The sequence below is a fragment of the Symphalangus syndactylus genome, chromosome 16 (assembly GCF_028878055.3).
Source record: "Symphalangus syndactylus isolate Jambi chromosome 16, NHGRI_mSymSyn1-v2.1_pri, whole genome shotgun sequence".
Lineage (NCBI taxonomy): Eukaryota > Metazoa > Chordata > Mammalia > Primates > Hylobatidae > Symphalangus > Symphalangus syndactylus.
In genome coordinates, this window is record NC_072438.2 from 100,487,047 (window position 1) to 100,547,994 (window position 60,948).

A 60,948-nucleotide genomic window follows, 5' to 3' on the forward strand; every position below is an offset into this window, starting at 1 on the left:
AGCACCATTGCATTCCAGCCTGGGGGACAGTGAGACTCCATCTCAAAAAAAAAAAAAAAACTCTTGTTTAGGTGTTACAAAATCCAGGCCAGACAAATCTAAACTTTAATCTCACACCCAGTTCCTAGATTGGTCCCTTCTCCAGCTCAGGTTCGGCCTAAGCCTCAGGGTTCCTCACTTGGTGGGCACCACCTGCTCCCTTCCCCACCTTTGTTCCTCTTTTTCCTCTGCTGGCTCCTCCGGGGTTGGGTGTGTTCAGAGGCGGAGACAGGCTAAAGGTCTTTGGCTTTTAGGTTCTGTTGATGGGTGAGTTCCAGATACTAGCTTTCTCTCGTAGGATATTTCATTTGTTTATCTATTAAAAATACTTATTTCGAACACACCATTCATGTGCCAGACCCTGTTCCAGGCACTGGGGCTAGGGTGATAAATGAGATCAACAAAAATACTTGCCCACATTAAGCTCCTGTTCTAGGGAAGACAAAAAAGAAAGAAAATACACGTGTCCTTAGTACATTAGAAGGTTCCAAGTACTGTAGAGAAAAATAAAGTAGGTTGGACTCGATGGCTCACGCCTGTAATCCCAGTACTTTGGGAGGCTGAGGTGGGAGGATTACTTGAGCTCAGGAATTTGAGACCAGCCTGGGCAACATGGCAAATCCTGTCTCTACAAAAAAAAAAAAAAAAAAATTAGCTGGGTATGGTGGCATGCACCTGTAGTCCCAGCCACTGGGGAGGCTGAGGAGGGAGAATTGTTTCAGCCCGGGAGGTGAAGATTGCAGTAAGCCAAGTCGTGCCATTGCACTCCAGCCTGGGTGACAGAGCCAGACCTTGTCCCAAAAAAAACAAAAGGAAAGAAAGAAAATGAAAAAAAGCAGAGATGGGGCAAACAGGGGAGAGGGCTGGTGCTGGGGTCACAGGGGAGGGGCTGGGGATGCACGGGAGAGGCTGAGGATGCAAGCTTTCCTGAGTTCCCACAGTTCTCTGCCCCTCTTCTGTCTCACAGGGCAAGGGCCACCTGGGGCTTGCGGTGGTTTTGTGCCAAGCTAGTATCTTGTTCTTCCCAACAGACGGAGGCCCATTGAGGCTTCTCTGTCCTCCACGGGGAACAGCATTGGCCTAAACCTGCAGACACCATTGCAAAGAGAAGTCAGGCAAACCCGCTGATGAAGAATGATTCCAGTGTGCTGACAGAGGCTGACATTTCTTGCCGTGGGTGATTTAATGTTGGGCCTCAATTTTTCACTCCCCCCGTAAGAGTATGACATAGCCACAGCCTTGCCAGGGCCCGAGGGAGGGTGGATGGACTTATCCATCCCATAGGTGTTGCTCGTGGCTGGGTGACTTGCTTCTGTCAATGAGATTTTCACAGACACGGCACAAGCAGAAGCCTGGAATATGCGGGCACTGCCAGGCCTGCCCTCTAAGGCTCTTGACTTTCCCCACGAGATGCGTGTGCCCCAGGGAACGGCGGCTCTGGCTGCGGGATGAGAGGCGTGTGGAGCACGCATGGTTCCCATCCTTAGCTTGCAGTCAAGCCCAGACTAGATCAGCCTAAGCCCAGCCACGCCACGGGTGCAGGAGTGAAGAGCAAATGCCAACTGTCCACGACAGTGACTTTCAAAGGGGCGTGTCATGTGCCTCATCCCAGCAACAGTGAAGGTATTTCCCATCAGTCGGTTGGTAAATGATTATTGACAATGTGCTGGGAAGGTGGAGTGATTTGAGTAGATTTGGCCTCTATTCTCATGGAGCTTCCTTTCTAGAAGGGAAGGCAGATGATGGATGGATAAATATAAATGATTCTAATAGGTTGGTGCAGCAGTCATTAAAAGGAATGGCAAAAAAAGAAAAAAAAAACGGGGAGGAGCCGCTGCTGCAGTTCATTAATAGTAATGGCAAAAACCGCGATGACTTGTGCACCAACCTAACACAGTAACCACAGGTGTGCAAAATGTGGCAATTGGGAAGTTCCGAGTGCTAGGAGAGCATCTAGCTTCCTGGCGTCAGGAGACGGGGGTTGGCAACCTAACCAAGGTTAAGTCCAAGTGAGGAGGGTGGGCAGGGAGCGGTATTTCAGTGGAGACTCCAAGGATGAATGGTATTTAGAGAGTAAACCCCGATAGAGAGGGTGTGTGTCTGGCACAGAGAAGAGCCTGTGCAAAAGCCGGCGGGGCGAGAGGACACCGTGTGTTCATCCACCTGAGGGGTGACCAGCAGGCTGGAGCTCAGCGGGTTGAGAGGAGGATGCAGAGCCGGGGAAAGGCACCCTAGGCAGAGGGCACAGCAGGGCAAAGGCCTGGAGTCGGGCCTGAGCCTGTGTGGTTTGAGGGACGGACAGAGGCCTGTCTGGCAGGAAGGGAACCGCACAGGGGAGAGACCTTAGGCCAGAGCAGAGGGCAGGGCTGTGCTGGGCACTGTGGGCTATGGATGGTGCTGGCATTTAAGAGGGGAGACCATAAGCCAGGGCAGAGGGCAGGGCCGTGCTGGGCACTTTGGGCTGTGGATGGGAGCTGGCATTTAAGAGGGGAGTCCATAGACCAGGGCAGAGGGCAGGGCCGTGCTGGGCACTTTGGGCTGTGGATGGGAGCTGGCATTTATGCTCAGGTGATGGGAATATGTTAAAAGATTTTAAGGAGGGGAGTAGCAGTTGGGATTAATGTGTATTCTGGGAATCTCAACAAAGTAAATTCATAGTTCGAATTTTCATAAGACTTCTGCACAGGCAGAGAGAAATAAGATCGCGTCTACAGCTGTGTGATGATTTTATTTAAAAATACTACTAAGTTTTTAAACGTGATTTCAAATGGTGTGTTTCTGTTTCACATTGGACATAAGTAGATTGCAAGGCTAATGGAAAGTAGAAAAGTTAACTCATGAACATAAAAGAGATATCAATTTGAAAACAAAACATTTAGTCATTTACTTCTGTTGCAGTTTTCTTGACTGCTGAATTTCATGAGAAGGGATTGTTCAGGGAGGGTCGTGGGGCTGAAGACCTGGAGAGGAGCTGGTGCTACCGCTGTTCAAATCTGAGGGTAGTGGAGATGGAGGCTTGGGGAGGAGCAGATGCTGCCTTTTAAGTCTATGAGAGTCGTTGAACTGGACGTCCACGGAGGAGCCGGTGCTGCCACTGATGTCTTAGGTTGAGGAGCTGAAGACAATCAAGGAGCCACTGTGGCTGTTCTGTGAGGGTTGTGGAGCTGGAGATCCAGGTGGAGAGGTGTTCTAGCTGGGGGAGTAGCTGATGTTCTACCTTGAGGGCCCTGCAGCTGCAGACTCGGAGAGGCGTTGATGTTGTAGATTGTGGGCCGTGTAGCTGGAGACCCAGAGAGGACCTGATGTTCTAGTTTGAGGATCTTGCAGCTGCAGACATGGAGAGAAGCCGATGTTCTAGTTTGAGGGTCATGCAGCCGCACACCCGGAGAGGAGCCGATGTTCTAGATTGAGGGTCTTGCAGCCGCAGACCCAGAGCGGAGCCAATGTTGTAGTTTGAGGATCTTGCAGCCTCAGACCCTGAGAGGAGCCAGTGTTCCAGTTTGAGGTTCGTGCAGCTGAAGACCCTGGGAGGAGCCAATATTCCAGTTTGAGGGTCGTGCAGCCACAGACCCCGGGAGGAGCTGATGTTCCAGTTTGAGGGTTGTGCAGTGACAGACTCGGGGAGGGGCTGATGTTCCAGTTTGAGGGTCGTGCAGCCACAGACGCGGGGAGGAGCTGAAGTTCCAGTTTGAGGGTCGTGCAGCCGCAGACCCGGGGAAGAGGTGATGTTCCAGTTTGAGGGTCGTGCAGCCGCAGACCCGGAGAGGAGCTGATGTTCCAGTTTGAGGGTCGTGCAGCTGCAGACCCGGGGAAGAGCTGATGTTCCAGTTTCAGGGTCGTGCAGCTGCAGACCCGGAGAGGAGCTGATGTTCCAGTTTGAGGGTCATGCAGTCGCAGACCCAGGGAGGAGCTGATGTTCCAGCTTGAGGGTCGTGCAGCCGCAGATCCGGGAGGAGCTGATGTTCTGGTTTGAGGGTCGTGCAGCCGCAGATCCAGGGAGGAGCTGATGTTCTGGTTTGAGGGTCTCGCAGCCGCAGATCCAGGGAGGAGCTGATGTTCTGGTTTGAGGGTCTTGCAGCCACAGACCTGGGGAGGAGCTGATGTTCTGGTTTGAAGGTCTTGCAACCGCAGACCCGGGGAGGAGCTGATGTTCCGGTCTGGGGGTCCTGCAGCCTCAGACCCGGGGCAGAGCTGATGTTCCGGTTTGAGGGTTGTGCATCCGCAGACCCAGGGAGGAGCTGATGTTCCGTTTTGAGGGTCTTGCAGCTGCAGAGCCCCAGGGAAGAGCTGATGTTCTGGTTTGAGGGTCTTGCATCCGCGGACCCGGAGAGGAGCTGATGTTCTGGTTTGGGGGCCTTGCAGCCGCGGACCTGGGGAGGAGCTGATGTTTGGGTTTGAGGGTCTTGCAGCTGCGGACCCAGGGAGGAGCTGATGTTCCGGTTTGAGGGTCGTGCAGCCGCAGACCCGGGGAGGAACTGATGTTCCGATTTGAGGGTCATGCATCCTCGGACCAGGGGAGGAGCTGAAGTTCCGGTTTGGGGTCTTGCAGCCATGGACCCGGGGAGGAGCTGATGTTCTGGTTTGAGGGTCCTGCAGCCGTATACCCGGTGAGGAGCTGATATTTCCGTTTGGGGGTCTTGCATCCGCAGACTCGGGGAGGAGCTCATGTTCTGGTGTGAGGGTCTTACAGCCGCAGATCCAGGAGGAGCTGATGTTCCGGTTTGAGGGTCTTGCAGCCGCAGACCTGTGGAGGAGCTGATGTTCCGGTTTGAGGGTCTTGTAGCCGCAGATCCGGGGAAGAGCTGATGTTCCGGTTTGAGGGTCTTGCAGCCGCAGACCTGTGGAGGAGCTGATGTTCCGGTTTGAGGGTCTTGTAGCCGCAGATCCGGGGAACAGCTGATGTTCTGGTTTGAGGGTCTTGCAGCCGCAGACCCTGGGAGGAGCTGAAGTTCCGGTTTGAGGGTCTTGCAGCCGCGGACCCGGGGAAGAGCTGATGTTCTTGTTTGAGGGTCTTGCAGCCGCAGACCCGGGGAGGAGCCGATCATCTAGATTGAGGGTCCTGCAGCTGCAGACCTGGGGAGGAGCTGACGTTGTAGTTTGAGGATGGTGCAGCCACAGACCTGGGGAGGAGCTGATGTTCAAGTGTGAGGTTCGTGCAGCCGAAGATCCGGGGAGGAGCCTATGTTCCAGTTTGAGTGTCGTGCAGCCACAGACCCGGGCAGGAGCTGATGTTCCAGTTTGAGGTTCGTGCAGCCGAAGATCCGGGGAGGAGCCTATGTTCCAGTTTGAGGGTCGTGCAGCCACAGACCCGGGGAGGAGCTGATGTTCCCGTTTGAGGGTCGTGCAGCCGCACAACCAGGGAGGAGCTGATGTTCCGGTTTTGGGGACTTGCAGCCGCGGACCTGATGAGGAGCTGATGTTCCGGTTTTGGGGTCTTGCAGCCACAGACCCGGGAGGAGCTGATGTTCCGGTTTGAGGGTCTTGCAGCCACAGACCCGGGAGGAGCTGATGTTCCGGTTTGAGGGTCTTGCAGCCGCGGACCCGGTGAGGAGCTGATGTTCCGGTTTGAGGGTCGTGCAGTCGCAGACCCAGGGAGGAGCTGATTTTCCGGTTTGCGAGTCTTGCAGCTGCAGACCCAGGGAGGAGCCGATGTTCTAGTTTGAGGGTTGTGAAGCTGCAGACCCCTGGAGGAGCTGATGTTCTAGATTGAGGGTCTTGCAGCCGCAGACCCGGAGAGGAGCCGATGTTTTAGTTTGAGGATGTTGTAGCCGCAGACACTGAGAGGAGCCGGTTTTCCAGTTGAGGTTTGTGCAGCTGAAGAACCGGGGAGGAGCCTATGTTCCAGTTTGAGGGTCTTGCAGCCACAGACCCGGGGAGGAGCTGATGTTCCCGTTTGAGGGTATTGTAGCCACAGATTGGGGGAGGAGCTGATGTTCCGGTTTGAGGGTCTTGCAGCCGCAGACCCAGGGAGGAGCTGATGTTCCAGTTTGAGGGTCTTGCATCCACAGACCCGGGGAGGACCTTATGTTCCTGTTTGAGGGTCTTGCAGCCGCAGACCCGGGGAGGAGCCAATGTTCTAGTTTGATGGTCGTGCAGCCGCAGACCCAGAGAGGAGCCGATGTTCTAGATTGAGGGTCTTGCAGCCGCAGACCAGGAGCGGAGCCAATGTTGTATTTTGAGGATCTTGCAGCCTCAGACCCTGAGAGGAACCAGTGTTCCAGTTTGAGGTTCGTGCAGCCGAAGACCCGGGGAGGAGCCGATGTTCCAGTTTGAGGGTCGTGCAGCCACAGACCCCGGGAGGAGCTGATGTTCCAGTTTGAGGGTCGTGCAGCCACAGACCCGTGGAGGAGCTGATTTTCCAGTTTGAGGGTCGTGCAGCTGCAGACCCAGAGAAGGGCTGATGTTCCAGTTTGAGGGTCGTGCAGCTGCAGACCCGGAGAGGAGCTGATGTTCCAGTTTGAGGGTCGTGCAGCTGCAGACCCGGGGAAGAGCTGATTTTCCGGCCTGAGGGTCATGCAGTTGCAGACCCGTGGAGGAGCTGATTTTCCGGCTTGAGGGTCGTGCAGCTACAGATCCGGGAGGAGCTGATGTTCCAGTTTGAGGGTCTTGCAGCCGCAGACCTGGGGAGGAGCTGATGTTCCGGTTTCAGGGTCTTGCAGCCCGCAGACCTGGGGAGGAGCTGATGTTCCGGTTTGAGGGTCTTGCAACCGCAGACCCAGGGAGGAGCTGATGTTCCGGTGTGGGGGTCTTGCAGCCCGCAGACCTGGGGAGGAGCTGATGTTCCGGTTTGAGGGTCTTGCAACCGCAGACCCAGGGAGGAGCTGATGTTCCGGTGTGAGGGTCTTGCAACCACAGACCCGGGGAGGAGCTGATGTTCCGGTGTGGGGGTCTTGCAGCCGCAGACCCGGGGAGGAGCTGATGTTCCGTTTTGAGGGTCGTGCAGCCGTAGACCCGGGGAGGAACTGATGTTCCGGTTTGAGGGTCGTGCAGCCGCAGACCCGCGGTCGAGCTGATGTTCCATTTTGAGGGTCTTGCATCCGCGGACCCAGGGAGAGCTCATGTTCCGGTTTGAGGGTCGTGCAGTCATGGACCCGGGGAGGAGCTGATGCTCCGGTTTCAGGGTCTTGCAGCCGTGCACCCAGGGAGGAACTGATGTTCTGGTTTGGAGGTCTTGCAGCCTCGGACCCCAGGAGGAGCTGATTTTCCGGTTTAAGGGTCTTTCAGCCACGGACCCGGGGAGGAGCTGATGTTCTGGTTTGAGGGCCCTGCAGCCGCGAACCCGGGGAGGAGCTGATGTTCCGGTTCGAGGGCCTTGCAGCTGCAGACCCGGGGAGGAGCTGATGTCCCAGTTTGAGGGTCTTGCAGCCGCAGACCCATGGAGGAGCTGATTTCCGGTTTGAGGGTCTTGCAGCCGCAGACCTGGGGAGGAGCTGATGTTCTGGTTTGAGAGCCTTGCAGCCGCAGACCCGGGGAGGAGCTGATGTTCCTCTTTGAGGGTCTTGCAGCCGCAGACCTCGGGAGGAGCTGATATTCCGGTTTGAGGGTCTTGGAGCTGCGGACCTGAGGAGGAGTTGATGTTCCAGTTTGGGGGTCTTGCAGCTGCGGACCTGGGAGGGAGCTGATGTTCCAGTTTGGGGGTCTTGCAGCCGCGGACCCGGGGAGGAGCTGCTGTTCCGGTGTGAGGGTCTTGCATCCGCCGACTCGGGGAAGAGCTGATGTTCCGGTTTGAGGGTCTTGAATCCGCGGACCCGGGAGGAGTTGATGTGCCTGTTTGGGGGCCTTGCAGCCGCGGACCCGGGGAGGAGCTGATGTGCCGGGTTGGGGGCCTTGCAGCCGCAGACCCAGAGAGGAGCCATTTTTCTAGATTGAAGGTCGTGCAGCCGCAGACCCGGAGAGGAGCGGATGTTGTAGTTTGAGGATCTTGCAGCCGCAGACCCGGAGAGGAGCCGATGTTCCAGTTTGAGGGTTGTGCAGCCGCAGACCTGGAGAGGAGCTGATGTTCTAGATTGAGGGTTGTGCAGCTGCAGACCTGGAGAGGAGCTGATGTTATAGATTGAGGGTCGTGCAGCTGAAGACTGGGTGAGGAGCTGAGGTTCCAGTTTGAGCTTCATGCAGCTGAATACTCCGGGAGGAGCTGATGTTCCACTTTGGGGGTCATGCAGCTGGATATCCATCGGGAGTTGATGTTCCAGTTTGAGGGCCGGGTAGCTGATGTACCAGTTTGAGTGTCGTGCAACTGGAGACCTGTGGGGGGAGAAGATATTCCAGTTTGAGGGCCATGTAGTTGGAGACCCAGTGGGAAGCTGATGTTCCGGTATGAGGTCCATGAAGCTAGAGACCTGGTTGGGAGGTGATGTTCCAGGTTGAGGGCCGTGCAGCTGGAGACTGGGGGGTAGCTGATGTTCCAGTTTGAGGGCCGGGGAGCTGATGTACCAGTTTGAGGGCCAGGGAGCTGATGTACCAGTTTGAGGGCCGGGGAGCTGATTTACCAGTTTGAGGGCCGGGGAGCTGATGTACCAGTTTGAGGGCTGTACAACTGGAGACCGCGGGAGGGGAGAAGATGTTCCAGTTTCAGGGCTGTGCAGCTGGAGACCCGGCGGGAAGCTGATGTTCCAGTATGAGGGCCATGCAGCTGGAGACCTGGTGGGGAGGTGATGTTCCAGGTTGAGGGCCGTGCAGCTGGAGACTGGGGGGTAGCTGATGTTCTAGTTTGAGGGCCGTGCAGCTGGAGACCCGGCGGGGAGCTGATGTTGAAGTTTGAGGGCCATGCAGCTGGAGACCTGGTGGGGAGTTGATGTTCCAGTTTGAGGGCCGTGCAGCTGTATACCCCAGGTGGAGCTGATGTTCCAGTTTGAGGGCTATGCAGCTGGAGATCCAGCGGGGAGCTGATGTTCCAGTTTGATGGCCGTGCACCTGGAAACCGAGGGAGGAACATCAAACTGGAACATCTGCTGCCCGCAGTGCCTCCAGCTGCACGGGTCTCAAACTGGAACATCGGTTCCCACCCGGGTCTCCAGCTGCACGGCCCTCAAACTGCAACATCGGCTACCCCCGAGTCTCCAGCTGCAAGGCCCTCAAACTGCAACATCGGCTACCCCCGAGTCTCCAGCTGCAAGGCCCTCAGACTGGAACATCAGCTCCCCACCAGGTCTCCAGCTTCACGGCCCTCAAACTGGAACATCAGCTCCCTGCCGGGTCTCCAGCTGCATGGCCCTCAAACTGGAACATCAGCTCCCCGCCAGGTATCCAGCTGCATGGCTCTCAAACTGGAACAGTTTGAACCCGGCGGGGAGCTGATGTTCTAGTTTGAGTTCCGTGCAGCTGGAGACACAGGGGGAAGCTGATGTTCCAGTTGTAGGGCCATGCAGCTGGAGACCCGGGTGGGTAGCTGATATTCCAGTGTTAAGGGCGTGCAGCTGGAGACCCTGCGGCAAGCTGATGTTCCATTTTGAGGGCTGTGCAGTTGATGACCTGGTGGGGAGCTGATGTTCCAGTTTGAGGGCCGTGCAGCTGGAGCCTCAGGGGTGGAGCTGATGTTCCAGTTTGAGGCCCGTGCAGTGGGAGACTCTGCTGGGAGCTGATGTTGCAATTTGAGGGCCATGCAGCTGGTGACCTGGGGGGAGCTGATGTTCAACTTTGAGGTCTGTGCAGCTGGAGACCCGCGGGGGAGCTGATGTTGCAGTTTGAGGTCTGTGCAGCTGGAGACCCGGCGGGGAGCTGATGTTCCAATTTGAGGTCTGTGCAGCTGGAGACCCGCGGGGGAGCTGATGTTCAAGTTTGAGGTCTGTGCAGCTGGAGACCCGCGGGGGAGCTGATGTTGCAGTTTGAGGGCCGTGCAGCTGGAGACCCGGCGGGGAGCTGATGTTCCAATTTCAGGGCTGTGCAGCTGGAGACCTGGCATTGAGCTCATGTTCCAGTTTGAGGGCCATGCAGCTGGAGACCCGGGGGAGGAGGTCATGTCCCAATTTGATGGCCGTGCAGCTGGATACCCGGCGGGGAGCTGATGTTCCAGTTTGAGGGCCATGCAGCTGGATACCTGGCGGGGAGCTGATGTTCCAGTTTGAGGGCCGTGCAGCTGGATACCCGGTGGGGAGCTGATGTTCCAGTTTGAGGGCCGTGCAGCTGGATACCCATCGGGGAGCTGATGTTCCAGTTTGAGGGCCGTGCAGCTGTAGACCCATGGGGGAGCTGATGTTCTGTTTTGAGAGCTGTGCACCTGGAGATCTGGGGGTGAGCTGATGTTCCTGTTTGAGGGCTGTGCATCTGGAGGCCCAGCGAGGAGCTGATGTTCCCATTTGAGGTCCTTGCAGCTGGAGACCTGGGGAGGAGCTGATGTTCTTGTTTGAGGGCCTTCCAGCTGGAGACCCGGGGATGTGCTGATGTTCCCATGTGAGAGCTGTGCAGCTGGAGACCCAGGGAGGAGCTGACGTTCCCTTTAGAGGGCCGTGCCACTGGAGAGCCTGTGGGGATCTGATGTTCCAGTTTCAGGGCCATGTAGCTGGAGACTCGAGGAGGTACTGATGTTCCCGTTGGAGAGCCGTGCAGCTGGAGATCCGGGGAGGAGCTGACGTTCCTGTTCGAGGGCCGTGCAGGTGGAGACCTGGGGAGGAGCTGTGTTGTTCTAATTTGAGTGTCGTGCAGCTGGAGATCCAGGGATGACATGGTCCTGCAGTTCAAATATGAGGGTCCCGGAGCTGGAATCTACGTGAGGGGCCAGTGCTGCCTCTGATGTCTTAGATTGTGGAGCTGGAAACTCGCGGAGGAGCCGGTATTGGTGTTTCTAGTTGAGGGTCGTGGATCTGGAGATACAGCGGGGAGCAGTGTTGTTCTAGTTTGTGGGTCATGGAGCTGGAGACCCAGGGAGGAGGTAGTGTGTTTCTAGTTGAGGGTCGTGGAGCTGGAGACCCAGGGAGGAGCTGGTGTGTTCTAGTTGAGGGTCGTGGAGGTGGAGATCTGGGGAAGAGCTGGTGCTGCAGTTGAAGTCTGAGGGTCTCAGAGCTGGAGCCCCCGGGAGGAGTAGGTACTGCCACTGATGTCCTAGGTTTTAGAGCTGGAGACCTGCGGACAATCCGGGCTGGTGTTCTAGTTTGAGGTTCATGGAGCTAGAATCCTGGTCAGGAGCCAGTGATGCTGTTTAAGTCTGAAGTTCGTGGAGCTAAACGCAGAGCCGATGATGGGGAAGTAGAGAGAGAGAGTTTCAGGACGCCACTTGAAACTGTACATGTAGCTGAATCCCAAGCAAGTTAAGTCTGGGAGCTTCTCAGTCCTCGGAATCAATGCTTTCCTTTTTCTCTTACACGGTTTGGATTTGTTTTCTGTCTCACGAGAGAGAAAACAATACCCTCACGAATTGAAAAGCTTCAAAAAACTAAATGATATTGGTATAATAATAATAGAAATTAAGCTATGATTATCCTGACAGACAAAATCACACACCACACACAATATATATCTTTTCAATCAGTAAAATAAAATATAAATTGAAAAATAGACCCATGCAAAGCTATAAAAAGTTATTTCTTTTTTTTATGTTCAAAAATATTTAATTCACTTCAAAATGTCATAAAAATTATGGTGGTTTCTATGCACCCCTAAAGCTTCAGTCATTTAGCTCAGGTACATACTAAAGTAATATGTTAATTCTTCCAGTACAATGGTGTTTCATACCATTGACACTTGCATACTCTAGAATAATTTAGAAAGACGTGTATTATTCACAATGTTCAGAAAAGCAAGCAAAAGGTCAAGGAACCTGCTTGGTTCTTCTGAGATGGCCTCATATCAGCTTCATAAACATTCATTCTACAAAATAGTAAGCTAACATTTGAACACAATTTCCAAAAATAAAGAATATTTTCTCATAAATAATGAAGTCTTTTTCTCAGGCACCTCAGAAGTATACAAAAGAATTTGAGTTTGAATAGATCTCTTGGAATGTGTTTAACCTAGTATTTCAACAGAGTTAAGATTTCCAGGGTTTCACAAAGGCCAGATTTTATTTCAGTTACTCAGAAGAGAAAGAAAATGTCTTCTGAAAGAGGTGAACTCAATCATTACCAATAGGAAAAGTATCCACTGTATTCATCTCTTATAAAACTGAAAGTTCCATTGTACGTAGCTGAACAATAAAATCTGGAAACCAGCATGAAACCCTATTATTCACATGTTAAAATGTTGAAACTATGACCAAAATATGAAAACTGCTAGAGCTATCAGAAAGAGACAAGACAAAAAGCTTCTTGCATATGTATAAACTAAATGTGATAATCTCAAAAAACTTCTCAAAATTATAATTACCTTCCAGTTTAAAAACTTCAATCCTAAATTAAAAAAAAAAAAAAAATCTATACGCAAACCACTGATTTGTCCAGACCAAAGAAAGAAAGAAAGAAAGCTCAGCGGTAAGGTAAGCAGGACCCAGAGGAGCTGATATTCACAGTTCTTACATGTACAACTCTTTCAGGAATTATCCATAAAGCACTTTATTTTACAACCTGCTTTTCTTGTAAAACTAAAGGTCCACTTTTTTACATGGAAGTTTTATACGGTGTTAAAACCAGAACTGTATGCAAAATACTGCATCTAAATGTTTCTAAATAGTCTTTTCCATTGGTTCATCGGTGACTTCTGTGGCTTCGTCATCATTTTCCATGGATGATTCTGAAAGAATCTCTCCAGTTTTACTGGGATTGGATCCTACTAATTCTTCTGTTTCACGGCAGCAGAAGAACCACTACTTTCAGGGCCTTCGTTTTCATTACCTTCAGAATGTAGTAAATCTTTCTGAGCTTGAGACACATCAGATTCCTCCATTTGATTATTTTCCTCAAAAGTCTCTTCATTCACATTTAAGGCATCATCAGATTCTTTTTCTTGATTTTTTCTTTCTGGGATCATTTCTCTTGATGTCATAAAAGACTCTAAAAATAAGCAAATGTTGTTGTACTTAAATTTTATTTTCAAAATACCTCCACAGTTAAGTTTCATGAATTCTGATGTTCTATAGTTCAAATCACATCCCCTGAAATTCAGCAGCAACTACATACAGGTGGGAGAAAAGCCCAATGTCGGCATTACGAGGAGTTCCATGATGTACAATTCTTTCACGAAAACAATGAATGCAAGAATTTGAGGATCTTCTTACGCCTCCCTTTTACGGATGGTCTCTCAATACCTTCTTCTTCCTCTTCATCCTCTTCTTCATCCCCTTCATCCTCTTCTTCATCCTCTTCTGTACGCGCTGCTGGGTACAATGGCTTTGTCTTTATCCTGAGATGAAGATGATGCTTCTGTTTCTTCTACCATAACTGAAGAAATTTCGCTGCAAGTCGTTTGACTGCTGTTTCTCTGACTTCGCCTTTTTTGTCAAACCTGAGTCTTTTTACCTCATGCCCCTCAGCTTCTACAGCATCTTCATCTGGATGTTTATTTTTCAAAGGGCTCACTGAGGAAACTTCTGATTCAGATGTCAAAGAGTCACTGTGATTTTTCTCTTACTTTGCTACAAATTTGCCTCTTTGCTGTCTGTGCTCTCAGGCGACCCATTTGTTGTCATGGGGTCTGACAAACCTTTGGTCGATTAAGTGGCCTGGGTGTCCCAGGCCCATTTATATTAGACATCTCAGTATAGCTTGGTGCATTTCCAGGAAACAACACCATTCGTTCGATTTAAACTATTGGAATTGTTTTTCTCTGAAGAAGGATAAACACAGCTAACAACCATCACATCCCTTTCGACTCCACTGAGAAATTTGTCTGTTCCTGTATAGTTTCTCCTTGGATCTGTTAACAATTCACATAGTCGCTGAATAGTGAAAGGGATACCGTTAAATCCAGTGACAATTTTCAGTATTCTTTCTTTCATTTCATCAAAAGGAATATATGAGACATTAGGGTTGGGAGGACCTCTTGGCTCAGAAGCTGAAGTTCTGAAATCAGCCATCACTTTCTCCGGTTTGAAAATAAAATAGTCTTTAAATTGAGACCACTGAATCTGTTTCTCTAGTCTTGGCTACATGACAAAGAAACTGATCCAGGACAGGACAAACTTTCTTTTCCCCCCTCTTCTCAAAATCTTCCAGCGCCTCCTGGAGCCCCTCGATGTCCATGGCTTCCTGGAGTCCCTCACAGCCTCCGCCTCCCTCCGCGGGTCTCTTGGGGACCGGAACGCCTCCCCCCACCCCCGACGTCCTCCCACTCCCTCGCACACACTCCAGCACGCAGGCCAAGTGGGGTGGGGGGGAACGAAGGGAGCCGGGGAAGCTTCGTGTGAGAGAGTGAGACCGACAGAGCAAGCACCTCCCCAAGCCGCTACCACCAACCCTCCAACATGGCGCCTGGCATGTCAACCTAAAAAGTTATTTCTTGGAGAAGCGATGGGTGACAGAGATTAATCTGAGAGTTACTATTAATGGAGAAACTTAGAACTTACCATTTTTCCTGTGAGGTTTTGGTGCTGATACTGCTATTCTGTGAGTTCTGGCAATTGAGTCCGTTCACACGGCCCGGTGATGCAGCAGGTGCCACAGAAGGACCCTGTCCCAGCTGGTCCTGCTCCACTGCTATGATGGTGTGGCCTCTGATCTGTGACCGTGTCTTGAGGGGAGACCAGGCCCTTGATCACAAGCGTATCCATGATGAGGTTCCGTGGATGGAACCTCGTGGATGTTCCTTCCTGATGTTCATCTGCCACCTTGCTATTTAATGCATCTTGTTTATAACTGTCTTCTAAATATTGGGTAGAAATAAAGCATTTGTACAGTGTGGGTAAGGTATAAAGAATATTGACACATTGGACACAGAGGACCTCCACCAAGTTTAGGGAGTAGAATCTCAAGAAATATAACTGGATGCTCCCTGGAGGCCCTGCCTGAGTCCCGGTCCCTTCCCTTCTCCTACGGAGGGAATCACTTCGTGCTTTAGTCTTTATTATTCCCACGCTTTCCTTCATAGTACGTTTCTTTCACCGTGTGTACATCCCTAAAAAATATGCCATTTAGTTTTTGAACTTTGTTTTCTTGTTGAGGCAGGGTGTTGCTCTGTTGCCTCGGCTGTAGTTTTGAACTTTGATGTGAGGAAATTCTCCTGCGTGGCTGCCCCTACACTGCACGGCTCTGAGCATCTGCTCTGTGTCTATTTTTTCCTCCATTCTCTCCCTGAGACCCACCCACACTGACATGGTTCATTTTCATTGCTGCGTGATCTCCCGTCGTCTGAGGGGAGCATGGGAAATGTCTTCATCTTCCTGTGGGTGAGTGTTTGGCCAGGTTGGGGCCCTTAGGACTGTGTTTTGTTGGGAACGTTCTTCGGCGTTTCTTTTGTACACAAGTGCAAGTTTCTTCTGGTCAGTAGCTTTCAAGTTTTAAAATTTCATCCCAGGTAAGAAATGTAATTTTCCTCATAACCCACAACACACACAATTTTGTATACAAGCATAACAAAAATATACTTCACAACCGTTCTTAGCAGTGCCTGGTGTTCCTCCTTCTCTCTATTCTCCCCAACACCGGCATGGATTGGGTTGTGGGATTTTTGCCCGTCTGGTGGGTGTCACGTGGTAGCTCCCCGTTAGGCTGAGCCCCTCTTCATGTTTTCATTAGCCATTCCTCCACATTTCCTCTTCTGTGGAGGGCCGGTTCAGCTCTTTTGCCCAGTTTCTGTTAAGTTGTTTGAATTTTTGCACTTTTCCTTTATTATTCCTATTATTATGTTTTTGAGACAGAATCTCACTCTGTCACCCAGGCTGGAGTGCGGTGGCACGATCTCAGCTCACTGCAACCTCCACCTTCTGGGTTCAAATGATTCTCCTGCCTCAGCCTCCCAAGTGGCTGGGATTACAGGCATGTGCCACCACGCCCAGCTAATTTTTATATTTTTACTAGAGATGGGGTTTCACCATGTTGTCCAGGCTGGTCTGAAACTCCTGACCTCAGGTGATTCTCCCACCTCAGCCTCCCAAAGTGCTGGGATTATAGGCATCAGCCACCATGCCCTCCCTGCCTTTTTCTTTTTCAAAAGGACTCTTTCTAGATTATACCTATTCATTCCGGTGACTATCTGTGTGGCAAAGATGGGTTTGAATCCACCAGGATAAACGTGCTGGATCTCCTCTCTGATGGGAGAAGAGACAGAGAGGGACAGAAGGGTACAGAGAATCAGAGCCAAGAGGAGGCAGAGTCAGGCGGGGGTTGCAGGCTGCTGTGAGGACTTGGCTCCTTCTCTGAGTCGGGTGGGATTAGCAGGGGTTTTAAACAGAGGAACCATGGGATCTCCCTTATGCATTTCTGCCATGGTTGGCTCAGCTGAACGCACCTCTTGAACAAGACTTGGCCTTGGACACCCAGAGGCCCTTGGTTGAGGGTTTACCTCCTGGCGTGGCCACTGACACATCCACGTTTGGCTCCCACACGGCTGGGCGGCCCCGAGACCTGCTGCTCTGCCTGGGCTTCTCCTTGGTGACATTTCTCAAGTTTGTCCCCTCTCAAGTCTGCCCCATCCGGAAAACCAAACACCTCTCTCTCCTCCATGGAAACCCCCGTCAGCACCTCCTCCTGACTCACAGGGCATCCCGTCAACATCACAGTCCCGACCTTCCCACACGGACAAGCTCATGGGACCCCCGATGGACCAGGACAGCGCCAGCACTAAGACGTGCCCTGAAACTCACAGGAAGAGTGGACCAAGAAGACGGGAACAGCACAGGGCACTGGGAGCCACAAATGCCCATGACACTGGGAGAGATGGAGAAAGGTATGGCTATGGCTGACACAAAATGTTACTCAACATTTATTAAAGGCCTAAATGGAGAACATAACGCTATCAAACCCTTAGGTAAAAATACAGGGGAAAATTTGTATGGCCTGGGGTTAGGCGAAAAGTTCTTAGACATGACACCAAAAGCATGATTCATGAAAGATTGACAAATTAAATTTAGTCATAAATTTAAAATTATAATTCTATAAAGCAATATAAAAATCTAAAGAGAATGAAACACAAACTATGGTCTAGAAAAAAATATTTGTGAATCACACATTTCACAACGTACTGGTATGCAGAATATATGAAGAACCATCAAAACTTAACGATAAGAAAGTAAAAACCCCAGTATTAAAGAGAGGGCAAATATTTGAATGGAGACCTCATCAAAGAAGGTATAAGGAGGGCGTATTGCCCGAGAAAGAGGCTCAACATCATAGAGATGCTGGAGAAAGGCCAGTCAACAGTACCTCTGCAAATCTATTAAAATGGCTAAAAACAGACAAGAACCATGGGCCAACCCAGGTTCTAGTGATGATGCAAAGGAATTGGGACCCTCATAAGCTGCAGTGAGAATGGGAGGGGTCCCACCATGCTGGAAACTGGTCCTGGAGTTTCTTATGAAGTTAAGCACATCCTTACCATGTCATCCAGCAACCCCGCTCCTGAAATGTCCCCCAAGAGAAAACTTAAACGTGCACACACAAACCTGCACACAAGTGTTTAGGCCTCATTCCTCATTGCCAATAACTGGAAGAAAACAAAATGTCCATTGGCAGGAGAAGGCGTGAACCAACGCGGATGCTTCCACATAGAGGGCACCAACCAGCAGTGGAAGGATGCGCCCAAATGCCCCAGATCTCCCAGGGCACATGCCCGGTGAAGGAAGCTAGTTTCGGTGGGCACAGGCCGAAGGATGCCGCCACATGACATCTTGGAGAAGACAGTGCTACCGTGTCGGGGAGCAGGGCAGTGGTTTCGAGGGGCTATAGGTGGAGGGGCGAATGGAGGAGCTCTCTGGGGCGATGGCGTGAGCACCTGCACCTCACTGTGGGCTGCTTGGGCTGCTGCGGCTGAGAGGCTGTACAGCAAACGCTTCAGTACATGCAGACTGAAGGAGGAAGGCTCCCACAACTCAAAGAGGGTGTCACCTCCATGAAACAAAAACATATTAAACTCAAGAAAAAACCACAAAAAGTATTTCATAAGCGGATTGACTGAGTTGACATAATCTATCTGGGAGCATGGAACTGAAACCACAGGCTTGGCAATCCCGGAGGGAGAGGGTGGAGGGTTTAGACCTCAATTGAAGGGCTCAGTATCAGGCTATAGGAAATAACATTTAAAAAGCGGCAGGGTGGAAATAATTTCTGCCGATGAGGTTGCATTTCTCCAGATAGCCGGCAGAGTAAATTAAAGCAATATAGTCTTGCTCTGTTGCCCAGGCTGGAGTGCAGTGGCCGATCTCCACTCACTGTAAGCTCCGCGGGAGAATCTCTTGAACCCTGGAGGAGAGGTAGCAGTGAGCAGAGATCGCGCCATTGCACTCCAGCCTGGGCAACAAGAGCGAAACTCCGTCTCAAACCAAACAAAATTAGATAACCCAGGACTAAAACTGTGTAACTTAAAAAAAAAAGTGTAGGAGGTATGTTCACTCCCTGCAAGCCAATAAAGGCCACGTCTGGGGCATACATCTAAGAAAATAATCCTAAAGATAAAGTGATGGTCACAAATATGTTCTGTATGGTGTTATTTATTATGAGCAAAAATGGGAAACAACCCAAATATCACCAAAATGGGACTGAACCCTTGCAATTTACTAAAATAACTCAAAACTGTTAAACATTATGCACAAGACGAAGATTTTAATAATTTAAAGTGAAAAGACAGGAAACAATTACTAATGATTATTGGTTTTTCATGCCACTTCATTCCACAAAAAGATTTCAGATATCTTACAAAAAGACACTAGAAATATTAAAATACTATCTGAACCAGAAGCAAAATCAGAAAGGCATATAAGCCAAAGGGATCTACCCAGCTTTCAAAGCTGACCACAGCGGTGCGCAGTGGCTCTGTCCGTAGTCCCCGCACTTGGGGAGGCGGAGGAGGGAGGATCGCTTGAGGCCACGAGTTCGAGACCAGCCCTGGCAAGAGCGCAAGATCCCGCCTCTACAAAACATTTAAAAATTAGCCGGAAACCAGAGGCTGGGGACATGGCTGAGGATCGCTCCCGCCCCTCGGAGGCCGGAGACCGAGGGTCACTCCTGCTCACTAAAGGCCGGAGGCCCCGGGCCGCTCCCGCCCACCTCCGCGGACGAGCACCGCCCCTCCGACCCCATTCCCTGCGGTCTGGATGTTCAGGCCCTCTCGGTCTGGGAGATCCCGGAGAACCACCCACGGGGCTTTAAAAAATGTTGGTGCCCAACACCTCCCCGGAATAGGGCGCGCCCTATCTCGGTCGGGGAGCGCGGGGCCTCCGTGTCCACCCAGCGCCACCGTCCGCGGGTCCGCTTTGCTCAGGCGCGGCGCCTTCCCCCCCCCCCACCCTCCCCCCAGCCCCCGGCCCGGGCGCGGCGTGCTGCGCAGGCGCGATGTCCCCCACCACCGCCCCTTTGACCCGGGCGTGGTGCGCGGGCCGGGTTTCCCCCCCAGCTCGACCCCGGCGTGGTGCGCAGGCGCAGTCTGCGCGGGGCCTGGCGGGACTGTGCGGCGGCGACTACAGACCTGTCGGGGGTCCGGGGCCTGTCGTGGATGCTGAGCGCTCGGCGCCTGGTGCGGACCAAGGCGGTGAGTCCCTGCCGCGGACCGGGGCAGGGCAGGCGGGGGCCGAGGCGGCGGTAGGAGCGGGACGGTCCCCAGCGGGTCCGAGCGGAGCGGGCGCCGGGTCCCCGCGCCCCCTGCCCGGCGATCGGGAAGGGGCTGGGAGAGCCCTGGGCCGTTGCGAGGGGGAGCCGCGGGGCGGACTCGGGGGCCCGGGGAGCTCGGTCCTTAGCAGGTAGTCTGCGTCCCGGTGAAGGTCACGACCCCGCGGGCTTGCTGGGCGTCCCCTCCGCCGCCTTGGTCCGAGCCTGAGGTCCGGGGACCCGGCGGGCTGAGGTAGCTCCTCGCCTCAGTGCCTGGCGGGTGGACTCGGGGAGGAGTCGTGTCTGCCCAAGGTCACCCGGGCGGATAGCGGCCGGTGGCCGCCCTGGCTGGGCCTCTGCCGCCCTCTGTGCGGGTTGTCCCGAGGGGCCGCCCGCAGCCCGTGGGTGGGGCCGGCGGGGCGGGTGAAACCGCCCGGGTGGGTGCGAGGAGTGGCCGGGCTCGGCCGGGTGGGCGTCCGGTGGGAAGCGCGCGCGCCCGAGCTTGGGCTTGCAGTTCCCCATTCCAGAAAGCGCAAATCTGTGCATGTCCACTTCCAGACCTTGTAAGTTAAGGGCCTCTTCTTTGGGTCGTGTTTGGTGGCCCTTGTGCCACCAAAAATGTGCCAGTGTTTAAAAGCAGCTGTGCCAGTTTTTAAAAATCAGGCGGAGAGTTCAGCGCACTGACCGGGCGAGGACGCTGGGACCTGTGCTTGCCTGTGCGCTGAGTGCCTCGAGGGCCGGGCTCCGCTTAGTCCGGGATGATGGTCAGGGTTCCACTTCCCTGAGCCCTTGTGCTCTGAGTTTGTCTGAATGTGCCCTCTACGATTGCATCATCAGAATCGGCCTTCTAGGGTTTTATTTAATCAAGCTAAATTGGATAGGTTTAGTTGTTCGGTTCTTTTAAATGAACTTACCCACCCACCTCCTTAATTACAAAGTAATTTTAAATTGCCCAGTAAAAATCTCAATAGGAACCAAGGCATTCAGCAATATTGATTTGAATTATGCCTGTAATTGCAGTTTTCTCCTTTCTGAAATAGTTATTAGAAATCTCGTTGAATTAAATGTGAGGATTAGTCATACAGCCATCCTGTCAACATCAGAAAGCATTTAAACGTTCTAGTGTGTTGCTGTGGTTGGTGCTGACTGAGCAGAGACCCCCGCCGCATCTTGGGCTCTTAAGAGCTGCTAGGGGGGCGTCCACAAGCAGGAAGTAAAGCCCATGGTCAGTGGGGCTTTTTAGGGGAAATGGTAGCTTGTGATTGGAGAAAAGCTAGAGCTAGTGCCTTTGTCCTCAACCCAGATGGTGCCCAGTGTTCCTTCTGCAGACTAAGACCCCAGGCGCCTCAGACAAGATGGCAAGATAGCAAAATGGAACCAAAATTTAGTCTTGGGTTTTGTAAAAGTCTTTATATCTTGATGAAGGTAGCTTTTCTTACAGAAAGTCGTACGTTTTTAGGTTCTTCGTTGGCTGCTTTTGTAATTGTGTAGGTTGTACATGCAGATTAGTTTCTTGCTTGTGATTTATAGGTGCATTTTATTCGATGAGGACCCCTTACTTTGCTGGATTTCGGATATTAATGTCTCTGCACTTCTTACTTTTCCCCCTCCACCTCCTGATTCAGTCATCTGAAATTCTGTATTGTTAAGCAAGGTCTAAGTATTCCTTTTAGTTATACGTTCCCCATTTTTTTTCTTAGAGGAAATGTTTGATAGTTTCTCCTAAAAAAATTAATAATTGGCACAAAAGACTAGTTTTTTGTCAAAACTAGTTTTGAGTTTTATCTAAAGACTGACATTGGCTTAAAGTTGGGCTTTCCAAATTCAAAAATCTGCCCCAGATTAGATTTAGATGCAGAGGGTTAGTGTCCTTTTCCCCAGGGGGATGGCGTGATAATTTGTTCAAGATTGTGTTATAGTAGCTGCCCCTTTTAAGCCAGCTCTGTGTGTGTGTGGTGGGGGGTGGGCAGTGGGTATTCCACATCGACATCCTAGAAAGAACAAATAAACACTGAGTGATTTCCCTGTTTCTACTTACATTTGGTATAATGTATAATGTACTGTTCTTATTGGTGCTATTACCTATGTTAATAGGGCACTTTACAAAATTTTCAAGAACGTTTGTATTAAAATTATTTCAAAGACTTCTTTCTTAAAATATGATTTTACCATGTAAAAGATTATACTAAGGTAGAAGAATATTCATTCTTTCTCATTCATTTTCTGAAAAAAGAAAAAACGAAATTAGCTTATGTCAATAAAAACAGAGACTAGAAATTGGAGAAATGAAGAATAATTTTTTATCCCACATAATAAGTAATTTCTGAATTGCAAGTATTTCTAAATACTTGAAGACATCCCTCACATCCCCTCTTCTGATTGCTGAGTGTATTATTTCCTGAAGCTTTTTTTTTCTTTTCTTTTGTTTTTTGGAGACATTGTCTCGCTCTGTCGCCCAGGCCGGAGTACAGTGGTGCAGTCTAGGCTCACTGCAACCTCTGCCTCCTGGGTTCAAGCGATTCTCCTGCCTCAGCTTTCCAAGTAGCTGGGATTACAGGTGCCCGCCACCACGCCCAGCTAATTTTTAGTAGAGAGGGGATTTCGCCATGTTGGCCAGACTGGTCTCGAACTCCTGACTTCAGGTGATCCGCCCACCTTGGCCTCCCAAAATGCTGGGATTACAAGCATGAGCCACCGCACCCTGCCGCTAAAACTATTCTTTATGATATTTCTGAGACTATTCAGTCATCTAAAATGCCGCCAGCAGAATGGAAAACGTATCCCCTAAATGGCTGGCCAACCTTAGCATATGGGACAGTGTCACCTCTCTCACACAGAACCACTAAAAACTAAACACTAAAACCAGTTTTCTCGAGTAAAGGTTTCTAAGATGGAAAATTTAAGCAGCGAGATATGTCAAGTTGTAGATGTTGGTCAGGAAAAAGCCAGGAGCAGCCAGGCAGGGGAGAGTGTGCATCCGACATCCTCCTGTGTGATGAAGGGATGACACCTCTTCCCTCTGGGCTGTCAGCTTTTACTGTTCCAGGATACAGATCTCCTGATTCACTGTCCAGTGCCTTTTGAACTGACCGCAAGCCCTCACGGACGATTGGAACTGTAATGTGGAAAGGGCTCTGATGGAGCCAGTTAAAATGCTTCATTATTTGCAAAATACCACATACAGTAATACGATATAGATGTCTTTCCCCTTCTCCATAAGTAGCATAAATTAAGACTTTACAGAGGAAGTGTGCCTTTTTCATTTCGTATCTGAGTCAGTGAGTATCCTGTTTGGAAACAAGCTTCATCCTGGTTTTCTAAGGAGTGCCAAGTCAGGGTGGAAAGGAGGACCTGGGGGCTCAGTCCTTCATTGCCCCTTGGGCTGCCCTTCAGGGTTAAGTAGAGGGTCCCAGCTGAGCTCTCTGGATGCACAGGAGCACCTGGGTACATAAAAAAGTGAACAGTTTGCAAGGGGAAATCTGAATTACTGTCTCCCACAGCATTTGTTCCTTCAGGACACTAACCCTCTGGATCTGTGTCTTCTGTGTCTCCAGTGGCCAACAGTGTTGCAAACAGAAACCCGAGGTTTTCACTTCACTGTTGAAGGAACAAGAGGGCATCTGCTAAAGTTTCAGATTCCGTAAGTTCATGCTTTTTGTTCCATTATAAATGGTTTTTTTGGCTTAGGGGGTAAGGATCTATACCAGTTTGTTTTCATGAGTCATAGACATAAGAGAAAAATTTCTCATAGGTATCCAGTGCATGCTGAAATTATTTTCAGTGTAATAATACTTATTTGCAAGTACAAAAATAAACATAGATGTTAACATTTTTACTTGTATCTCTTATGTATCTATAAACTAGATTTAAATTTAGGTCAAGTAAAGGAATAAAATGAACAGTATCTGCTGTGATAGATGATAAAATCCTACTGAAAATAGGACCGTGGGGCCCTTCTGGTATGGGTTCCTTGGTATTGAGTGTGCCTGTTCTCTCTCTGTTGGAAAACTGAAACTTGCTGAGAAGTTCTTTTCTCATAAGCTCACAATAGCGACTGAATACTCCTTGGCACCTTCTCAGGCATAAGCATAGGCACGGCCCTGAAGTAGAGTCGTGGTCCTCACTCTGATCCCGTGGGATAGACCCTCTACCATTCATAGAATCTGATTGTCAGTCCCTTCTCCAGGTGCGAATGTGCCCACCTCTCCCCGCACTATTCAGGGCTCAGCCCCAGGACAGGATGGAGTCCCTGTGTGCCCAGCAGTTGCCCCTTTTATCTTTGTCAGGCTCTTTCACTGTCACAAGAGTCTTCATGTTTGGCATAGTGGAACATGTGATTGACAGGTGAATTTTTCTTTTCCAGATTTCTGCTCAGTATCCAGTAGTGGATCATGAATTTGACGCAGTGGTGGTAGGCGCTGGAGGGGCAGGCTTGCGAGCCGCATTTGGCCTTTCTGAGGCAGGGTTTAATACAGCGTGTGTTACAAAGCTGTTTCCTACCAGGTCACACACTGTTGCGGCACAGGTAAGAGAAAGGGGCCCCCCCGTGCTCCCACTCCGTGCAGGTCCTGAGCAGCCTCGCACTTTCTACCTGGGGAGGCTCCTGCCTCCTCCCCGTGCTCCAGCCACATGGCCTCTTGCTGTGCCTTGCTCACTCAGCTCACCCTCTCAGGGGTCTCTCCCTGGAGCCTCTTCCCTGGGGACTTTGAAGGGCGGGAGCCTTGTTGTCACTCTTAATTGGGACTCCAGTCACACTTGGGTTTTCTGTGACCATCTCGCCTACTACCCTTCCCACCCACCCCCACCACCCCAACACCTTAAGAAAAGGAGATCATCCAAAGAAGAGGAATCAGAATTTAGGTTGGGGAAGAAAAGGGCAAGGGTTTCATTTGTCCCTGTGCTGCTGTCTTCTGGGACTCTCTGAGGGGTAAGACGGTGGTGGGCACATACAGCCAAAGGAAGCAGGGGTACAGGAGAGTGCGACTCTGAGTGTGGAGTTTATTACTTGGCAGGAAGCACTTCTGGTCTTTAACACATGCCCGTAAATGCCTTTGGGAAGATTTGTTAATAAAATTATCTGGAAAGATTTGTTGAGTACCTTTTCTGTGCCAGATATGTTAGGTAATAAGCATATTACAGGTAGCCTTTCCCTCACTGCTCCAGTCAGCCCTTCCTGCAGTTCCCTCTGTCTCCACCACACAGATGAGGAGACTGAGGCTAAGGGATGGAATCACTGGGCGAGTCGGAGAGGGGTTGTGATCTGGAATCTGTCAGGCCTCCCTGCTCCTCTGCTGAGGTCAGCCCTCGCTGGGAGTCACCGCGTGAGTAGTTGGCTTTCTCTGAATCCCCCAGTGGATGGATTTGGGCCTGGAAGACAAAGTTGGGGCTCCTGTTTGTGGCTTGTAAGGAGTGGTTGGTGTTTCCAGGGAGGAATCAATGCTGCTCTGGGGAACATGGAGGAGGACAACTGGAGGTGGCATTTCTACGACACCGTGAAGGGCTCCGACTGGCTGGGGGACCAGGATGCCATCCACTACATGACAGAGCAGGCCCCTGCCGCTGTGGTCGAGGTGATGGGCGGGAGGCTCTGGGTGCTCTCGTGGTCTGTTCCTAGTACAAAAGAGTTCTGGAAAAAATGTAAGCAATTGAGGCGGATGGGGCTGCCGAAAGAATGGTGATGAGCAAAGCTCCCAAGAGGAGTCTTTTTCTGTCATGAACTATGCATTACATGTAACAAGAAAACTTCTCTTTGATGAAGTGTTGACATTTTCACAGAATAGGTTACTTTGGGTTTGCAGATTTGTGTTAAAGTTGTTTAGTGTAGATTAGCTATGAATATCTTGACTCCTTTAAGGTAATAAGGTTTTTGTTTGTTTTTGTCTTTCCCAGCTAGAAAATTATGGCACGCCATTTAGCAGAACTGAAGATGGGAAGATTTATCATCGTGCATTTGGTGGACAGAGCTTCAAGTTTGGAAAGGGTGGGCAGGCCCATCGGTGCTGCTGTGTGGCTGATTGCACCGGCCACTCACCATTGCACACCTTATATGGAAGGGTAAGGCCGCCCCCGGTCCACCTGAGACAGGACATGTAGTTCTGGGGCTTATGGTGACAGCGGAGAATGGGTTAGCGTGCCCAGTGAGTCAGCCAGAGATTACGTAAAAAGCAACAGAGAACAGCGGTGTGGGACACATGCAGCGACTGTTGATGTGACAGGACCAGACACGTGCCTTGAGGAGCTGCCCCTAAGGCAATGTGTGATTTCTTGTATCTATTTTGGAAAGTTGAGTTGATAATCTTATATACCAGGTTTTAACTTGGGATATGAGATACTCAACATATAAGAACAGAGCAAGCAGGCCAGGCACAGTGGCCCACGTCTGTAATCCCAGCACTTTAGGAGGCCAAGGCAGGAGGATCACTTGAGCCTGGAAGTTTGAGACCAGCCTGGACCACACAGCAAGACCCTGTCTCTACAAAGAGTTTAAAAATTAGCTGGGCATGGTGGTACATGCTTGTAATCCCAGTTACTCTGGAGGCTGAGGCAGGAGGATCACTTGAGACAGTGAGCCATGTTCATACCACTGCACTCCAGCCTGGGCAACAGGAGACCTGTCTCAAAAAAAAAGAAAAAGAACAAGCATTTTAAGGCTTTTTTACTGCCTCTGAGTTCCTGAATGGATTGGTTTTTTCGTTTTGTTTTGTTTTGCTTTGTTTTTGAGACGGAGTCTCACTGTGTCGCCCAGGCTGGAGTGCAATGGCGCCATCTCTGCTCACTGCAACTTCCACCTCCAGGGTTCAAGCAATTCTCCTGCCTCAGCCTCCTGAATAGCTGGGACTGCAGGTGCACGCCGCCACGCCTGGCTAATTTTCTGTATTTTAGTAGAGACAGGGTTTCCCATGTTGCCCAGGCTGGTCCTGAACTTCTGAGCTTAGGCAGTCCACCCGCCTCGGCCTCCCAAAGTGCTGGGATTGCAGGCGTGAGCCACCACATCCAGCCATGGATTATTTTAATATTAACTGTAATCACTGGACCAAGACTTGAGGTGACAATAGTTACTGGGTAATCAGGGTCAACTTTGGCATGACCAAATAATATTCTGAACAGTATTGATTCAGAGTAATCAATATTCTGAACTTCGTTGTTTTCTGATGAATGGGGACGGATCATTAATTTGCAAGTTGTTAGGACACCAGTGACTTCTCTGGCTGAGTGTATCGACAAGTGTGTGGTGGGAGGAGACACCGGCTCCGTCCGGAGCAGGAGCTGTCATGTGGGGAGCTGGCCCAGGCCTACGAGAGCAGCTTGCACTGGCTGAGGGAACAGCAGGTCCAGGTGGGCAGCTCCGTCCAGAGCAGGAGCTGTCATGTGGGGAGCTGGCCCAGGCCTACGAGAGCAGCTTGCACTGGCTGAGGGAACGGCAGGTCCAGGTGGGCAGCTCCGTCCGGAGCAGGAGCTGTCATGTGGGGAGCTGGCCCAGGCTTACGAGAGCGACTTGCACTGGCTGAGGGAACGGCAGGTCCAGGTGGGCAGTGCTGTCCAGTACCTACCTTTCTGCGGTGCTGGAATCTGCTCGTCTGCAACCGTCTGCTTTGGTAGCTGCCAGCCACATGTAGCTGTTGCTAATGTGGCTGGTGTAGCTGAAGAACTGAATGTTTGATTAATTAATTAAGTGGTTATATGTTGCCAGCACCTCCCATCTGGGCTGTGACCGCATGGTCTGTGGACCTCACTCTGGCACCAAACAGCAGAGCTGCATGCGGCCACCAGACAGTGTGGAGTGCCTTTTCGGGTTGCATAGAAATAAGAAATGTGTCACCAAAATAGGAGCTGTTGCTGCTGCGTTCTCCAGCACACCTGCCTTGTTTGTACTTCTTGGCGTGGAATGCCCTCTCGGGCTCTGACAGTGTCGTTGACACTGTTGCTGATCTCCTTGGACTTACCTGGTCCATTTGGATCAAGTTCTTTCACCTATTCACATGAGCAAATATCACCTTAAAACGTTAAAGGTTGGCTTTAAAGGTTGCCCTTTTTTTTCCTTTCTTTTTGTCTCCGATATGATACCAGCTATTTTGTGGAGTATTTTGCCTTGGATCTCCTGATGGAGAACGGGGAGTGCCGTGGTGTCATCGCACTGTGCATAGAGGACGGGTCCATCCATCGCATAAGAGCAAAGAACACTGTTGTTGCCACAGGGTAGGAATCTAATTTCTACTTTATTTCATTTACAAAAATGAATAAATTTCATTTAGAGTTTATTTTAATGAAAATCGGGGCATTGTAGAATAACGCTTCAGACACAGGCCTTGATATAACCGTGTGAGGGTGGTGGCCTTTCCCAGCCGTGGTTCCTCACCTGTAAAGGGTGAGGACAGCAGCAGCTGCCTCGGGGTGAGAAAGCATGGCCCTCAGTAGACGGTAGTGGCTGCCATCAGGTTCACAGCTTACCTCTCCCGATTTTAGATGAGGAAACTGTGGTCCGAAGAGTCACATGGGGTTTTCTGGCAAAATCTTTCTTGCTTTAGTGGGTACCGTGTTGATACTGATTCCTGGGATGGATAAGTCCTTCTTCACATAATGAAAATAAGTAACTTTAATTTTATACACTGTCAGTTACTTTAACCATTTTAAAAGTTAAAAAGTGTCAGTACAGCCAAGGAAAAAATCAGCAAAACTACGGGTTGGGAAAAAATAATTTCCAAACCACATATCTAAGAATATCTTAGTATCTAAAATAGCAAAAAACAAAAAAAAAAACCCTCCTAAAAACAACGTACTAAGCCCTACTAAAAAACAACCCTACTAAAAGTGGGCAAAGGACTTGAATAGGTATTTTTCCAGAGGAGACGTACAAATGGCCAACTGATGTATGAAAAAATGCTCAACATCACTGAGCACCAGAGAAATGCAAATTAAAACCCCAGTGAGGATCATCTCATCTCGCTGCAGTTAGAATGGCTGTTACCAAGAGGACAAAGAGAGCAAGTGTTGGTGAGGATGTGGGGAAAAGGGAACCCTGTGTGCTGTTGGTGGGAATGTAAATTAATACAACTATTACGGAAAACTCTGGAGGTTCCTCAAAATTCACAGGACTACCATGTGCTCCAGCAACCCCATTTCTGGGTGTACATCCAAAGGGCATGAAGTCAGAAGCTCAAAGAGACACCTGGACGCCCATGTTCATTGCAGCGTTATTCACAATACCCGAGATATGGAAACAACCTAAATATGTGTTGGTGTTTAATGACAATTGGTGTGTATACACAACTGAATACTATTCAGCTATGAAAACCAAGCAAATCCTGTCACGTGAGACAACGTGGATGAACCCAAAGTCAGTATGTTAAGTGAAATGGGCCAGACACAGAAAGACAGATACTGCCTGTCACTCACATGTGGATCTAAAACAGTCACAACTCATAGAAACAGAGTAGGACAGTGGTTGCCAGGGGCTGGGGGAATGCAGACTGTGGCGATGCTGATTAAAAGTGTAACTTCCTGTTACAAGGTAAAGTTCTGAAGGTCTAATATACAACACGGTGACTATAGTTAATATTATACAGCATGGTGGCTAGAGTTAATATTATACAGCATGGTGGCCAGAGTTAACATTATACAGCATGGTGGCTAGAGTTAATATTATACAGCATGGTAGCCAGAGTTAACATCGTACCGCATGGTGGCTAGAGTTAATATTATACAGCATGGTGGCCAGAGTTAACATCATACAGCATGGTGGCCAGAGTTAATATTATACAGCATGGTGGCCAGAGTTAACATTATACAGCATGGTGGCTAGAGTTAATATTATACAGCATGGTAGCCAGAGTTAACATCGTACCGCATGGTGGCTAGAGTTAATATTATACAGCATGGTGGCCAGAGTTAACATCATACAGCATGGTGGCCAGAGTTAATATTATACAGCATGGTGGCCAGAGTTAACATCATACAGCATGGTGGCCAGAGTTAACATCATACAGCATGGTGGCCAGAGTTAATATTATACAGCATGGTGGCCAGAGTTAACATTATACAGCATGGTGGCCAGAGTTAACATCATACAGCATGGTAGCTAGAGTTAATATTATACAGCATGGTGGCTAGAGTTAACATTATACAGCATGGTGGCTAGAGTTAATATTATACAGCATGGTGGCCAGAGTTAACATTATACAGCATGGTAGCTAGAGTTAATATTATACAGCATGGTGGCTAGAGTTAATATTATACAGCATGGTGGCCAGAGTTAACATCATACAGCATGGTAGCTAGAGTTAATATTATACAGCATGGTGGCCAGAGTTAACATCATACAGCATGGTAGCTAGAGTTAATATTATACAGCATGGTGGCTAGAGTTAACATCATACAGCATGGTGGCCAGAGTTAACATTATACAGCATGGTAGCTAGAGTTAATATTATACAGCATGGTGGCCAGAGTTAACATTATACAGCATGGTGGCTAGAGTTAACATTATACAGCATGGTGGCTAGAGTTAATATCATACAGCATGGTGGCCAGAGTTAACATCATACAGCATGGTAGCCAGAGTTAACATCATACAGCATGGTGGCCAGAGTTAACATCATACAGCATGGTGGCCAGAGTTAACATCATACAGCATGGTGGCCAGAGTTAACATCATACAGCATGGTGGCCAGAGTTAACATCATACAGCATGGTGGCCAGAGTTAACATCATACAGCATGGTGGCCAGAGTTAACATCATACAGCATGGTGGCCAGAGTTAACATCATACAGCATGGTGGCCAGAGTTAACATCATACAGCATGGTGGCCAGAGTTAACATCATACAGCATGGTGGCCAGAGTTAACATCATACAGCATGGTGGCCAGAGTTAACATCATACAGCATGGTGGCCAGAGTTAACATCATACAGCATGGTGGCTAGAGTTAACATCATACAGCATGGTGGCTAGAGTTAACATCATACAGCATGGTGGCTAGAGTTAATATTATACAGCGTGGTGGCTAGAGTTAACATCATACAGCGTGGTGGCTAGAGTTAACATCATACAGCGTGGTGGCTAGAGTTAACATCATACAGCGTGGTGGCTAGAGTTAACATCATACAGCGTGGTGGCTAGAGTTAATATCATACAGCATGGTGGCTAGAGTTAATATCATACAGCATGGTGGCTAGAGTTAATATCATACAGCATGGTGGCTAGAGTTAATATTATACAGCATGGTGGCTAGAGTTAATATCATACAGCATGGTGGCCAGAGTTAATATCATACAGCATGGTGGCTAGAGTTAATATTATACAGCATGGTGGCCAGAGTTAATATACAGCATGGTGGCTAGAGTTAATATACAGCATGGTGGCTAGAGTTAATATTATATAGCATGGTGACCAGAGTTAATATACAGCATAGTGGCTAGAGTTAACATTATACAGCATGGTGGCTAGAGTTAACATTATACAGCATGGTGGCCAGAGTTAACATTATACAGCATGGTGGCCGGAGTTAACATTATACAGCATGGTGGCTAGAGTTAATATTATACAGCACGATGGCTATCGTTAATATTATAACTTGAAATTTGCGAAGAGAGTAGACCTTAGGCGTCTATCTCCAAAAAAAGGATAATCGTATGAGGTGATAGATGTGTATTAACTTGATTGTGTCATCAGTTCACAAAATATACCAAATCATCACGTTGTACACCTTAAATATATACAGTTGGTTTTTTTAATTCATCAATCATACCTCAGTAAATCTGGAGGAAAAAAAATCTATAAAAATTTTAAAATTTTCATTATAAAAGTAGTATATGCTTATTGGGGAAACCTTTTGAACAGCACAAAGCTAAAATACAAATAGGGCCAGGTGCGCAGTTGGTCATGCCTGTAATCCCAGCACTTTGGGAGGCCGAAGTGGGAGGATCAATTGAGGTCAGGAGTTCGAGACCAGCCTGGCCAACATGGCGAAACCCCATCTCTACTAAAAATACAAAAATTAACTGGGCCTGGTGGTGCACACTGTAATCCCAGCCACTTGGGTGGCTGAGGCGGAAGAATCACTTGAACCTGGGAGCCAGAGGTTGCTGTGAGCCGAGATCGTGCCACCGTACTCCAGCCTGGGCGACAGAGTTAGATCCTATCTCAAAATAAATAAATAAAATACAAATGGAAGTCCTTTCGCTGATCCTAGGCTTCTATCCTACCTGCACAGGTAGCAGCACCACTGGCGTGGCCCCCAGCGATGTGTGTGGGGTGTGCGTGAGTAGGGGCTTGTGTGCACACAGCACTGAGAAGACGGTGCCGGGGGCTGCCGTGTCCATTCTGTGATCTCACCAGACAGGAGGTCCGGACGTGGGCTGCTGTGTGCAGCCACTGCTGTCTGTTGTTTCCAGAGGCTACGGGCGCACCTACTTCAGCTGCACATCTGCCCACACCAGCACCGGCGACGGCACGGCCATGATCACCAGGGCGGGACTTCCTTGCCAGGACCTAGAGTTTGTTCAGTTCCACCCCACAGGTAGGGCAGGACGCCTTGCCCGGCAGGAGTTCGGCTCGTGTGTGTCTCGTAAGCGTGTGGTGCCTACTCATTGCTTTTCCATAGTTTCATGTAATAACATGGTTTCGAAGATTGGCTTCCTCAGCTCTCAGGTCCTAAATTCAATGTCATTTCCTTAAGGAGACTTTTCCCACACTCCCCTTCCCCTAAGGCAGTTTGGGCCACCGTCTTATGCATTTCTCAAGAGCCACAAACCCTGCCTTGTTGATACTTAAAGCCAGCAGTAAAGCAGGGATTGAGGCCGGGCGCGGTGGCTCACGCCTGTAATCCCAGCACTTTAGGAGGCCAAGGCGGGCGGATCACCTGAGGTCAGGAGTTCTAGACCAGCCTGACCAACATGCTGAAACCTCATCTCTACTAAAAATACAAAAATCAGCTGGTTGTGGTGGCATGTACCTGTAATCCCAGCTACTTGGGAGGCTGATGCGGGAGGAATGCTTGAACCTGGGAGGCAGAGGTTGCAGTGAGCCGAGATCACGCCACTGCACTCCAGCCTGGGCCACAGAGTAAGACTCCGTCTCAAAATTAAAAAAAAGTAAAGCAGGGATTTTTCAGTGTCCCTCTTCTCAGCGAGGTCGTCAGCTCCTCGGGCAGGCAGGTCTTCTCGTTAACTGGGGTGCTCCATGCCCAGCACATGGCAGGGTCTCCATCGGGATTTACTGAGTGAGCATTCCGAGAGCTGGGAGAATGCCGTGGAAGCGAGAAGCAGCACAGGCAGATTCAGCTTTGTAGGAAAACATGGAGCTTCTGCGATAATGGGATGTGAAGTTAGGACACAGCCGTGACAGAACCCTATGTGACGCTGGGCGTTGGGCTCAGCCCACATGACCACTGAGGGAGCTTGTCGTGGGGAAGGTGAACTCGTCTTGGGGACGTCTGATGGTTGAGGTTACGAATGTGCAATTTGGAGACATTAACACAGAAATGACAGTTGAAGTCTTGAGTTTGGGGGAGGTTCTTCGAATGAGTCAGAGAGAGACACACACACATCTGCCTCTTGTTCGAGGTGACTCGTCCTGGACTTCTCTGGGTTGCTTTTCTGACCTTGGACGACGGAGACCCCTGGAGTGGTGCTAAAGAACCAGGCCTGTGTCTTCTCTTAGTCAGTGTCAGCTTTCTGATCCCTGGAAGGGATGAAAATAAGAAATGAATTTGTTGTAGGTTTTTTTTTTTTAATTTGTTTAGAGACGGGGTCTTGCTCTGTTGCCCAGGCTGGAGTGCGGTGGAGCAGTCTTGGCTCACTGCAGCCTTTGTCTCCCAGGCTCAAACGATCCTTCCACCTCAGCCTCCCAAACAGCTGGGACTACAGCCACGTTACCATGCCCAGCTAATTTTTGAGGGTTTTTTTGGTTTTGGTAGAGACAGGGTGTCACCATTTTCCCCAGGCTGGTCTCAAACTCCAGGGCTTAGGCGATCCTCCTGCCTCGGCCCCTCAGAGTGCTGGGATTATAGCCATGAGCCACTGCACCCAGCCTGTTGTATTTTTTATTGCTGTTTTTAATCAATAAAATGTCACTGAGCCCTGAATTCCATCTGTAATTTGCTTAGAGCTCCACTTCTCATGCTTTGTCTTCAATACGTGAGAAGTAATCCACAGAAAAAAGAGCATTGAAACTTAGAAAATCAAAAGGCAGGTGAGATGCAAGAATCACATTCTTCTTTTAAAAGCAAGATTGCCCTTTTTGTATACTAATAAAAATTGTAGCTTTTGACATACATTTAGTTTAGGGTTTTTTATGTCCTTTGTTAAAATTCGAGAGCTTGGCACGCCCTGTTTCTCATCGCACCGAGGAGTCACAGAGCCGCTGTTTGGAGCACAGGCCGCCGGACTGCCCAGGTTTGGGTTTGAGCTCTGTCCTCAGCTGCATGACTGGATGTTACCAAGCGTTAATTTGCTTGTCACTGAGAAAGGGGGTCGTACTACCCAGAGTTGTAAGACTTAAACGAGTTAATATGGGGAAAGCAGCTAGAACTGCCCATAGCAAGTGCAGTGTAAATATTAACTAAAATAATCATAATTACTCTCCTTGCCACTGTTTGGGTAATTTAGATATGAATTCTCCAAGCTAGTATTCTTAACTAGTCACCACAGTATCATAGAGCAAAAGAATGTTCAAAAATTAAAACAAAATTTGAGACATCCAACGTACACCGGGCTGTAATCACAGTATTGGCCAGAGGTCTGTGGGCCGGCCTTTCTCCTCTCTGGGGACGCCGCTCTGCCCCAGCCTCTGCTGCAGCTGTCAGCCTTGTCCGTGCTTTTTGTTATCCAGACTTTCTACTGTATCTTAACTGTTCTTTCTATTCAGTTTTGCATATAATGCCTTCTGCATATCTTTTTCCTCTCTCCCCCAAAAAATATCTTGAAAAAAATAATGCATTTGAAATAGAGACCTAGCAATCTTTAGGTCTTTATAAATGTTTGTGGTTTTTTGCAGGCATATACGGTGCTGGTTGTCTCATTACGGAAGGATGTCATGGAGAGGGAGGGATTCTCATTAACAGTCAAGGCAAAAGGTTTATGGAGCAATACGGCCCCGTCGCAACGGACGTGGCATCTAGAGATGTGGTGTGTCGGTCGATGACTCTGGAGATCCGTGAAGGAAGGTGCGTGTGATTTACCACCATCGCTGTCTGAGCGGGCACACGGGCCGGGGTTGCTTCTGTGAGTTTCAGCACCGCTCGCCCTCACCTTCAGGTGCAGGCACACGTGCACAGCCACCTCTGTCAGCTGCTGGCAGGCGTCTGTTAGTCTGTCATATCTTCCTAAAGACCTACATTTTGAAAATTTTAGCCAGTTTCTTTCTCACATCTGTGGAACAGTTTCTCTTAGTGTGTGTGAGTATGTGACGGAGTATGGGAGAGAGAGACACACCCAACCGGAAGTCGGCATGTGGGCCTTGGGTGTCGTGTCTGATACCCACAGAGGTTTTTCGGCAGCTTTCAAAGTGTGTGGGTTATTTGGCTTTCAGTAAAACAATTTGCAGCTCTTTCATTGCCTGACCCTGTTCTTTAATGTAATGACACTTGCTAAATATCTGCGGGTATGGCCTTTAGAGGTTTTACATTTTTATATTTAAAAAAACAGAGAAGTCAGGCCAGGCACGGTGGCTCATGCCTGTAATCTCAGCACTTTGGGAGGCCGAGGCGGGCGGATCAGGAGGTCAGGAGATCAAGACCATCCTGACTAACACGGTGAAACCCCGTCTCTAGTAAAAATACAAAAAATTAGCCGGGCATGGTGGCAGGCGCCTGTAGTCCCAGCTACTAGGGAGGCTGAGGCAGGAGAATAGCGTGAACCTGCGAGGCAAAGCTTGCAGTGAGCCAAGATAGCACCACCGCACTCCAGCCTGGGTGACAGCGAGACTCCATCTCAAGAAAAAAAAAAAGAAACAGAGAAGTCAAATGGTTTTTTGGAATATGATGGCCCTCCATACCCATTGGTTCCACATGTGTGGCTTCAACCATGTATTGAAAATAAATTTGCTTCCTTACAACTATGCACTGTTTTTCCTTGTCATTGTTCCGTAAACAACACAGTGTAACAACTATTTACGTAGCATTTACATTGTACTGGGTACTATGAGTAATCCTGGAGTTGCTGTAAAACTTAAATGTAAAACTTTAAATGAGGATGATTTAAAGTATAGAGGAGGATGTGCATAGGTTATATGCAAATACTCTCCCATTTTATATTAGCGACTTGAGCATCCACGGATTTTGGTATCCGTGGGGGTCCTGGACCGAACCTGCCACGGATACGCAGGGGCGACTGTATTTGGCATAGAGGCCTTTCTAATGCTCTTACCAAGGACAGCCGCAGCAGGCTGTGATCCCTGAGACGAGTGTCAGTTCAGTGAGGGCAGAGTTTTTGTTCTGGTTCTCAGCTGTGTCCCAGCACCTAGGATTGTCCCTGGCACACAGAAGATGCTTAGAAAAGATTCGATGAGAGGGTGACCATACATGAGGGGAAATTTTCCTCAGTATCAAAACATGTTGAAACTCACATGCTTCCAAGATGACGTATTCTCAGGTCTCCTGCCGTTGCCGTTCTCTGCCTTATGTGATGGTGTTCTGTCTTACCAGAGGCTGTGGCCCTGAGAAAGATCACGTCTACCTGCAGCTGCATCACCTCCCTCCAGAGCAGCTGGCCATGCACCTGCCCGGCATTTCAGAGACAGCCATGATCTTCGCTGGCGTGGACGTCACGAAGGAGCCGATCCCTGTCCTCCCCACTGTGCATTATAACATGGGCGGCATTCCCACCAACTACAAGGGGCAGGTGATGGTGCTGGCTCCTCCCCCACAGCTGGAAAGAAGGCTGGGACATCGGGGTCCACCTCGCAGTTGTCTCTAGATCTTAGAGGAAGAGACAGATGTTTCCTTCAAGAAAGTACTGTGTTGTTTTCTAGGTCGCACTTTAAATTTCTATCACTGGAGGATGGAGCGGGGCTTAGTAATTTATTCCTCCTTAGTAAACTGTCATAGATACATCCTTTGCAGCTTTTTCCATTTTATAATTACTTTCCTATATGATCTTGTGTTATTTCTAATGATCTTCTACATCGAGGGATCTTTGTAATTCCTATTTCTAATGATCTTGTACATCGAGGGATCTTTGTAATTCCTATTTCTAATGATCTTGTACATCGAGGGATCTTTATAATTCCTATTTCTAATGATCTTGTACATCGAGGGATCTTTATAATTCCTATTTCTAATGATCTTGTACATCGAGGGATCTTTGTAATTCCTATTTCTAATGATCTTGTACATCGAGGGATCTTTGTAATTCATTCCTTTGAGTAGTTTGCGGTTCACACAGAGCTTGTCAGTCACTTAGGCTCCTTGTTGGGCGAGGTGGGTGGGAGCTGTTAGTTTCCCTGTGTAGATGAAGAGGTGAACGGGGTAGAAGAGTCTGGAACGTCAGTGTCCCCTGCTGATTTTCCTCCACCTGCCGTGCTTCCGGGTGTGAGCCGGAGCACAGGTGGGGAGGGCCTCGGGAACATGGGACACGGGGGACAGTCGCAGATGCTGACATTGGAGGCCCTCTGACCTGCTTGTAACAGCAGGTGCTCAGGGGCAGAAGGGAAACTGGGGGATACATTCGGAAGTTTCCTTCTAAAGAAGAGTAGCTGTGGTCCTTACTTCCCTCTTAGATACGGTCTTTACTTCCTTCTCTTTTTTTCTTGGGGATGGGAGACTCACTCTGTCGCTTAGGCTGGAGTGCAATGGCGCAATCTCGGCTCACTGCAACCTCTGCCTCCCACGTTCAAGCGATTCTTCTGCCTCAGCCTCCCGAGTAGCTGGGATTACAGGCACCTGCCATTATGCCTGGCTAAATTTTGTATTTTTAGTTGAGACGGGGTTTCACCATGTTAGCCAGACAGGTCTTGAACCCCTGATCTGAGGTGATCTTCCCGCCTCAGCCTCCCAAAGTGCTGGGATTACAGGTGTGAGCCACCATGCCTGGCCTACTTCCCTCTCTTTCTCTGATCTGCAGCACAGACACCCTGTTGGGGGAGGTGGGCTGGTGGAGGTATGGGCACCTTGACATTTCACCTGGAATCTTCCTTTCCCCAGGTCCTGAGGCACATGAATGGCCAGGATCGGATTGTGCCTGGCCTGTACACCTGTGGGGATGCCGCCTGTGCCTTGGTACATGGTGCCAACCTGCTCGGGGCAAACTTGCAATGTTGGACCTGGTTGTCTTTGGTCAGGCATGTGCCTTGAGCATCGAAGAGTCATGCAGGCCTGGTAAGTGTTTTCTTCAGGAGCCAGACTATTTGAGAAGGTGCTGGAAGTTACAAAGTCTTTTTTCTTTTTTTTGAGACAAGGGTCAGCCCAGGCTGGAGGGCAGTGGCACAGTCCTGGCAGCCTCAACCTCCCGGGCTCAAGCAGTCCTCAACACCTCAACCTTCAGAGTCCCAAGTAGCTGGGACAACAGATGTGCACCACCACACCTGGCTAATTTAAAAAAATTTTTTTTTGTAGAGACAGGGTCTCACAGTATTGCCCAGGCTGGTCTTGAACTCCTAGATTCAAACAGTCCTTCTGCCGCAGCTTCCCAAAGTATCGGGATTACAGGCATGAGCCACTGCACCCAGCCGGTTACAAAGCCTTAATTTGTTACTGGAAATTTGCTTAGTGATCATACAGAGGTAGCCTGGGTTTTTTCCCCTAGAAGTGATTAAACTGAGAAATCCAGAGATTATATGGTGGTAATGTTGAGACTAGATAGAGGCTGGTTGGGGATCTTAACAGTTAAAGTGACATTTTTGTGGTTACATTTTTTTTTTTTTAATTATTTTGCAGTCATTATGTTCTGCTTAGAAAAAGCACTATTAGGAAGTTGTTATTTTTAGGGGAAATTCGTTATGTATTACTTGCCTGATAAAAATCACTTATTTGCAGTGAAATATTGAAAATAGTTGGCATGAATGAATATGTAACTTCTTGGTACTTAGAAAAATAATTTAGGCCATTCTAAAAACAAAGTACAACTAACCTCTATTAGAGGAGAAGGGCTGACTTACAGTGAACAGGATTCCCACCCTCTACAGACAGATTGGATTTCACTTGCTGGTTTTCTTTTCATGATAGCATCAAATAATGTGCAGGAGAAGAAATACCGTGTGTGGGAGTGTGAGTCTTACATGCACTAAGAACAGGACAGTTAGCATCACTCCCACCTCAGAGATGTTCACAGTGGTTATCCAGCCTTGTGTGCTCAGAACAGTGTGAGGTGGATGAGGCACTGGTGGATGTTTGTGTGGCAAGGATGGTGGGACCCCAGGCCCACGTTCTTCCCGTTACCTTTCTCTGGTGTTGACTGTTAGCATCATTTCTGCTGTTTTTATACAACAGGTGCTTTTTGTATGGATTCAAGTGAAATAAAAACTAGCACTGCCATAACTTATAAACATGCCCCCTTTTATATCTGTAGTTAGAAAGGTACAGATAGTATTAAAAGGGTAGCTTACTTCAGACACTCTGTCTCTGTGGATCTGACCACAGCTCAGGAGGCCAGCACACACAGAGCTGGTGTCTTATCCCAAGCCGTTGCTGATCATCGGCAAAGGCGGAGTTCAGGTCCATCGTTCCTCACGCCACAGGTTGTGCTTGTCTCACTCCATAGCCCTGCACTTTGTAGCAGTGAGGACTGATACAACTTCTCTCAGAGCAATGTAGAAATTTTGAGCTTCTCTTTCTTTGAAAATGCAAAAAAGAGCATTTTGTAAGAATACCCTATACTTTACATCTGAGAAACTGCTCATGCATGCAGCATCTCACGCAGAATGCTGTGGAGTCAGACTCAAAAGGCTGCACACCTGTGGTTCTGTTGATACGACATTCTGGAAAAGGCACATCTAGGGAAGAAAAGGTATTGGTGGTTGCCAGAGGCTGTTTCCTGATTGTGCTGATACTTACAGAAACAGCTCTGTGTGTCAAAATTTGAAAAACTCTACACTAAAAATGATGAGCTTATTTTACTGTATCTTTAAGCTTTAATTTTTAAAAATGAAAAGGAAAGAAAAAATGCTTGTAGCATCACCACTTCTCCCCCACCCCCCTCCAAAAAAAATACATATATATATATATATTTAGACATATATATATATATATATATTTAGATATAGTCTCCCTCTGTCGTCCAGGCTGGAGTGCAGTGGTACGATCAGATGCATGCCACCACACCTGGCTAATTTTTAAAAATATTTTGTAGGGACAGGGTCTCCCTGTGTTGCCCAGGATGGTCTTGAACTCCTGACCTCAAGTGATCCTCCTGTCTCAGCCTCCCAAAGTGGTTATATGCATCTATACATGTGTTAACATTGGTAGAACTGAGGCTGGGTGCAGTGACTCACACCTATAATCCCACCACTTTGGGAGGCCGAGGCAGGCAGATTGCTTGAGCTCAGGAGTTCGAGACCAGCTTGGGCAAGGTAGTGAAACCCCGTCTCTACCAAAAATACAAAAATTATCTGGGCATGGTGGTTCACACCTAGACAGCTACTTGGGAGGCTGAGGTGGGAGGATTGCTGGAGCCTGGAAGGCGGAGGTTGCAGTGAGCCAAGATCACACCACTGCACTCCAGCCTGGGCAACAGAGGGAGGAGACGTTGTCTCAGAAAAAAAGAAAAAATAAATTGTAGAACTGTCCACCAAAAGAAAAAAGTCAATTTTACTGAATGATCAATTTTTAAAGCATTATAATCAAAAGGAAGAGAAACACCAGTGAGCCTGGAAGCATTTGAGCAGACCCTCAAGAGACCCACAGCCTGGGCCCGGGGAGAGGCGGTGCAGACCCTCAGGAGACCCACGGCCTGGGCCCGGGGAGAGGCGGTGCAGACCCTCAGGAGACCCATGGCCTGGGCCCGGGGAGAGGCGGTGCAGACCCTCAGGAGACCCACGGCCTGGGCCCGGGGAGAGGCGGTAGGCGGGGCAGGGCCTGTTTGACTCCTGCATTTCATACCTCCTATATGTATTACGTATTGAAAAATATATATATATATAATGTTATTTTAAAAAAAAAAACTTTAAAACTTTTTTCAAGACATCGTGGAAACACAGGAGTTGCCAATCTGGGCCGTGCGCAGTGGCTCACACATGTGATCCCAGCACTTTGGGAGGCCGAGGCAGGTGGCTCACCTGAGGTCAGGAGTTCGAGACCAGCCTGGCCAACATGGTGAAACCCCATCTCTACTGAAAATACAAAAATTAGCCAGGTATGGTGGCATACTCCTGTAGTCCCAGCTACTCCGCAGTCTGAGGCAGGAGGATTGCTTGAACCAGGAGGTGGAGGTTGCAGTGAGCCGAGATGGTGCCACTGCACTCCAGCCTGGGCTACAGAGCAAAATTACATCTCAAAAAAAAAAAAGAATTGCAAATCTTGAAGTATAGGTGAGAGCACACAGGAGTCCAAATCAGCAGGTGACTTTCAAGCACACAGCAGCCACCTTCCTCCCCATAATGCGAAGGACAGTGGGGTGGCTGGCCCCTTGGGACCACCATCTGGAAGGTATCTTTTTTTCCCCTTAGTGAAGTGACATTTATATACAATTAATGTATATAAATTTGTATACATTTAATTTTTTTTTTTTTTTTAAGACAGGGTCTCGCTCTGTTGCCCAAGCTGGAGTGCAGTGGCGCAATCTCAGCTCACTGCAGCCTCCACCTTTCGGGTTCAAGCAATTCTCATGCCAGATGATTTTTGTGTTTTTAGTAGAAATGAGGTTTTGCCATGTTGGCCAGGCTGCTGTTGAATTCCCGACCTCAAGTGATCCACCTACCTCGGCCTCCTAAAGTGCTGGGATTACAGGCATGAGCCACTGCACCTGGCCTACATTTAATTTTTTAATTTTAGAGATGATTTCTAGTTTATTCACTCTAAGATCACTTAATGGATATCTACTGTGTGCCAACAGTTTTGCGTTTCATGTCTGTTCTTTAAAATTGACCCCAACTCAACAGATGGCCTCAGATGTAGGGTGGACTGGCAGTGTGTTAGCTTAGGAGACTTACACAGTTTCCAGGCTCCTTGAGCGGCTGTGCTACGTATTTGTGTGTCATTCTAAATCCATTTGGTTTTTTAAAACGGTTTTCAGAAGTTAAATTCTACCTTTTTTTGTTGTTGTTTTAGGAGATAAAGTCCCTCCAATTAAACCAAATGCTGGGGAAGAATCTGTCATGAATCTTGACAAATTGAGATTTGCTGATGGAAGCATAAGAACATCGGAACTGCGACTCAGCATGCAGAAGGTAAGAGCCTGGACTTGCTCTGGAGTGAGCAGGCTGGCTGCATAGCTGGCCCTGCACTGGTTTCGTTTTTTTTTAAAATAGATTTAGGGGATGCAGGTGCAGTTTTGTGTGGATGTTTTTACTGTGATGTGGTGGAGTCTGGGCTTTTCATGTACCTGTCACCCAAGTTGTGTATGTTGTACCCAGCAGGTAATTGCTCATCCCCACCCCTCCCGCTTTTTGGAGCCCCCAGTCTCTGTTAGTCCACTCTGTGTGTCCATGTGTACTCACCGTTCAGCTCCCACTTCCAAGTGAGAATGTGTGACACTTGACCTTCTGAGTCACTTCGCTTAGGATAGTGACCTCCCGTTCCATCCATGTGGCTGTAGAAGACATGATTGCGTTCTTTTTTTATGGCTGAGTAGTATTTCATGGTACATACGTACCACATTTTCTTCATCTGGTCGTCCATTAATGGGCACTTAGGTTGATTCCATGACTTTGCTATTGTGACTAGTGCTGCGATAAACATACGAGGCTGCACCAGTATCTGGAGGTAAACAGCAGTAGGATGTGCTCCTCACTGTATCAAGAGTGTGAAAGAGACCAGAAGTGTACTTCTTTTCCACATAGAAGGTCAGCAGGCTAGGGCAGAATTAGTGACCGCTTAGCATCCAGGACAGCCTTCTGTGGTTCACTCGTGTGTGCTTGGGCGTGACCTCTGTGCCCTGACCGTCGCTGGCTGTCATGGATGAGTCACAGCGTGGAGGAGAGGGAGCCGCAGGACCACGGGAGAAGCTCAGTCCCCAGCAGGGCAGCTTTCTCTTAGAGGTGTCCTGGAGTTCAACACAACCCTGGTGCTTACATCTCAGGCCCAGATATTGATCATGGTATCATGCCTGGCTTCCAGCAGCTCGGAAATGTCTTTAAGCTGGGCCTGTTGCTGCCCCTAAATATACTCGGAAGAGAGGGAGAGTGGGCGGCGGGTGGAAAGTGATCTGTGCAGCCTGTGCTGCTGGGAGTCGGTCCAGTAGGGCCATCTGTGATGATGGGAATGTTGAGTGTTTGCCGTCCAGTATGGCAGCCATTAGCCACAGGAGGCTGTGGAGAACCTGATATATAGTCAGTCTAAGAAACTGAATTCCTCTAATGACAAGGATTCTTGTCCAAGAATGAGATCTCTTGTCTACTATTTGTAAGAATTTGCATATTTTCTAAAAAGAAGTCCATTGCTTTAGTCCTATTCTGAAAGGCATTTGGTGTTAGACACAAGAGAACAGGTTCCCTGCTGACATTTTCAGAGGCCTGTGCCCTTCAGTCTTCAAGTGAGGCTGGGCTTGAGGGAGGCTTTGTGGAACGGTGAGAAGAACAGCGTGACTAAGGCACAGAAGGCTGAGTGATGCCCTGCAGTACTTTTATAGGGTTGGAGGCCAGCTGGGAAAGAAGGAACCATTGCATTAGAGAATGGGAACACGCCTTAGGATATAGAAATGGCAAATCTGAGATAGTTTGAAGTGAGAATACTAGAAGTGTTCTCACCAAACAAGGTGTGTCTTGGTGCCTGCTGTATCCCAGGCTCCGTGAGATGCTGGAGTCGCACTGAACAAACAGAGCTTCCTGTGCTTGTGGAAATGTGTTTCGTTGGGGAAGGGATTTTTCTGCTGACTTTGGATATTAATAGTAAGAATCAAAAAAAGAAATGAGGTAAATTGTTGGAAACAGGCCCCCAAATGTGGCCATAAACTGGCCCCAAAACTGGCCATAAACAAAATCTCTGCAGCACTGTGACATGCTCGTGATGGCCATGACGCCCACGCCAGAAGGTTGTGGGTTTACCGGAATGAGGGCAAGGAACACCTGGCCCACCCAGAGCAGAAAACCTCTTAAGGCGTTCTTAAACCACAAACAATAGCATGAGCCTGTGCCTTAAGGACATGCTCCTGCTGCAGATAACTAGCCAGACCCATCCTTTATTTCAGCCTGTCTCTTTATTTCCTGTAAAGAATGCTTTTAGTAAGTCTTATCACTGTCTTGCTGTCAATAAATACGTGGGTAAATCTCTGTTCAAGGCTCTCAGCTCTGAAGGCTGTGAGACCCCTGATTTCCCACTCCACATGCTATATTTCTGCGTGTGTGTCTTTAATTCCTCTAGTGCCGCTGGGTTAGGGTTCCCCGACCCAGCTGGTCTCAGCAGTAAATATTGAAAAGGAATAGATACAAATGTCATTATTTACAGGTATAATTTCCAAAAAATTTCCAGAGAATGAAAAACTAACAGAAACAAAACAAGAATGTAGTAAGGTGTCTGGATAAGAGATTTGTATCTAAAAATCAGTAGCTTTGCAATGTGTCAGCAGTAATCTGCTCAGACATCAGTAAATATCTCATTCACATTTCAAAAAAAGAAATTGAAAATGTCTGAAATAATGTAACCAGAAATACAAAAAAAGGACATGAAAACGTGCCTGCTAAAGTACATGAAAAAACGTAATACTAGAGTCTGAGATGCAATGTTTTTCATTTGTTCTTCCTGAAAAACCATTAGGTTGATGTGCATTACAGTGTTACAATTACGTGTGAGTCTAAGGAAGGTCAGGTGAAATGTCCAAATTAAACCATGGAGGTGCATTGGTAGAGGAAGAGACAGTTAGGGTCAGTGGAGCAAAGCAGAGTGAGAGGGAGAAGCAAGGAGGAGGAGGGATCACAGAGGTGGTGCCTGTCTGTCCCACAGGAAGCAAAAGCTGATGCCCAGTTCCCAGCATACCTACAGTAAACTTCAGGTCCACTGCATAGCACGTTTCTCACCACAGTAAAACTATGAAGGAACTCAGTGTACAAGGAGCTTCTACAAAATAGGCAAAAGACAGTAGCCAGACAGGCCAAGGGCCCCAGCCACCCACGCCCCTCCCTCTCCTTGAAGACCTTCGGCTCCAACCCGACCATCACCAGGGCTCTGCTCAGCTCCTCCTAGTGTGTATCACCACAGGGCTGCTGGCTCGTGTCACGTTGACCACCAGACCCCACGTCAGGAGTCCCGCCAGGAGTGTGGGGAGGCAGCGCTGCCTGGTTGGCCACGGAGCCGTATGGAACATGGTGCCACACAGGTAGTCTGCTTGGAGTCCTGGACCCTGGCTGTATCCCGCTGGAAAGGATGTGTGTGGGTCTAAGATGTGTATGTAATAGAAACATTACATTTGTTTATTCGGAAGCTTTAGTCAAAACTTCATTTTTAAGTTCAGAGTAATAAACTCATAGTCTGAATTTCCCAGTTTTTCTGTTTAATTTACATAAAATGAAATGCAAAACAACAGGTCTAAAAGTTAAGCAGTTCTTGGTATGGCTGCTTCTATGGATTAAAAGTTTACAAATAATATTTTGTACTACAGTCAATGCAAAATCATGCTGCCGTGTTCCGTGTGGGAAGCGTGTTGCAAGAAGGTTGTGGGAAAATCAGCAAGCTCTACAGAGACCTGAAGCACCTGAAGACGTTCAACGGGGGTGAGCAGACAGCGAGCTCTGTGCACACTGTTGGGCCCTGCCTTCTGCAGGGTGGGCTGGTGTCTGTCCCGTCAGTGCTGACTTAGTTCCGTGCTTGCTGTCTGGATGGGTCCTGGTCCTCAGCTATAAAGCCGCAACCAGTGACTCCATGGACTAGCAGGCCCAGGCTGACAGCTCGGAGGGCCCATGTGACTGGGTCCCGCCTGCCCCTGATGGAACTTTTTGTGTCCCCAGGAATGGTCTGGAACACAGACCTGGTGGAGACCCTGGAGCTGCAGAACCTGATGCTGTGTGCGCTGCAGACCATCAATGGAGCAGAGGCGCGGAAGGAGTCACGGGGCGCGCACGCCAGGGAAGACTACAAGGTGCGCCTTCTCACCACGCCCACCTGCACCTGCCTTTTCCTCCCACCTGGTGGGACTCAGCCCCACCCCTGCATTTTCTCTGCATTTTATTTCATTTCCCCAAAAGTAAATCCAAAAAATGCCTTTTTCCCCTGGTAACTTTGATCCCTGGGTTCTCGCCATCTTCTGGATCACTGTGACCTTTTCCTTGCTTTGGGTCAGCGTCCACTGATGCCAGCAGTGGCATCTCCAAGCCAATGTGCTTTGCTGTTAGAAGGCCAAGGTTAGAAGTGCAGCCAGAGTGGCATGACCAGGAAATAAGTGCCAGTTTATTAAATAATGAGTAAGCCACTGTTTCAGACCTGCCCTGTGGTTTGGAAAAGGTATTATAGAGCCTGCCCTGTGGTCACTTGTTCTTCAGATGAACTGATTTTTGTGCAGAGCACACGTGTTGGATTCTGCCCGGTAAGAGTTTTTCACATATGATAGCAAAAAATGACAGAAAGGGAGACTTGGGGTGCAAATGCAAGTTCAGGATAAACCACATCAGCAAAAAGACAAAGGCTCCACAAGGCAGGCACACAGGCTGGTTCAGGACTGTGTGTGGGCGGCTGTTGGCAGCCTTTCCAGTCAGCTGAACACGGTGAATGGGAAAATCATTTTTATTCACCATGAAATTTTACTGATTTACCCTCCACTAGAATATGCTGATGGCTGTGATCACTGCTCAGAACTTGCTCGTCTCCTCATACATATTAAGAGTTTCCTGCAAAGTATATGAATCCGTGTTTGCCAGAATACAGAATAATAATAAATTTATTATTTTTATTTTTTTGAGATGGAGTCTCACTGTCCCCCAGGCTGGAGTGCAGCGGCACAATCTCAGCTCACTGCAACCTCTGCCTCCCGGGTTCAAGTGATTCTCCTGCCTCAGCCTCCCAAGCAGCTGGTATTACAGACACATGCCACCATGCCTAATTTTGTATTTTCAGTAGAGACGGGGTTTCACCACGTTGGCCGGGCTGGTCTCGAACTCCTGACCTCAAGTGAACCACCTCGGCCTCCCAAAGTGCTAGGATTACAGGCATGAGCCACTGTGCCCGGCCAGTAGCATAAATTTAGTTGGTCACAGCGAGTTTTAATTAGAATAGAAGCCAGGTGCAGTGGCTCCCACCTGTAATCCCAGCGTTTGGGAGGCTGAGGCAGGCAGATCACTTGAGCCCAGAGTTCTAGACCAGCCTGGGCGGCATGGTGAAACCTGCCTCTACAAAAATTTAAAAATGAGTCAGGCGTGGTGGTAAGCGACGCGCCTGAAGTACCAGCTGCTCAGGAGGCTGAAGCGAAATGATTGAGCCTGGGAAGTCAAGGCTCCGGCGAGCTGTGATCACACCACTGCACTCCAGCCCAGGTGACATAGCGAGACCCTGTCTCAAAAGAAAAAAAAGATTTTTTTAATAGAAACGGGCTGAAAGAAAAGATTGAGGTAGTCTCCTAGTGCATGGAGCAAAAAGACAAAGTATTTGATAAACTCTTAGATACATAAAGGATGTCTAAGGGAACATGCGGACATGGCTTACTCTGGACTCACTGCTGGCTGCACACCCCCTGGCCAGCCATGTGGCCTCTGTGGGTTCTGAACGTGTTGATGGTGCCAACCTCCTGGGCTGAAGTGGAAATGGAATGAGTTCTAGGGCATCTGTCTCTTAGATCATTTTAATGTTTGCTGTGTTTTTTCTGTATTGCTCTGTTAGAGTAATAAGAAATATGACGGTGTTTCTGGCCTCAGGTGCGGATTGATGAGTACGATTACTCCAAGCCCATCCAGGGGCAACAGAAGAAGCCCTTTGAGGAGCACTGGAGGAAGCACACCCTGTCCTATGTGGACGTCAGCACTGGGAAGGTCAGTGTGGAGCTCGTTCTCACCACAGCCCAGCACCCACACGGCCCCGCCCAGGTCTGCAGGCTGGCCTTGCTGGTGGTGAACGGGGAGGAGCAGGCCAGATTTAAATCAACTCCTGACAGATTTGAGGCACCACTGAAAAAGGCACTCTGACAGCAGTCAGGCTTCGGGCTGGAGACAGAATCCAGTACCTGCAGGTGGTTCAGAGGAGCGTTAAGGAAGGGTTGCTCCGTGGTGTGGGCCAGATGGAAGTCACTGGGCAGGAGCAAGCGTCCAAGGCCTGGTGGCAGGGGAGGAGATGATTGTGGACCTAGCAAGAAAGTCAGCATCTGTCGGGTGGACACACAGCCACTACCAGAAACCAGTCCCATGCCAAGGGAGCCCAGAAGAGACCCCTCCCCTCTCCTCCCATGGGCTGGGCCAACTGGAAGCATCTGCAGGGGAGCTGAGGGGATGTGGTGCAGCCCTTAGCATCCCCCGGGCACTGAGCAAGCAGAGAAGGGCCGAAATTGAGGCGGGGTTGGGGGTGAGCTGCGTCCTGGGAACAGCCAGCCGAGGGTGTGGTAGGGGGTCGCAGCCTTGTTCCACACAAGCATAGCATCCTGGGAACAGCCAGCCGAGGGTGTGGTAGGGGATCGCAGCCTTGTTCCACACAAGCACAGTGTCGGGAACAGCCAGCCGAGGGTGTGGTAGGGGGTTCCAGCCTTCTTCCACACAAGCACAGCATCCTGGGAACAGCCAGCCAAGGGTGTGGTAGGGGGGTCGCAGCTTTGTTCCACACAAGCACAGTTCACCCGTGTGGCATTTCCGCTGGGCATTAAGATTCAGAAATAATGAAGATAGAAAGCTTTTACCCTTAAGCTTTTCATAGCTGTAAGAGAGAGTTGTATAATCACTTAGCTGTGTCTGTGGAAGTTACCATTGGACTCTCACTATCATCTAGTGTGTCTGTGATTCAGGCAGTAGGTCATTTTCAGGATTTATCATGAAGGCCATTTCCTGGTAGTGTATAGAAATCACATTTCACTCGCTTAGCACAAGTCTATTTTTAATGTTTCCGGGTTTGGGTTTTTTGTTTTGTTTTTGTTTCTCTGAGATAGAGTCTCATCTCTGTTGTCCAGGCTGAAATGTGGTGGCTCGATCTCATCTCACTGCAGCCTCAACCTCCCCCAGGCTCAGGTGATCCTCCCATCTCAGCCTCCCGGGCATATGCCACCATGCCTGGCTAATTTTTGTATGTTTTGTAGAAATGGGGTTTCTCCACATTGCCCAGGCTAGTCTTGAACTCCTGAGCTCAAGTGATCCACCTGTCTTGGCCTCCCCGACAGGCATGAACCAACATGCCCAGCCAGTTTTAGTAATTTTTCGAGAAATACATACTCTTTTAGAAAGTACAAAGAGATTGAAATAAGAGCTCACTAACCAGAGATGACCCATTATGGTTTAAATTTCTTTGTATATGTGCCTACCTTTTCCTGTGTGTGCATATTTAATACACAGCTTGAGTATTCCTTCTCTGAAATCCTTGGGACCAGAAGTGTTTTGGATTTCAGGCTTGTTCAGACTTTGGAATATTTGCATTATACTTACTGTCTGAGCATCCCTAATCAGAAGATCTGACTCCATAGCACATTTCTTTTGAATGTCATGTTGGTGCTCAGAAAAGTTCCAGATTTTGGAGAATTTCAGATTTTTGGATTAGGGATGTTCAACCTATATAAATATTTACTTTGAAGTAGAAAAACTGGAAGTAGATAGTTTAAACATAAAGTGTCTTGGTATAGACAAGGGTTCTCCCACTTCTCATGACGGGAGCATTTTTGTAAAGCCCTGAGAATCTGGTACAGTGTCATTTTCGTTGCTCTGTTCCATCTGCGGATCTGCCGTCATTTACAGTCCCCTGTTGCACATGTAGGTCATTTTTGAATTTGTTATTGGAAAATACTGCAGCAAATACCTCTAAGTTCCCATGCTGTAAATCTACTTTTATAGTTAAAATGTTTCAAAAGGAACACAAGAGATGGCTTTTTGTACATTTTTGTGCTTAACTTACCACTGACTCTTTTTCAAGGTCACTCTGGAATATAGACCCGTAATTGACAAAAGTTGGAACGAGGATGACTGTGCCACCGTCCCCCCAGCCATTTGCTCCTACTGATGAGACAAGATGCGGTGATGACAGAATCAGCCTTTGTAATTATGTATAATAGCTCATGCATGTGTCCATGTCATAACTGTCTTCATGCGCTTCTGTGCTGCAGGGAAGAAGGAGTACATTGAAGGGAGATTGGCACCCAGTGGCTGGGAGCTTGCCAGGAACCCAGTGGCCAGGGAGCGTGGCACTTACCTTTGTCCCTTGCTTCATTCTTCTGAGATGATAAAACTGGGCACAGCTCTTAAATAAAACATAAATGAACAAACTTTTATTTCCAAATCCATTTAAAATATTTTACTGTTATGACTTTAGTCATATTTGTTGACCTAAAAATCCAATGTAATAATCTTTGTATTCTGTTACATCAAAATCCAGATATGTTCTTGTAGTTTATTTTTTTTTCTTTTTCTTTTTTTTTTTTTGAGACAGGATCGGTGCAGTGGTGCAGTCTCAGCTCAGTGCAGCCTCAAACTCCTGGGCAGCTCAGGTGATCTTCCCGACTCAGCCTTCTGAGTAGTTGGGGCTACAGGTGTGCGCCACCATGCCCAGCTCATTTATTTTGTAATTGTAGGGACAGGGTCTCACTGTGTTGCCTAAGCTGGTCTCAAACTCCTGGGCTCAAGTGATCCTCCCTCCTTGGCCTCCCGAAGTGCTGGAATTATAGGTGTGAACCACCATGCCTGGCCTTGTTGTAATTTATTTCTAAGTTCAAATTAATGTTGGTGCCTGAGAGTGAATGGAGAAAACTAACATTTCCTCCTTTTTCTTGGCAGATGGTTTACTAGGTGAGTGTGTCCTCGATTATTCAAATCAGGGGTCCCCAATTCCCCAGGCCACAGATTGTTACCAGTCCATGGCCTGTTAGGAACCAGGCCACACAGTAGGAGGTGAGCAGCGGGCCAGTGAGCCTTACTGTGTGAGCTCCGCCCCCTGTCAGAGCATCACTGTGTAAGCTCCGCCCCATTAGAGCATTACTGTGTGAGCTCCGCCCCCTGTCAGCATTACTGTGTGAGCTCCGCCCCCTGTCAGAGCATCACTGTGAGCTCCGCCCCATTAGAGCATTACTGTGTGAGCTCCGCCCCCTGTCAGCATTACTGTGTGAGCTCCGCCCCCTGTCAGCATTACTGTGTGAGCTCCGCCCCCTGTCAGCATCACTGTGTGAGCTCCGCCCCCTGTCAGAGCATTACTGTGTGAGCTCCGCCCCCTGTCAGCATTACTGTGTGAGCTCCGCCCCCTGTCAACATCACTGTGTGAGCTCCGCCTCCTGTCAGATCAGTGGTGGCATTAGATTCTCATAGGAGTGGAACCCTGTTGTGAACTGCACATGCGAAGGGTCTAGGTTATGCCCCGCTTATGAGAATCTAATGCTGCTGATCTGAGGTGGGACCGTTTCATCTCCAAACCATCCCCACACATGTCCATGGAAAAAGTGTCTTCCATGAAACCAGTCCCTGGTGCCAACAAGGTTAGGGACTGCCAGTTTAAATAACCAAATACTAAAAGAACTGGCATAGAAGTAAATCGGCTGCTGCTTTATTTTTAGGCTGTTCTTTTCAGAGAACAATGACAATTATTTCCAAGTTTGTCATTAGAAAATAATATTAGGTTGGTGCAAAAGTAATTGCGGCTTTTGCCATTACTTTCAAAGGTAAAAGCCACAATTACTGTTGCACCAACTTAATATGATAAATTTGTTCCTTAAAGTGTATTTTTGGTAAGAAAAACCTTTTGTTTTTCCTACTATTAATTTTTTGTTTTTTTCTTGGTAGAGACAGAGTCTTGCTGTGCTGCCCAGGCTGGAGTGCAGTGGTGTGATCTCGGCTCACTGCAACCTCCACCTCCCGGGCTCCAGCAATCCTCCCACCTTGGCCTCCCAAGGAGCTGAGAGTACAGGCGTGAGCCACCATGCCTGGCTAATTTTTATATTTTTTACAGAGAGGGGGTTTCACAAACTCCTGGGCTCAAGCAGTCCTCCTGCCTTAGCCTCCCAGAGTATTGGGATTATAGGTGTGAGCCACTGCCAGAAAAACTTTTCCTAAGGCAAGGCAGGTTTTACATTATATTTAGATTTTCTTTTTAATGATGTCTTTTTTGGCAGTGCACAGCCAGAGAACAACACATCACACACAGGAAACAGTTGTGCTCGTGTGACTGGGGCCTCAGCGCTAGGAAGGAGTGGACTCTTGGCCCACGCAGCAGCTTGAATAAATCTGAAAGTCACTACGCTGCGTAAGAGAAGCCAAATAAAAAAGCGCATGCTGTGTACAGAGGGTGTCGAGAATGCCTCCTACGTGACGGAAAGCAGATCCGTGGTTCCCTGCAGACTGGCAGGAGCAGATTCCAAAGGCACAGGAAGAAGCTTGTGGGTAGAGTGAGTTCATTACCTTCTGCGCATTACACCACAATAAAGCTGGTAATAAAAATGCGAACCAAAAAAAAAGGTGAAACTAGGATAAAATTTCTCACCTGTGTGATTTGTAAATGTGCAGGTTTGCCATCGTGCTTTGCTTATGAAGCTGTGGGGTACGAGGACTCTCATATGTCACTGGAATGCAGAACGTTGCAGCCTCATGGAAGAGGATTTGGCAGCGTCTAACAAAAGTATGTGGCATTTGCCCTTTGACTCAGCAAATCTGCCTCAAAAAAACTCTGGCAAAGAAATGACTTTACACACAGAGTTCTTTTCACAGCCTGAATGTGTTTGCAACAAAGTTCTTCACTGTGGCATTTGTAAATGTAGGGAAAAGAAAGAGAGATCAGACTGGTACTGTGTCTGTGTAGAAAAGGAAGACATAAGAAACTCCATTTTGGGCCGGGCACGGTGGCTCACGCATGTAATCCCAGCACTTTGGGAGGCCGAGACGGGCGGATCACGAGGTCAGGAGATCGAGACCATCCTGGCCAACACGGTGAAACCCCATCTCTACTAAAAATACAAAAAATTAGCCGGGCACAATGGCGGGTGCCTGTAGTCCCAGCTACTTGGGAGGCTGAGGCAGGAGAATGGCGTGAACCCGGGAGGTGGAGCTTGCAGTGAGCCGAGATCGCGCCACTGCACTCCAGCCCGGAGACAGAGCGAGACTCTGTCTCAAAAAAAAAACCTCCATTTTGATCTGTACCCTGAACAATTGTTTTGCCCTGAGATGCTGTTAATCTGTAACTTTGCCCTAGCCTGGAGCTCACAGAAACGTGTTATATGGAATCAAGGTTTAAGGGATCTAGGGCTGTGCAGGATGTGCCTTGTTAACCATATGTTTACAGCCAGTATGCTTGGTAAAAGTCATCACCGTTCTCCATTCTCGATAAACCAGGGGCACAATGCACTGCGGAAAGCCGCAGGGACCTCTGCCTAGGAAAGCCAGGTACTGTCCAAGGTTTCTCCTCACTGAGATAGCCTGAGATATGGCCTCGTGGGATGGGAAAGACCTGCTGTCCCCCAGCCTGACACCCGTGAAGGGTCTGTGCTGAGTAGGATTAGTAAAAGAGGAAGGCCTCTTGCAGTTGAAATAAGAGGAAGGCCTCTGTCTCCTGCCTGCCCCTGGGAACGGAATGTCTTGGTATAAAACCCGATTGTACATTTGTTCGATTCTGAGATAGGAGAAAAACCGCCCTGTGGCGGAAGGCGAGACATGTTGGTAGCAATGCTGCTCTGTTAGTCTTTACTCCACTGAGATGTTTGGGTGGAGAGAAGCATAAATCTGGCCTACATGTACATCCAGGCATAGTACTGTGTCCGGATTTGGTGGGTTCTTGGTTTCACTGACTTCAAGAATGAAGCCGCGGACCCTCGCGGTGAGTGTTACAGCTCTTAAGGTGGCACGTCTGGAGTTTGTTCCTTCTGATGTTCGGATGTGTTTGGAGTTTCTTCCTTCTGGTGGGTTCGTGGTCTCGCTGGCTTAGGAGTGAAGCTGCAGACCTTCTCGATGAGTGTTAACAGCTCTTAAGGTGGCGCGTCTGATTGTTGTTCCTTCCTCCCGGTGGGTTCATGGTCTCGCTGGCTTCAGGAGTGAAGCTGCAGACCTTTGTGGTGAGTGTTACAGCTCGCAAAGGCAGTGTGGACCCAGAGTGAGGAGCAGCAGGATTTATTGCAAAGAGTGAAAGAACAAAGCTTCCACAGTGTGGAAGGGGACCCGAGTGGGTTGCCACTGCTGGCTCGGGCAGCCTGCTTTTATTCTCTTATCTGGCCCCACCCACATCCTGCTGATTGGTCCATTTTACAGAGAGCCGAGTGGTCTGTTTTGACAGGGCGCTGATTGGTGCATTTACAATCCCTGAGCTAGACACAAAAGTTCTCCACCTCCCCACTAGATTAGCTAGATACAGAGTGTTGACACAAAGGTTCTCCAAGTCCCCACCAGACTCAGGAGCCCAGCTGGCTTCACCCAGTGGATCCTGCACCGGGGCTGCAGGTGGAGCTGCCTGCCAGTCCCACGCCGTGCGCCCGCACTCCTCAGCCCTTGGGTGCTTTGAGGTGACAGCATGCTGGCAGCCCTCAGTACCTTCCCTTGAACTTATTTGTGACACAAATTCCTTTGCTCACGTTTTCTTGCTGACCTTCTCCCCACTGTCACCCTGTTCTCCAGCCACATTCCTCTTGCTGAGATAGTGAAAATAGTAATCAGTAAATACTGAGGGAACTCAGAGACCGGTGCCGGTGCGGGTCCTCCATATGCTGAGCGCCGGTCCCCTGGGCCCATTTTTCTTTCTCTATGCTTTGTCTCTGTGTCTTATTTCTTTTCTGTCTCTCACCCTGCCTGACGAGAAATACTGACAGGTGTGGAGGGGCTGGTCCCCTTTGTTCTATAGTTATTATAAATGTACAGGAACGTTAAAAGGAACTTGTGTGTATAATGCCACTCAGTACAAGGTATGTAGCCCAGGAAATGACCAATCTGATGGGTGTTATAACCCATCCAAGCCCCCTGCAACCATCGTTTTTAAAATAAAAAACTGGTCCTTTCCTTGGCGATACAAGTAAAATAATAACTAGAAGAGAAGAAAAAGAAATTCCCAAACAAGTAACTTTAAAATTTGATCCTTGTGCAGCCATTAATAGTAACAAGCTAGAGTTAAAATGGAGTTCTCTCAACTAGGAAAAGAGCTACACAGTAAAAAATAAATAAGTTTGTCATAAGTCAAGGGTCTGAAAATTGTGCCTATTGGCCATGCGTTATTTAGGCTACTTTAAAAAAGGACAAAAAAGACCCAGTTCACCTTCAAAAAGGGGAAGCCAATCTCTCCTGTGCTACCGGTCACTGTAACCCACGAGAACTAATAATCTCTAATCCCCTAGACCCCCATTGGAAGGAGAACATGTAGGCCTGGGGATCACTGGGACAGGGCTAAACCCCCAAGTTGCTATTTTAGTCCAAGGGGAGGTCCACAGGCGCTCTCCCAAACCAGTGTTTCAAGCCTTTTATGATGAGCTGAATCGGCTAGCACCAAAGCTTCCGAAAAAGACAGAGCCACACACCCTGCATCACCCAGGTAGGGAAAATGAGCTGGGCTGTGGGTGCTGGGAAAGCCGTGCCTGCAGCCCCCTTCAGAGTCAGGCTGCACTGCACAGGGAGCCCGAGAGAAAGGTGGAGAGGCCTCCTGAATGGGGCTCTGGCCATCACAACAGCTGGTGCCTTCCGGTCAGGACATGTGGGGTCCGCACCACCAGCTATGGGGAGGTGGCCGGCTGACAGTGAGTTGGTGCCCAGGGTTCTTGGGACCATCCCACACAGCAAGACACAGATAAGACTGCCCAGCCACAGGAGCCAGTGAGCGAGAGGAATTCCCCAAATTGTGTCTGGAGGCCAGGTAGGTCCCTCATCTTGCATCTAAAGTCCTGACCCCGTGCCCCCCACAGCCTACTCTGAGGTGGGTCCTGGCACACGGTTGCTGCCTCCAGGACAGGGGACATGAGCCCACAGTGTGGGCCGCCCCTGGTCATCCTCTGGGGCTGGCCATGGCCATGGTCGTGGCACCCTGGGGGCCCAGTGTGCAGCAGTGGAGGCCACAGTGATGGGAATCTCCAGGGTGGTCTGGCAGGTGCCCAAGCCTTCCCTGGCTCCAGTCCGTTGTCTGGCCGGTTGTGTTCCCCAGGGGCCACCCGATGCCTCTGGCACTCTCCATGCTGGCTGGGAAGACCAGTGTCGGCCACTTGGCCATGGGCAGCCTCCTTCTGGCACTAGCACATGCCCCTCCCTCCGTCCTCGCTCTGCCTGCCACGTCCGCTCAGCCACATGGCACTGGGGTGTTTTCACCTGTCCACCCTCCAAACCTGGTGAGTCTCAAGGGCACAGAGCTCTGCCCACCAGGCTGACATGCCCCGAAGGGGGACTGGACTGGACTCAGGACAGCCCCGGCTCATGGCAACCTTGCTGTCCACCTGGGCCCCTCGGCCTGGGTGAGCCCTTACTGGGGAGAGGGCTCCTCTGCCCTCCAGCTGATGGGTGTGTGCTGGCGGACACAGGTCAGGAAGCAAAAGCAGAAAAACCAGGGAGGGGGCATGCGGTGTGGAGGCGAAGAGGGGTCCTCCCCTGGCCAGTGTGTGTAGCCAGCTGCACCTCATGCCCCAAGGCCATGCCCAGGAGCAGCCCCCCGCTGTGTGTCCAGGGGGCAGGGCGCTGACCCCACTTCACCTTCCCCTTAATCCAGCCGTGACTCTGCCCCACGCCGGGATGCGCTGGGATGGCTCGGACGCAGCACCCTGCACAGCGGCTCTGGCTCTAAGCTGCACAATCGGATGTCCTGCACAGTCACCGGCTAATCCAGGACAAGCTGGTGAAGGTCACTCGCCTGGGCACGAGTCGCCACCCTGCACCCTGCAGGACAGGTAACTTGGAGAGGGTTCACTTTGTCTTATTTAACAAAAACATTGCCCAGAGCATGGTATGATAAAGGCCTGGCAGGAATGGAGGGCGCCTGCCACACAACTTTCTTTCACCAGGTGGAGGAAGGCAGGATGCCCATGGGGCGTTTGGGCAGATGCCACAGGGCAATGTTGGGTGGGACCCCCAGCTGCCGGCTCTGGGAGGGGTAAGGAGGCCTTGGGCTCCTCCTCCAGGCAGCCCCACTCAGAGCCTTGGACAGCAGGCGGCGCTGCATGGAGGGGCAGCCGGAGCCAGGCTGGGAGCAAGAGGGCCAGAGGGAGGAAAGATGCAAAGCAAAGCCTGGAAATCCAGACGACACCGGCAACATCCTGCACTCTCTGAGGTTCACCAGCGCACAGACCTGCCTGTGGATGGACTCACCCTTGTCCTCTGGGTCCCGTCTGTGCCCAGGACTCCCAGGACCTTGGAGGTAGACACTAGGCATGATATTCATTCTTCTGCAGAACTGTTCACCTTAATTTGCTGGAGGTTGTCTTAAAGCATGGTCTCTATCCATCCATATATTTAGCAGAATTGATTAAAATAAACTTAACACATTCATGTTGTCCTTTTAGGGATTTCTTCAAAGGTTTAGATATTTCAAGCACTGTGTTGATTTTATAATTCACCTGCCAGGGAGAGTTGGCTTAAGGGATATTTTGAAATGAACAAACAGCCGCAGTCGCCTTTGAAGAGCCGCACGTCGCCCGTCTCATGCCAGCTCCAAGCCTCTGCGAGGTTCTCGCCTGCCTGCTGAGCTCCCCCTGCTGTGACACCAGGGGGGCCCCTCCTCTCCACACTGCAGGGGCCTCCAGATCCCAAGGGGCAGGCCCAGCTCCCTGAGAAACTCAGAGACCAGTGGCCACTGTCTCCTTGGGGACAAGTGTTTGTCCAGAAAATGTGGTGGGCAGGATGGGCTGGATCTGAGACAGGCCTCCAGGTGCCAGGGTCACAAGCCAGTCAGCCCCCAGCAGCAGGTGGTCACCGCAACACATCAAGGCTCTTGTGACGTCGAGTGTGGCCCCTGGAAAAGGAACTGAATGGGCTGACTCATGTCGGAGACGCCTGTCAACCTCTCTCAACCTCACCCCTCACTGGGAGGTCAGACACTGGGCCAGGACCCGGAGGGTGGGAAGCCACAGCCCAGAGGATGGAGGGGAAGGTGAGGAGGACATAGGGGAGGTGAGGACGGGGGGAGGTGCGGAGGAGAATCTCGGATGCTGGTGGGCCAGGGTGCCTGTCACCAGGTGAGTGCCTGCAGCTGCCCTGGCTCCTGGCTTCTGTGGCCTGCAGGCTCTGCTGCTTTTTGGCATTTGTGGGGTGCCTGTAGCCTTGTCCACAGGAGGAGGCTGCTTCTGCAGAGCAGGGCCCCCGACGGGCCTTAGCAAACCCCTGAGGGCCTTGGACTTGACCCTCCACAAGGAAAGGTGGGGGGCAGGGCTGGCCAGAGGGACTCTGTATAGCTGTTGCTGGGGGTGCTGCTTTACCAGGCCCTCACTGGGAGTGAGAAAGCGGCCCCTGGGCACAGCTGGGATGGCTATGCTGGGGCCAGCTCAAGTCCCCTCTGCTTTCAGGGACAGAGGACATGGTGCAGAGGCATGGCCTTGAATCCATGTGGCTTTTCTACAGGTTATGGGGGAAGACCACCCAAGGATTATGGGGTGAGCTCCAGACCATGCGCTTCCAGTGAGTGAGGGGGCCAGCAGCAGCGGCTACATCTCAGGAGCCTGTCTAGGGGCTGTCCTCCAGAAAAACAGCGGCAGAGACATGAGGCAGCAGCCCCCAGAGACCCTCCCGCACATGGCCAGCAGCGTGTGGGGCCGCATCAGCCTCCTGACAGGAGGGGTCCCTGATGCGGCATCAGTTCCTGGGCCCTGGAAGCCGCCTGGCGTGGGCTCACAGCCGCTTGACCAGGCTCAGCCAGGAGGCATTTCCAGGAAGCTTCCTTCTCGTCCCAAGAGCTGCCTCTGTTCTCTGCTCACCCGGCCTGCGGCCAGCACAGTGTGTGGTTTAGGACCGCTGCTCTAGGGGCTGAGGAGCGTGCAACCTGTGTGACCAATGGCACGATGCATCCTGCCACCTCCTGAGACCTCTTAAAGCGTGGTGATGGCCGAGCACGTTGAGACCCTGAAGCTACGCAGCCCATTCTGGGCGAGGAGGCCCAGCTGGAGCGGCTGCGGGGAACTGAACTCCACGGGAGTGAGAAGTCCTGGGGCTGAGGCTGAGCTGAGTGGAGTCGGGAACAGAGAGGAGGATTCAGGACCTAAGTTCAGTGTGAGGGTTTTAATTTTCAAGGGTAAGAGTTTGTGTGTATGAATGTTGCTATATGGTCTGAATGGGTCCCCCAAAATCCATGTGTTGTAACCTTAATATCCAGTACAACAGTGTTGGGGGTGGGGCCTTTGGGAGGAGCTTAGGTCATGAGGGTGGAGGGTGGATTAATGCTGGTTCCTCAGTGTGGGACTTCCCAGCCCCCAGAACTGTGCAAGAAAAAAACCTGTTCTTCATCAGTTACCCAGCAAGAAGCATTTCATTATAGTAGCACAAACGGATTAACACACATGTATTGCTGGGTTGTGTGTGTGTGCGTTTATAAGCTTGTAGATGTATGGTATTGTGTTGGTATGTGTCTGTGTTATGAATTTGTATGTATGTCGTGTGTGTGCCTGTTTATAAGTTTGTAGATGTATGGTCATGTGTTGGTGTGTGTCTGATATGAATTTCTATGTATGTGTGTGTCAGTGTGTGTGTGGGTGTGTGTGTATGCATGTTTATATGTTGGTAAATATCTGAGTGTGTGCACGTGTGTATGTGTGTTATTTATGTGTATATGTGTGTTAATCAGTTTGTGTGTGTGTGTGCATGTATGCCACATTCCTTGTGAAAAGAAAGCTATTTTCCCAAACACGGAATGACCCAGTGCCCAGCCGTGTTCCTGGAGCCTTGGCCGCTCTTCTGTGTGAACTGTGCTCGGTGGGCCGATGTCATGACCTGGAAAAGCTGCAACCCAAGAAAGGGAGCCAGCCCTGCCGGCCCCCATCGTGCTGGATGAGCTGCTGCAAACTCGCTGCAGACTCACCCTGGATCCTCTGAAACAAGGACCTTCTGTCCCCAGGACCTCTGTCCCAGGCTCTCTGACACCAGGGAAGATGAGGGGCCTCTCTCACCTCCTCCTCCTCCTCTTCCTCCTCTGCCAGGTCCAGGTCTGTCCACCGCCTTCCCCTTATCCCCACATCACTGCAACCTCACCCTTCCCTCCACATTCTTATTATCCAAGAGAGCAAGTAAAGAACAGTATTGAGTTCAGTTTATGTTTCACTGAGATAAATTTGCATGTAACAAAACTAAGAATAAAATCTAATTAGTGATAATCCATCAATCAGGCTAAAAGATGTAATCTGGATTAGGGAACATTGTATCTTTGTCTGCATCGTTGAAACAGAAGACTTTCATGCATATTTATCAATGAGAAAACGAGGCACCAATGTTTTTGCGATGCCTGCTCTAGGGACTGTACAAGACTCATTTACAATTAACACAGTTACTGAGAATGGAATGTTTGTGAATGGGATTTCTTTTACATAAATGAAGATGTCTTAAAATCCTGTTACCCTGAAAGTTGACTCACTGAATTCTCATTTCATGGATCCAGAAAAGGCCATCCCAGTGCAGCAGGACAAGCTGCAGACAAAACTCCTCAGACACCGGCTTAAAGAAGGAAGAGGTTTGGCCGGGTGCGGTGGCTCATGCCTGTAATCCCAGCACTTTGGGAGGCCGAGATGGGCGGATCACGAGGTCAGGGCATCAAGACCATCCTGGCTAACATGGTGAAACCCCATCTCTACTAAAAATACAAAATAGCAGAGTGTGGTGGTGGGCACCTGTAGTCCCAGCTACTCGGGAGGCTGAGGCAGGAGAATGGTGTGAACCCGGGAGATGGAGCTTGCAGTGAGCCAAGATTGCACCACTGCACTCCAGCCTGGTTGACAGAGCAAGACTCTGTCTCAAAAAAAAAAAAAAAAAAAAAAGAGGTTTATTCGGTCAGGAGCATCAGCAGACTTGCGTCTTAAGAGCCGAGCTCCCTGAAAAGGAAATTCTTGGCCTTTTTAAAGGTTTACACTCTAAGGGGTCCACATGAAAGGGTCGTGATAAATCAAGCAAGCGTGGGGAACGTGACTGGGGGCTACATGCATCAGCTAGCAGAACAGAAAGTTTTGCAATGCTTTTTCATACAATGTCTGGAATTTACAGATAACGC

General features: G+C 49.4%; 2 protein-coding genes and 1 pseudogene across 2 annotated transcripts; 1 reads left to right on the forward strand and 2 right to left on the reverse strand.

Moving 5' to 3' along the window:
• Positions 1-8,541: 8,541 nt before the first annotated feature.
• On the reverse strand, positions 8,542-12,627 carry LOC134732773 (uncharacterized). The gene is made up of 2 exons (XM_063619595.1): positions 9,887-12,627; positions 8,542-8,679 (listed from the first exon to the last, which is right to left on the reverse strand). Exon 1 carries the CDS (start codon positions 10,699-10,701, stop codon positions 9,994-9,996), a length of 708 nt encoding a protein of 235 aa, XP_063475665.1. The 5' UTR covers positions 10,702-12,627; the 3' UTR covers positions 8,542-8,679; positions 9,887-9,993.
• A 4-nt stretch (positions 12,628-12,631) lies between these two features.
• LOC129464980 (serine/threonine-protein phosphatase 4 regulatory subunit 2-like) lies at positions 12,632-17,994 on the reverse strand (annotated as a pseudogene).
• A 1,455-nt stretch (positions 17,995-19,449) lies between these two features.
• Positions 19,450-50,095, forward strand: LOC129464979 (succinate dehydrogenase [ubiquinone] flavoprotein subunit, mitochondrial-like). Its single transcript, XM_063619594.1, is given in 17 exon segments — positions 19,450-19,584; positions 23,141-23,243; positions 23,246-23,280; positions 24,004-24,165; positions 25,067-25,210; positions 25,530-25,695; positions 27,689-27,836; positions 32,030-32,154; positions 34,632-34,800; positions 36,280-36,475; positions 37,777-37,881; positions 37,884-37,950; positions 41,836-41,954; positions 45,320-45,431; positions 45,666-45,796; positions 47,562-47,675; positions 49,747-50,095. Coding segments are annotated over 17 exon segments (2,019 nt in total). The 5' UTR covers positions 19,450-19,548; the 3' UTR covers positions 49,834-50,095.
• The last annotated feature ends 10,853 nt before the right edge of the window (positions 50,096-60,948 follow it).

Excerpts from the sequence above, each read along its gene's own strand:
- LOC134732773 (XM_063619595.1), bottom strand. The coding sequence starts at position 10,701 with ATGTCATCCCTGGATCTCCAGCTGCACGACACTCAAATTAGAACAACA.